The sequence below is a fragment of the Coptis chinensis genome, chromosome 6 (assembly GCF_015680905.1).
Source record: "Coptis chinensis isolate HL-2020 chromosome 6, ASM1568090v1, whole genome shotgun sequence".
NCBI lineage: Eukaryota > Viridiplantae > Streptophyta > Magnoliopsida > Ranunculales > Ranunculaceae > Coptis > Coptis chinensis.
The window spans coordinates 54,848,001-54,920,089 of NC_141461.1; positions in this window are offsets into that span (position 1 = coordinate 54,848,001).

Here is a 72,089-nt window from a genome sequence, read left to right on the forward strand (position 1 = left end):
AATCTGATCCGCACAATACTTAAAAAGGTAGGGCTCATCCCAGTAGTATAACTTAACTCTGTCCAAGAACTTCTTATGTTCATTTCTTGACCAATTATAAGGCATAACATCAGCCGCTAAATAATTTACAATGTCAGCATACCATGGTGCTGAAAAAATAGCATACAGATGCTCATCAGGAAAAGAGTCCGGTATGGACTCAGAATCACTCTGATCGTCGTTTGTGAGTCTAGATAAGTGGTCGGCAACTACGTTTTCGACCCCTCTTTTGTCCTTTATTTCTAATGTGAACTCTTACAGGAGAAGGATCCATCAGATTAATCTCTGCTTAGAATCTTTCTTTGCAAGAAGGTACTTAAGGGCTGCATGGTCCATGTAAACTAAAGTTTTAGAACCAACCAAATAAGGACGAAACTTATCTAAAGCATAAATGACAGCTAAGAATTCTTTTTTGGTAGTTGAATAATTCCGTTGAGCATCGTTTAAGGTTTTACTAGCATAATAAATAACCAGTGGACTTATTATCTAGTTTTTGTCCCAAGATCGCACCAACCGCGTAGTCACTAGCATCACACATGAGTTCGAAAGGTTTAGACCAATCGGGGAGGTCAGTATAATTGGTGCAGAGGTTAGATGCTTTTAAAGTTTCAAAAGCCTGCTTACAGTTAAAATTAAAATCAAAGATTGCATCTTTCAAAAGCATATTAGTTAAAGGCCTAGCTATTTTCGAGAAGTCTTTAATAAACCGCCTATAAAAACCTGCATGGCCTAGAAAGGCTCTAATATCACGGACAGTCCGTGGTTTAGGTAGAGTCGCTATCTTATCTAGTTTGGCCTTATCTACTTCGATGCCATCACTAGATACAATGTGACCTAGTACTATGCCCTTTTTTACCATAAAATGACACTTTTCCTAGTTTAAAACGAGGCTCTTTTCTTCACACCGTGTCAAAACCTTAGATAGGTTAGGCAAACAGTCTGTGAAGGAATCTCCATAGATAGAAAAATCATCCATGAAAACTTCCATAAAGCGCTCTACCATGTCACTAAATATATGAAGCATACACCATTGGAAGGTACCAGGAGCATTACAAAGGCCAAAAGGCATTCGTTTATAGGCATACGTTCCAAAGAGACATGTGAAGGTAGTCTTTTCTTGGTCATCAATATCAATAATAATCTGAAAATAGCCTGAGTAGCCATCCAGAAAACAATAAAAAGAATGACCAGCTAGGCGTTCGAGCATTTGATCTATAAAAGGTAAAGGAAAGTGATCCTTTCGTGTCATAGCATTTAAACGTCTGTAATCAATACAGATCCTCCATTTTATAGGACCTTGTGTGACAACATAGTCACCCTTCCCGTTACGTACCATGGTAACTCCCGATTTCTTAGGAACTACATGAATGGGGCTTACCCATTCGCTATCAGAGATTGGGTATATGATACCCGCATCGAGTAATCGTAAGACTTCTTCCCTAACCACCTCTTTCATGGGAGGGTTCAACCGACGCTGAGGTTCGCGAGAAGTTTTCGCGTTATCCTCCAAATGGATACGGTGAGTGCAAACATTAGGGTCAATTCCCTTAAAGTCGGCTAGGGACTAACCAATCGCAGACCGATGTTCCCTAATCACCCGGATTAAACGTGTTTCTTCATTCTTAGATAACAGAGAAGATATAATTACTGGATGACTACCATCCGGATCAAGTTGAATATATTTTAACTCCGGGGGAAGAGGTTTAAGCACTGGGGTGGAAGGAAAATCAATAGATGTTTTGTCGGGGTCCTCATTTTGCATAATGAATACTTGCTTAGGTAGCAAGTCTTCATACTCAATATATGGAGCAACCGAAGGGTCTACAATTGGTGTGGACTCAAGGATGGTGTTGACTTCCTCTAAGTAGGAGTCATTTACAAAATCTGAAGTTCCAAAAGAAAGGAATTTGTACATATTGTTTTCGGAAACGTGTTGTTAAAATAATCTTGAGCTAAGCTATCGATCATGCTAACCTCCCCATCTATAAAACGAATCCGGGTAACTGTTTCATCATTTTAAAACATTTACCTCAACCGTAAGATGGCCAAAACATAAGGACATCTTACCATCGCGCAATTTATAAGTCGTTGGCGGTTGCTAAGAAGCGGGCCTTAAGATTATTTCCAGACAGAGTCGTTATCGACTTTACGTATCGAGGATAACAAAATTAGCGGGATAGTAGAAATCCACGAACCTTAACAAGCACGTTTTCCACTACACCCTTAGGATACTTAATTGACCTGTCTGCTAATTGCAATGTTATTTTTGTAGGTTGCATTTCCTGTAGACCTATTTGTTTATACAAATAATACGGGAGTAAGTTAACACTCGCCCCCAGGTCTAATAAAGTGGTCGTCGTGTGGGAATCTCCTAAGGTGCATTTTACAGTAGGACGACCAAGGTCCTTGTACTTAACAATTCCATTATTTTCGGATAAAGTTAGGAACTGTTTAGTTAGAAAGGCGTCTTTAGGTATGTTGGTCTTACGCCTAGTAGTGCACAACTCTTTAAGAAACTTAGCGTGGTTAGGTAGCTTTTTAATAGCTTCGAGAAAAGGAAGGTTTATCGTTAGATTCTTGAAAACGTTCCTAATCTCCTCAAAGTTTGTATCCCTGGTTAGCATGGCTAATTTCTAAGGGAACGGTGGTTTCGCTCTATATTTAGCGTATGGCTCGACTTGATGTGTAACCTTGGCTTTCTGTTTCTTAGTTTGCTGTTGAACTGGTACCTCTACAGTGGTAGGCTATTCAGTTTCTATTTCGGTATCTAGTTCGATATCCGGTGTAGGGAGTACTGATGGGGTAACTATAGGTATAGTTACTTTGTTATTAACCACTCTTCCAGAACAGAAAGTGGTGATGGCATTTAGGTCACCTACTATTGTCGTTTCTGTACTAGTATTACCGTTTACCTCAAAGGCTGTGTTTGTTGTTTTAGGGTTTGGTATCGCTTGTCCTGGAAACACGCCTTTTAGTTGGGTTTTTTCTTGGGCTAACTGTTGTATGCCCTGATTTATGGATTGTAAGATCTGTTGGTTTGATTGAGCCATTGATTGGAAAAGTTGTTGGGTAACCTGTATAAAGGCGTCTATACGATCCGGTTGTGATGGTGTAGTAGTCACAGGTGGTGCGACTGGAACTATCTCACGTTGATTATTTATGGGTGGGTTGTAATAGTTACTATTGTTAACCGGAACGATACCTCTATTGGTATTATAACTATTATAATTACCCTGACCTTGTGCTAGACCTTGTCGTGGTTGCGCTTGGTTGTTATAATTATTATAATTTCCCTGACTTTGTCCATGTCTTTGCCTAGGTGGAGCTTGGTTATAGTTGTTTGCTTGCCTAACATTTTGGTTATTAAACCCTGGAGGTGTAACTTGTTGATTGTTTCGCCAACTAAAGTTGGGATGTTGTCTCCATGGGGCATTAGGAATAGGATAGCTATTAATGGAGCAAATATTATCTTGCTCTGATTGTTGTTGTTCATAGGCGAGAGGACAATAGGAGTCAGGGTGCTCTGGACTCAAACAGAAATTACATGGGTTGGAGTTTACATTCATGACGGGGATAGGCTTTTGTTGAGCAGAAATAGCCTTAACCTTTTTAGTTAGAGATTCAATTAAATTTTTAAGTTCTGGATCGGATTTCATCTCAAACATACCGGCGGCCTTAACTGTTGAAGAAGAACTAGCAGAGCGGGGGATATCATCACTACCCCCCCAATTGTTATTGCGTTTAGTTTGGTCTTCTAAAAATTTGTAAGCCTCCGAGGCTCCTTTACTTAGGAAACTACCCCCATTCATTATGTCAAGGACTTCTTTATGGTGATGTTGAAGTCCTTTGAAAAAGGCACGAACTAACGTGTCTTTTGCTAGGTTATGGTGTGGACACTCTATAAGCATATCGGTGAAACGATTCCAAGCCTCAGAAAATGATTCATGAGGATTTTGTCGGAAAAAATGAATCTTGGAAAGCATCTCATCCGTCTTTAGGGGTGGGTAAAAATTTTCCATAAACAGCTGAACAAGTTTAGCCCACGAGTCCTGAGAGTTTAGCTTTGGGCGTTAACCAAACATTTGCCTTATCGGCTAAGGTGAAGGGAAATACCCTCAGTTTAATTTGTTCCGCACCAACCGTAGGATGATGGAATATTGTAAGGACTTGTTCAATCCTACGCATGTGTTGATAAGGTTTTTCATGGTCTAAACCATGGAAAACGAGTAACAAAGTAAATATGTTTGGGGGAATTCGAAAATCCCCCACTGGGTCTGCTATAATGATGCAAGATTTAGGGCTATCGCTTAAGGCTTTGTAAAAGTCGGAGAGAGGAGTCTCTCTTTCTTCAGCCATTATGTCAGGTGTGGTTGGTGGAATAGTAGCTAGAAATGTAGTGATTGGTATACTCGATAGATTTGTTTGTTGACGTTGACGTTGACGGTTAATTACGTTCGGTGTTTTTCTCCGACCAGACCTTAATCTCATGCAAGTCTAAGTCTAAACACGACAACACTCCAAACAATCTTGATATTTTAGTATAAACCTCTAGCGGAGATGCGAGGTATGGAGGAAAGGAATACCGATAAGCGTCCTTGCTTCGCTTATGAATAGCGTCTTGTTTCTGGCGTGTTGATTGTAAATAACAAGTTAGAACACTGAAAAACTTAAAAATCGGAGTTCGAAACAAACCTGTAGAAATCCGGAAAATTTAGCTTAGGGCGCGGTCGCGCTTCGTGTAACTCCAAGTTACAGTGTTTTAGGGCGGGCCGCGCTCAAGGTTTCAAGGTTCGGCGTTTTAGCGAGGTGAGCTCGCGATAGAAGCGGTCGAGCTCCGTGTAATTTCTCTCGGAACTTTTCAACGCTGAAACGGACAACCACAGTATGAATCAAACAAGGGTGGGTGGGTTTAATGGGACTTAAAAGTGACTAATTATACTATGAAAACAATGCTAAAGTGAAACTAAGATGGCAGCGACGCCATTTGATAAAATGTAAAATTGAATAGTTTACCTACGAAATGAACGATAAAACTCAAAACGTAAGTAAACTAAAACTATTTATGAGTCTATATTTTATCAAAGTTTCTACTCTCAATTCTATCGAAATAGAGTGGAGTAACAAATTCGTTCCACTCCCAGTTCTCTAGCATGGAATGTTTTCTAGTCTAATTAGTCGATCTTAAGTCTAATGAGAGCTTTACGAAGGGTGTTATACTACGATACAATATGAAATTGATTATGTTGAATTTAAACTACGAATGCTATGGAAATATGATTGTTTTTGAATCTAGATAAAGGATTAGAGGGGAATTGAATCCACCTCGAATCCTACTTAATAACCTAGCATAGATTCTTGTATCCTCGATTCTTACGTTCTTACGACAAGAATTTTGAGTTCTAATCCCTAGTGTTCATGGCATTTCTACAAAATAGCATGTGAGGTCGTCCACCCATTCTCATGGCGAATCACGACCTTCTAGAGTGGAATAGATTCTACAACGCTTCTACGCTATACCACTAAGTTTTCATCAAAGCTTCATCAACCCCTCTAATGGAGGTTTTAGCCTTGTGTCATCAACCCATCATTTCCCATTGAATTATAACTACACATCATATTAAAATTCTAACTTAACTAATTTAACTAACAATGCTTCAATCTACTTAAACTACGAAATGATAATCAACAATAATTAAAACTAGATCTATAAATTGACATAACAAAAATCGAAATTGACAAAAATAACTATTTTATTTATCTAATCAATCAAGAACAATGATTCAAAGGCTTAATCTAAAACAAGAATTGAGAATGGAACTTAAACTTAATTACTCTACTGAAAACTAGATCTAGAATTCTATATAGTTTTAGGTCTAACTAGCTACCAAAGAGCTAAGCTTTGGTTTTTATATGTTCAGATCCAAAAATCATGCATGGGCTTGGATCCATGTTTCGGGCCAGAGAATCAGGCCCAAAACCCAATTCTTTCAGTCCAAAAAGGCCTCTTCAGCTGCAGTTGGCTTCAATAGACTTTTTGTCTACTTCTGCTCCTCGTGATTGGATCAAGGCTTAGACCATTGGAAAGCTCTTTCCGAGCCGGTCGTTTTGACATAAGGTAGGCCCCATTCCAATGTATGAGTCCAAAGATACGGCCTTTGGAAGTTCTGATGACTTGTGTGATGTTTCTGCCCGCGTCGACTTTTCAGCTTTTGACCGGGCTTTAGAAAGGCTTTGTCTTCTTAAATCTTGGCCTTTAATCACGGAACTCCTTAGTAACCGACCTTTGCTCCTTTATCTCACTAAAGTGGCACATTTCTGCACATAATGGACTTTGAAACCTAAAATGCATAAAAATACGTAATCAGTGTTAACTCTTAATTATTACTCACATAATTGGTCTAAAAGTATGACTGTTACAGGGTTAAAACTACAGTTTTGGGCTCTTATCACATGCCTTTGGGCTCTCTTTAGACTAGACACTAGTACTCGGGGAATGTTATATCGACGACGTCCCTCAGCTAAAGCAAGGAAAATGTCACCAGCGGTACTATTTGCAGAAGTGAACTGCCACTCCCCTAAAATATTCATCATGATGAATAACATGGTGGTACCTACATTCAGGGACAGGCTACCAAGGGCTATGCTATATCGCCCTTGGTCCATTACACGAAACACCCCTCTGCCATAATACTCATGGAAGTATCTATAGTCATAGAGGTATGCATTATCGGTCATATATCCCCACGTGTGCATAGAGTCAGGCAAGGGAAATCCGGAAACTAACGCTACCAAAGACTTACTAAAATCTAGTGGCGAATCATCAATTATGATGGAGAATTTTTGTTCTCCATCTTGGTTACTATAGAATTTAACATGATTATAGAAATAAGCAGTAAGCTGAGGTGAATACGAGTCGTCATCACTTACCAGTTGATGCCACCATCCTAACTGTAAGATCCTGGAGCGGAACCAATGTCCATAAGACTCACTTCCCAACAAGTCTTTGAAAGATTGTTCAGGTATGACTGTAGGAGATGTCATCACAAAACTACTCTCTAGAACAGCTGCAAACGATCCTTGAATAACCCACGAAAATTGGAATTTTTCGTGTCTATGGAGGTAAGGGCGCGGGGTGCGCTTAACCTAAGCCTTGTATGGGCGCGGGTCGCGTCAGGAGCAATCGGACTTATAGTGTTTTGGGCGTGGGTTGCGCTCCAAATTGGTCTGGGTAGGGCGCTAGTCGCACTCAGGAGAAAATGGACTGAAAGTGTTTTGGGCGCGGATGGCACTTCAATCGAAGGCGAAGTAGCGCCGGTAGCTTAAGTGCTTTGCTTAAAGTGAAGAAGAAAAAAGGAAAAATTGGGAGTGAAAGGTGAGAGATGAAAGTGAGATATGTGGGTTTGTGTGGAGAATGAAGGAAGTTTATATAGGGTTTGAGTTTCCAAAACGAATCGGCAAATTGCTAAAAAGCTTTAAGGCAATTGTCAGAAATAAAATATTTCCAAATCCGAAAATGGAAACAATCCATATTCTTTAATCCAAAACAAACCTAATATATTTTAGGTTGAATTTAGGATAGTAACTGCCTAACTCATTGAGATTTCATCCTACCACACATCTAATCATAGGCATGCCAATATCAGCAATATTCCCAACAATCATCGCAAAATTACATAATAAATTGTGGATCATATAAAAACCATGCTAAAAGAAATAATACCACCCCCAAACAATTCGGGAAGGTGGGATTAACACAAGAATCAATGCATAATTTGAAAAGAACCACATTATATTAAAATCAGAATTCAAATACAATTAACTACCGAATAAAAATTTAACTACTGAATTCAAAATTAACATCCGAACTAATAAAAACAATAAAAACAACATCAATCAATAAATTCCCTAAACCACTCGCTACTATTTTGTTTTGAGGAAGGGGACGCACGTGCGTGGCGCGTGCGTGCGAGATTTGGGCCCAAGCCCAATTCGGTTTCCGAAATTTTCTGATTTTTTCGCGCAACTTCAAACTAAAATTCCCGATTAGTTACCGGTCCGGTTTTTGCAAATGAGATATGGAAACGATCAGAAGAAAATTTCCAATCCAATGATCCATAAAACACTCTATTCTAACCATGGGTGACATATAAGAAGATAGAAAACGCCTAAAAGTGCGTGCATGACTTAAGTTATGCGAACGAATGAAATCTAAATTCATAGATAATGTCAACCCGAATCGAAATATGAATAATCGGCATAAGCAACACAAATGGAAAGTTTAGCAATCACCGATGGAAAACCCAACACCCCACCCCCAAACAAATTTTTGGCAACGAAGTTTGAAAATTTGTTTTAAAACGTGGGTAATTTAAAATCAGATTCCCGAGACTTCCTAGAATACTATTTTTGTGGTTTTTGTATTTTTTACTTTTTCTGATTAAGATTTAATATAAGAAAACGAAAAGTAATAAAGACATAATTGACACCATAGAGAAACATGACTCAAAAACCGAGAAAACATGCTAGAGTGGAATGCGTGAATTATGTTAAACGTGGACTTAGGATCTGGTACTTACAGCCACACACTCCATAGGGAGGGCCCGATTACCTTAATGGTGCACTTACCAATATATGGAAGTGGAATGTAGCACACCGAAGAATAAAATGAGTCTTTTATAGTCGGATACTCAAGACTTTATCTAACACATATGTATATAATGAACATGTAGTTTACCATATATCAATAACCAAAATAGTTGTGGATCGTTCCATAAACAATGATCATAGGAAACACACCCAAACAAAATCAAGCACCATGATTGCCCAAAGCGTGGGCTAGCGGGATGAGAGTGAATACTGATGAATCTATAACCTAACCTAGCATGCAAAGTCTTCTTTTTCCTCTAATGAAATGGTGGCCAAATGAATGAGTGTGAAAAAGTGGATGGTTGTGGAAGATATGGTGGATATGGATGAATTTTAGAAGTAAGGAATTGAAAAAGTGAAAATGTGGGTTTAGCATAAAACTCATTTGTAGCATGGGTTGGTATTATCACACAACTGAAAATGAAAGTGTCAGGTGGCTCTTTAGGTAGTATTTTCTTAATAGGAGAGTTTAGAAAATCATGAAGCACAGGAGAAACAAGATAATCAAGTGCAAACTCTAGGTTCCTTTGAAAGAGTGGAAGGAGGGGAATCGTAGCAGATGGTGTGTCAAGGTAGTTCTAGATCGGGTGATTCATCACCTGCTCTAAGAAACTCGTAAAATTACTCATCAAGCTTGGTCACATCCACATTATTATGGTATTTCTCTGTATTCTTGAGAAAGTCATCAATCTCATCCTCATCCATAAGATGGGTATCGACTAGTGTAGGGACGAAAACGTCGGAGTCTGAACTTCCAAAGGAAAGAAATTTGGGCATCTGATTATCAGGAAATGTGTTGTCAAAATAATCCCGAGCAAAGCTCTCTATCATGCTAACCTCTCCATTGACAATCGTATCTGGGTACTATTGAATCATCTTAAAAACATTTACCTCAATAGAAAGATGGCCGAAGGATAAGGACATCGAACCATCGCGGTAGTTTATGAGCGCGTTGGCAGTAGCCAAGAAGGGACACCCTAAAATAATAGGAACAGAGTCGTTAGCGATTTCTGTGTCGAGGATAACAAAGTCGGCTGGGTAGTAAAATTTTTGAACTTTAACTAGCACATTTTCAACCACACCCTTAGGATACTTAATAGAACGATCCGCTAATTGCACGTCATTTTCGTTGGTTGCATCTTTTATAGACCAATTTGTTTATATAAATAATAAGGGAGTAAGTTAACACTTGCCCCCAGGTCTAATAGAGCAGTTGTCATGTGATTATCCCCCAAGGTGCATTGTACAGTAGGACGACCAGGGTCCTTGTACTTAATGATTCCATTATTTTCAGATAGAGTTGGGAACTGTTCAGTTAAAGGCGTCTTTAGGAATATTTGTCTTCCGCCTAGTAGCGCACAACTATTTAAGAAACTTAGCGTGGTGAGGTAACTTTTTTATCGCTTCAAGAAAAGGAAGGTTTATCGTTAGATTTTTGAAAACTTCCCTAATCTCATCGAAATTCGTATCATTGGTTAACATTGCTATCTCTGGGGAAACGGTGGTTTCTCTCTATATTTAGCATAAGGGTCAACAGGATGTTTAACCTTGACTTTTTTTTTTAGGTTGTGGTTTAACAGGTACCTCTACAGTGGTAGGATCTTCAGTTTCCAGTTCGGTATCTAGTAGAATATCAGGTGTAGGGACCACTGGTGGGGTAACCACAGGCATACTTATAGTGTTATCAACCACTCTACCAGAACGGAGAGTGGTGATAGCATTTAACTCACCTATGTTTCCATTTTTATTACTAGTATTACCGATTACCTCGAAGGCTGTGTTTGGTGCTTTAGGATTAAGTAACGCTTGACTTGAAAACACGCCTTTTGGTTGGGCTTTCTCTTGGGCTAACTGTTGGGTTAAATGATTAATGGATTGTAAAACTTGTTGTTTAGATTAAGCCATGGATTGGAAAAGTTGTTGGCTAACTTGTATGAAGGCGTCAAGACGATCCGGTTGTGTAGTTGTAGTGTTCACAGGTGGTGTGGCTGGAACTATCTCACGTTGATTAATAACAGGTGGGTTGTGATAGTTATCATCAACCGGAACGATACCTCTATTAGCATTATAATTATTATTGTTATAATTATTATAATTACCTTGTCCTTGTCCTTGTCTCTGGGGAGCTTGGTTGTAATTAGGTGCTGGCCTAACATTTTGATTATTATACCCTGGAGGTGTAACTTGTTGATTATTTTGCCAACCGAAATTGGGGTTTTGTCGCCAAGGTGCGTTAGGTTCGCTATTAATGGAATAAACATTGTCCGGATGTGCAGATGGATGTTTATAGACTAGAGGACAATAGGAGTCGGGATGCCTAGGACTCAAACATATATTACAGCAAATAGAGTTGACATTCATGACAAGGGTAAGCTTTTGATGAATAGAAATAGCTTCTACCTTTTTAGTGAGGGATTCAATTAGAGCTTTAAGCTCAAGACCAGATTTAACCTCAAACATACTGGTAGCCTTAACTACTGAAGAAGAACTAGTGGAACGGGGGATACTGTCACTACCCCCGAGTTATTATTATGCTTTGTTTGATCTTCTAAAAATTTATAAGCCTCTGAGGCTCCCTTACTAAGGAAACTACCCCCATTCATTATGTCAAACACCTCTTTGTGGTGGTGCAACAGTCTCTTGAAAAAGGCACGAACTAACATGTCTTTCATGAGGTTATGGTGTGGACACTCTATAAGAAGATCGGTGAAACGATTCCAAGCCTCTGAAAATGATTCATGAGGATTCTGTCGAAAGAAATGAATCTTGGAAAGCATTTCATTGGTCTTCAATGGTGGGTAAAAATGTTCCATAAATAGTTGAATAAGTTTGGTCCATGAGTCCACAAAATTAGGCGCTTGGGCAGTTAACCAAGACACTGCCTTATCGGCTAAGGTGAAAGGAAACACCCTCAATTTAATTTGTTCAGCACCAACCGTAGGATGGTGGAATGTAGTAAGGACTTGGTCAATCCTACGCATGTGCTGATAAGGTTTTTCATGGTTTAACCCATGAAAAACGGGTAACAAATTAAATATATTTGGGGGGATTCGGAAATCCCCCACTGGGTCTGCTAGAACGATGCAAGATTTCGGGCTATTGTTCAAGGCTTTGTAAAAGTCAGAGAGAGGAGACTCTCTTTCTTCAGCCATTATTTCAGGTGTTGTGTGTGGTATATTAGCTAGAGGTGTAGTGAGTGGTATACTAGAAAGGCGTGTTTGTTGACGTTGTCGGTTGATTACGTTAGGCGTTTTTCTTCAACCTGACCTTAATCTCATGCAAGGCTAAGACCAATCTTAACTAAACATGACAACACTCAAAACAATCCTGATATGCTAGTATGAACCTCTAACAAGAGATGTGAGGTGTGGAAGGAAGAAGTACCTAAAAGCCTCCTTGCTTCGCTTATGAATAACGTCTTGTTTGTGTTAGCTAAGTGTATATAACAAGTTAGAAACACTGAATAACTTGAAGAAATGGAAGTTTGAACTAACCGCGAAATCGGGTTTTTAGAAGAAGCGCTGGCGCTCTGGTTAAGCCTTGAGGAGGTTATGGTCGCTCAAGTGAAACTCGAGTTATAATGATTTAGGCGCGGGTGGCGCTCCACTGAGATGCAGGCGCGCTCTGGTATTCACTGTTGTCCAGTGATTTGGGTGCGGGTGGAACTCAAATTTAGCTTACCAAGGGTGTGGTCGCGCTCCATGTAATCCTAGGGCGCGGTCGCGCTCCGTGTAATCCTGCGAGGAAAATTTCAGTTCTGAAACGGACAACCACAGTTAGAAGCAAACAAGGGTGGGTGTGTTTAATGGGACTTTGGAAAGACTAATTATACTAACGAAAACAATTCTAAAGGGAACTAAGATGGCAGCGGCGCCATTTGATAAATGTAAAATGATAGTTTTACCTACGAATAAATAAGCGATGAAACTCAAATGTAAGTAAAACTAAAACTATTTTTGATACTAAGGGTTTATCAAAGTTTTCTACTCTCGATTCTATCAAAATAGAGTTGGAGTAAAAGATTTGTTCCACTCCTAGTTCTTTAGAATTCGTGTTTCCTAAGATTATCAATCTATCCAAAGTTAATGAGAGTTTTACAAAATTTATACTACGATGCAAATTAAACTAACAAGATATGACAATTCAACTACAAAATGCTAAATTGATACTATGATAAGGAATTAGCTACGGGGATTGATTCTGCCTTAACTCGACTTAATTTACTAACGAAGAATTGTCGTAATTCAAATTGAACTACTTTCGCATAATAATTGGTTCTTCCTAATCCCTAGTTGTTCATGATAATCTCTACCAACTAACATCTAGCATGTGAAACAATCAAACCCATTCTCAAGGTGAACTAATCATTTTCTAAAATGAAATGGAAAATCACGACTATTCTACGCTAACACAAATCAAGCTTCAACAAGGCTTCTTTAAGCCCCCCTAATGGAGGTTTAGCCTAGAATCATTATGCTATCATTTCCAATTGAATTTAAACAAGACATCATCTAAAGATTATAACTTTACTATATTGATCTAATCAAGAATTCAAATCTAAATTAACAACTAAAAAATGATTAACAACTAAGAACTGAATTTAGATCTAAGTAATTTAAACTCAAACTGAATTTATGAATAACTCACTACTTTTATTAATCTAATGAAGAATAAAACAATGATTCAATAACTAAAATTAATAATCTACTTTATTCTAAACTAATTATTTGAACATAAAACTATATCTAAAAACTATTCTCTAATGGCTACTTGCTACTTAAAAAAGAATTTTTTAATAGTGGTGAGTATTCCCGCCTGTCACGTGGGTGACCCGGGTTCGATCCCTAGCAGCGGCGCCATTTGATAAAAGTAAAACGATAGTTTTACCTACGAATAAGTAACGAGACTCAAACGCAAGTAAAACTAAAACTATTTTCTTGTCTAATTTATTAAAGTTTTTCTACTCTCGATGTTATCGCAATAGAGTGGGAGTAAAAAATTCGTTCCACTCCTAGCATCTCTAGTATTAGCGCTTTCTATTATTATCGGTCCTATCCAAAGTTAATGAGAGTATGATGGGAATTATACTACAATATCAATTTAAATACTAAACAAGATACGAATGACTCAACTACGAAATGCTAAATTGATACTAGATAAAAAATTAGGGGGGATTAATTCCACCTTAACTCGACTTAATTAACTAGAGAAGATTCGTCGTAATTCAAATTGCAATGCTTTCGCATAGCAATTGGGTGTTTCTAATCCCTAAGTGTTCATGGTAATATCTACCAACTAACAACTAGCATGTGAAGCAATCAAACGCATTCTCATAGTGAACTAATTAATTTCTAGATTGGAATGGAAAATTACGACTATTCTACGCTAACAACAATTAAGCTTTCACCAAGGCTTCCTCAAACCCCCGAATGGAGGTTTAGCCTAGAGTCATTAAACTATCATTTCCAATTGAATTTAAACAAGACATGATATAAAGATTCTAAATTTGCTTATTTGAATTCAAATGGAAATCTAATCATGCAAGAATTAATTGAAACTAGTAATGACAAATAACTAAATCTATGAATTGAACTAAAATGATTAATGAAAAAAAAAACTAGATTATGAAGAACTAATTAACTTTATTGATCTAATGAAACTAAATTGAATAGAAAAACTAATACTTTATTGTAAACTAAATTCGATTCTAAAATAACAATCAACTTGTTCTAACTATTCTATTGGAATTGAAAAAAACTAAATTAACTAAATGAAATAAATCTAGATCTAAACAAGCTATTGAACTAATTAATGGAGTCTAAAACTAGATCTGTCATTCTATGCTAATGGCTACCTAATTTTCTACTTTCTCAAGAGTTAAGTCTTATGTGTTGAAATGGAGGAGACAAGATCCATATTTTCGTGCACAAGATGAGGAGCCATGTTTTGGGCCAGAAAATCGAGCCCAAAACCCAATTTCTTCAGTCCATAGAGGCCTTTTCAGCTGGATTTTGCTTCAACAGTTTTTTCGTTTACTTATGCTACTCTTATTGGTTCAAGGTTTATACCATTGTAAAGCTCTTTTTGAGCCGGTCATTTTGACATAAGGTAGGCCCAAATCCGAGGTCTGAGTCCAAATATATGTCCTTCGAAAGTTCTGCTGACTTTTGTGCACTGTTTCTGCCCGCGTTGACTTTGACTTTTCAGCTTTAACTGGGCTTTTTAAAGGCTTTTTCTCCTTGAATCTTGGCCTTTAATCATAGAACTTCTTAGCAACCAACTCTTGCTCCTTTATCTCGCAAAAGTGACACATTTCTGCACATAATTGACTCCAATGCCTGAAATACATAAAAACACGTAATCAACATTAACTCTTATTTATTACTCGCATAATTGCTCTAAAAGTATTATTGTTAAGGGGTTAAAACTATAATTTTGGGCTCTTATCAATTTGTACTAGGAAACAAATGGCGGTTTGGAATGCTTCTAGAACTCATTGTAACCCCTATAAATAGAGGACTTAAGTGCCTCATGTAATTTGCCAATTCACTTATATTCTTGTCTCCATAACTTGAGGCAGAGAGAGATTAATAATAAAAGATTCGGTTTTAACTAGCCGAGTCTTAATAAGTTAGTCTTTCTAGTCTTATGTTCTTCGACTCTTCTTCTTCTCGTTCTTCGTGTTCTTCCTTCTTTATGGAAGGCTAATCTTCTCCTTCAAAGGAGGAGATGAAGCCGATGCTTAATTTTTAATAATTCTTCTGGTTCATAGTGTTCTTCAATCAGGTTAGTTCTTTATGTTTTTAGTTATTAGTTCCATTTCCCACACCAGGGGATGGAAGTATAGAATAGGGTTTATGTTTTGCAATATTAATATCATGCTAGTGTTCTTTACTTTTCTTCTAGTAGTATAGTTCTTTAGAGTTAGGGAAGTATTCTTTGTGTTGCCTTAGAAGGGGTAGCTCAGGGAGTGGCTGCCTAGGGAAAGTATTCTTTGTGTTTGCCTTAAGTGGTCATTCATTGAATGGCCGCCCTATTAGAAAGTATAGTACTCCTTGATGTTGCTCTCAGTAATACATTGAATGGCTGCCCAAGCTTACATAAAAGGAAAGAAGATATTAATAGCATAAACATAAAAACAACCTTAAGTAAAGTTAATTGTTAACGATGTTTCGTCCAAGAGGGCATCGACACTCGCTCGATTGCCTAATTGTAGTCTACTTGTAAGAACAACCTTGAAGGAGAAGGTCATAGATCAAAAGTATTGGTGGATTCTAATCTCTTGAATTCCCTTTCTTATAAATTCTCAATAGTTTAGTTAGTTTAGTTTAGTTTAGTTTAGTTTAGTATTAAAATCTAAAATCTCTACAATCATAGTTTTTAATCCCTCAAACCCCCTTTCCAGTCCTGTCATTTACATAACATACACTTAAAAGTGGAACGATACCCTACTCATCCTTTACTTATTGAGGGATAATTAGGTTTTGATATGCTTCTATTTGTTCAACGACCATCATCCATCTACATCATCTATCTACATTATCCATATACCATCTCATAAACACAAAAGAAGTAGTGTCAATTGTGCTCATGTGTACGGACCACTGGTCGAACCTATTACTCATTTAGACAAGTTATTGAATGTTAATTAATAGAAGCAAACTGAAAACTTATAATTAATAAATAGTTGAAGATAGCTAGTTACCTCTCCTTCCATGAGCAAAGATGATATATGATCATCTTGTAAGTATAAATGTTGCATAATTTGTAGTTTGTTGTCCATGCTGCAAGGTGTACTAGGAAGTAGATTAGTAGAAAAAAGTTAGAGCCGAAATAATTAAACTAGAACAATTCATACAAGAGATAAGAGATTAAACAAATTGCTAAACATGGATTGAATATCTTATGATAAGGTAGTTAAAAGTAATGGCGGGACTCCTGATTTCGTTATTTTTAGTACCAAAAGGTGGTGATCTTAACTCCATTTCAGTACAACCAAGGCAAAACAGCAAGCAGACACTCAACCACCAACAAGGAACCATGCAATTGCTAAGAAATAAGTAAATATTTGTTTACTAGGCAATCCACATACTAACTTATATAATTGTGCGCATGAACAAAAAGCTTATATATAGCTTGATATTGACAATATCAAGGATACCATAAGAATGAGCTTATTCATCTACTAGTATGCATGTAAAACAAGGCACTACCAACACATGTATATCTTATGGTCCCCAACTTAACTTATATACTCACTACAGTCACTAGTTGTGTGGTTCACCAAATTAATTCATTGCTCTAACTAAGCACATTCAACAAATACACAAAGTACAAGCTAGTGCCCAAGTCATAAAAATTAACTTGATAGCTAATATAAGAAAATTACACCATACTAACAGACTTTCCTACATCTATGCATGCAGTTTCAATACAAGATCTTTAGCTTATTTTCCAAATTTGAAGATGAGATTTAACTTGATGATGACCTAAGATAATCAAAGAAATTTAAAACCAAACAACTGAGTGTGATACTACAAGTGGGATAATTAACTCCTAATGTGCCACCAAGAATCTGGCAGTCTATTACAAGTGTGTATGTAGATGATTAATCTAGGAGTCCAGCTACCAATTCAAGATCTTATATTAAGAGAACTTGTTAATGATGAGAAAAATTTGAACCATCTAGAAGTAACATGAAATGCCCATTATTTGTCAAACTTATGTCAAACGCATCTATGCTATAGTCTTGAGTGTGTGAGATGAGTGAAGGCATATTCAACACTCCAAGGACATCTGAAGCTATAATCTTTGGCAAAATTTGCATTCTGGACAAAACCATATTCCACAACTAGTTTGGTAAGTCATGTAGTTTTTAGTTCATACCATGGTTTCAAAACACTTTTGCATTTTTTTTAAGTGCATCATAAAGGTGACACACACTCTAACAGGGTGAGTCACACAGTCATGTTTCCTGTTTTTGTGTTGGATTCTTTTGTGCGAGCTTATGTTTTCAAATAGACCTCCATTACCAAAACCTAGTTTTAATCTACTTTTCTCCATTGGGTTTTCTTCATGAGCATGATTTCATACATATAAACAAATAGAAAACCATTTTACCTTCATGATACTGCTGTCTAGGCGCTCGACTACCGCCTACCATTTTTTAGAACACTGTTTTTCGATAGACCATTGTTACTAGTCACCCCAACATGTGGAAAGAGTTGTCATATTTGGACACATGTGGAAAGACTTATGGTCTCTGGAAGATAGCGCGTCAGAATTCTAGTTTGCTCAAAATTAATTTTTTTACCGAGTTTGAGCTATTTTTACTCCCAAATAGACCGTTGGATTGCAAGTAGAATCCCTAAAATAGACCTGATCCAAGAGTTCAGCTCCATTGAAAATGTAAACTATCTCTTGATGAAAGCTATATTGAATCAAAGTGTTATAATAGTTTTTCACATGTTCCTGACTTACTTTACTCAAATAACTACTAAGAGAATTTTTATAATACACATATTTTAAAATATTCCTAATGATTAGCCATATCCAAATCGTTTAAGGTTTGGAATCAAGCCTTACATAGTTCTTAATTCATTTCTAGAATTGTTCCTCTTTCTAGGTTTTCTAGCCAACTTGTCAAAGCAATAACTTTCCCTTCATTCATCCAAATGGTACACCAATTGTTAGCATGGCAATTCTAACGGGTATTGGAAATTCAGAATAAATTCTTAGAAGATACTAGTAATTACATGTAACTTCTTAAGAATATAGTCATCCTGAGTAATATATCATTTACCATAAATACCTGTTACAATGGTATCTTCTGAAGAATATAGCCATCCTGAGTAAAATATCCTTTACCAGAAATACCTGTAACTAGTATCTTCTGAGAATTTAACAAGAAGTTAGCCGTTCTTAGAAGATACCTGTAACTAGTATTTCTAGTAAAGTATATTTGACTCAGGCTGGCTATATTCTTCAAAAGTTACCTGTAACAGATAACTTCTCGAAAATATAGTCATTTTGAGTATAATATCATTTACTAGAAATACCTATTACTGGCATTTTCTTAAGAATATAGCCATCTTGAGTTTGCTATTATCTTTTACCAAAAATACCTGTAACTGGTAATCACACTGTGAGAGGAATAGCCTAAACCCATACCTGATAAAAAAAACGTCTTCATCGTCTCAAACCAAGCTCTTATAGCATAATCAGCAACGAGTTTTGGCTTCGAACAATCCAAACTATGATAACTCATTGGTGATTACGCTACAAAAGCTTGATTTGAAAAGATGAAGAGGTTTTTTAATAGCAAGGGTTCAGGCTACTCCTCTCGCAATGTGATCACTGGTGATGCCTACAAAAGGGTAAATGAAATTGGTCTGCCACTCAAAATTGCTAAAAGGATTACCTTAGCACGCTCCGTTTCCTTAATCCCAAACAAGCAAATAAAACTATATCCAACTTCTATAAAAATCATATAGCGTAACCGTAAATCTATTAGAACCCGAACAAAACTAACTAGTATACTACATTGCAATTAGGGCATGAGCGGAGCCCCTGCATATGCTATGGTTGTTCGACAAATTCACTCTCTCCCAACATTAGACTACATGCAAAGAAGCTTGATATCAAAGCATAACCAACAAACAAGAAGTTAGATATTACATACACATCAGACTGAATATACCCAGCAATAATGTCAATCAAGTTTAACATAACTAAATTAATTGTAAGGTAAGATGTACTCAATTGCAAGTTCTGTCCTTCTAACAATTTCCAATATATGCAACTTTCACCACCTCCTATAATGTTATCACCACTTGTTTAAATCGTTGCTCTGTCCTACAAAAAACCAACAGAAGGAGATAAGTAGATAAGACTACGAATTGGCGTAGATCATGATTGCTTCAAAGTAAATACACAACTTGACATACTCACATGAGGCACTAGAAGAAGTAATATTGCTAAAAAAAAACATATATATATATATATATATATATATATATATATATATATATATATATATATATATATATGTATATAATGTAAAGAATATATTGCAATGCAATGCACCTGCCTACCCAATTCAATTGCTGGTAAGCCAACACTCAAACATAAACTGATGATACTCACAATCGTAACCTACGCATTACCCTAACCAAACTCAAACTCTCAACCCGCAATTGTTCCTTTTGGAAATAAAGAATTGAGTGAAAGCCTTTTTCCATTTAAAGAGAGAGAGAGAGAGAGAGAGAGAGAGAGAGAGACGTAAATTAATTAACTCAACTAATGCCTCATGGTATTCTCAGAAGGCTAATGTATGTTTACGACTAATCACCCTAAAGGAGGAAATTACCTTATAATTACATTCTAACAAATTAGTCAATGGGAGTTGCAAATCCTGTGACAACCCATATACCATAACTGTTGATTAATGTTTGGTGGCTCCTTATTCATACCGAATTTATCATTTTGTGCCAATTCTCAGTGGCAACAAATAAAATTTTTAAGGTCTTCATGTAAATCTCAATTTTATAAGTGTCTTGTCAAACAATAAACCAATCAACTTAAATAACAGTACCAATACCAAGACAACTAACCGCCACTCGCCAACTTCCTCTCAAAAGGGGAAAATGAACATAAAAGAACACTGGAAATTACCTGGTCTTGAGGCCAAAGCCGCCTCCAACCAGAAAATGAACACGACAATCTGCAACAAATGAATTTGATTTGGGGTGGTTAAAATCCTATAAAAGTGAGAAACAGAAGAAATCACCAAATGGGGTTGTAATACCTGCTTGAATGGAAAGAGTCGCTTAAGAAATATGAGGAGACGGAAGTTTGAAGAGGCCTGAAACAAAGTTGTACGGTAGAGCTGATGTTGGGGTTATTGCAAAGAAAAGGAAAGGGGAGCCAAAAAGAAATGAGGAACGAAAGAAAAGAAAAAAGAAGGGAGCCAGAAAAGAACCGTTGAAATATGAGTTGAAATAATGATATTTGCTCCTGACAGTGTTTTAAGTGGCTTTTAGGACACAACTCAATTCAATTTTTTGGTATGAATGCCAATAACGAAAAAACAAGACCGCCCAAAAACTTGCGGAAAATTTGGGTCATATATCAACCGGACTCGTACCATCAACCCACAAAATATCGGCCTTTATCGTTGATTTATCCCATTCAGTTGGGGTTACACTGTTATATAGGGGTGGCAGTTTTGTACTCGACACGAATCCGACACGAAATTAGCGGGTTTGGGTTAGAAAAAAAGGCTTTTGGGTCATTTAAGGGTTGACCCACCGAACCTGTCAATTAAATGGGTTGGGTTATGGTCACATATGTTAACCCGAGTAACCCGTTGGTAGACCGGATTAGTTCTCGGGTCTAATAGGTCGGGTCATCAACTAGTGATATGTATAACCTGTTTTAAGATAAGTGAATTATTTTTTAAAATCTCACTATCCCAACAACCTAAAATAAACGACTAAAAAGAGAAGGATTAGCCGTCATATTGATTCATTCGATAAATACATGTTTGGCTATTCAATTTTCATTGATATGTAATTGAATTATGAACGGTTTTTGAGAATTAATATATCCGAATATATTATATATGTTTTTTTGATAAATAAAATTGTGAAATACTAAATATTTTGCATACAGGTTGTCTGTGAATCCGATCTGAAACTGATCTAAAATTTCATCTATCATCCCAACTACCTAAAATAAACAACTAAAAGGAAAATGATTAGTTGTCATATTGATTCATTCGATAAAGATATGTTTTATTATTCAATTTTCATTAATATGTAATTAAATTATTGATGACTTTTGAAAATTAATACATATTTTTTTTTATATATATTTTTGATAAATAAAATAGTGAAATACTAAATATTTTGCATACAAGTTGTTTGTGAATCCTAAGAGTGACTTCGGATCGGATCGGATCGGATAAAGGGCTTCCGAAAAAATTTCCAATATTTTTCGGATGGTAATATCCTTTCCAAATCCGATCCAATTATTTTACGGATGGCAATTTTTTTTCCGAATTCGGAAAGTTTGAAAAATCGGAAATTTTTTGAAAATTTTGGAATCCGCAAAATATGGAAGTAAATTAGAAATTTGAATTATATAATCGGATTCTTGTTTAGAATAACCATTTTTTATCCAATTAATACATTTATTTAGTAATCATTTTGATATGTATTAATTCAGTAAACAACTTAGACTTTTTAACACGTTCATTCAGAAAATATATTCTTCATGTTAATGCATTAATTCAATAAATAGGAATATTGAATAAATTGAGACATGTACTCTAATGACAATATTGATTTCTTGAAGTTGTGAGAGAGACAATGTTCTACTTCTCTAGGGTTTTTATTTGGTTTGTAAACTATATGTAGTATTAATTTAGTAACTATATGAAATAGACCACTATATGTTAAAAATTTGGAAATTAATCGGAAATCGGATCGGATTGGATTTCGAAAACACATCCAATTCCGATCCAATTATTTTTAGGAAAAATCGGATATCGGAATTTCGGATATGGGAACACAAATATCATTTCCAAATTCGAAAAAATATCGGATTGGAATTTGGAAAAAAAAAAAAAAAAAAAAAAAAAAAAAAAAAAGACACCCCTAGCTAGTGAATCCGATCCGAAACTGATTTGAAAATGACCCGCTGGCTTAGCCGGTCACCTGTTGGGTAACCCGTTATATAGGCAGATTGGATTTGGGTTTACTCTCCTAACACGTTACCCGAATATGACATGACACGAACCCGACCCAACACAACCCATTGCCACCCCTACTGTTATATGTGCAAATTTCAACGATATAAGGTGAAATATCATTAAATTATCAACATTTCATGATACATATATATAAACAAAACTGATATCATCGATATATATACCTCTCCCCCCCTTTTGTTAGGTCATTTATTTATTGGGGTTCTAAAGCCTCTTCTTTCTAAATACAAAAGTTAGGTCAAAAAAAAAAAAAAAAAAAAAAAAGGCAACTCACCATAAAAAAAAGGCAATTAAAAAAGAAAATAAAAAGGGGGTATATGGGTCCAAAGAAATATACATTGAGAAATAACATTCATTACATCATAGAATAGTATGAAGTAATTGTTATGTGCTAAGTTTTTACGCAAAATAGGGGTCATAGTTTAGTACACGACCCGCGAACCCAACACGAATCCGACACTTTTGTAGGGGTTTCGGGGTAGCGGTTGGATAATCTTGACATGTTTATCAACTGGGTTTAGGTTTGGGTTTGCTCTGTCAACTTGTGATTCGAAACACAGCTCTAACTCTAGATCTTATTTTTATTACATTAGCACTAGTCAATGACATATGAAAGAAAAATGTACCCGTTAGTGGTTATATCTTCCAAAAACCTATTATCCTCTCCTCAAATTATACTCATCTTCTTATTAACCTTATTCAATACTCTAATTTTCTCCCTTTTGAGGATCTCTGAATGTTTGTATCTCTTTCCAAACCAGGGTTTGTTTCCAATGGAATATATTATGGCTTTATAGTTGTAACTTTCCGAAATTGATCTCTAACCCTGCTTGTTCCCAATAAAAATGTACACGTTAGTTACTACAGTCTAAAATACATAAATCGTAATTGATATAATTCACTATTGAAGTAGGAGGAGGGTGAATATACTTGTAAGTTTATTTTCTTTCAATTTAGTGATTCTACTGACTCAATAGGGACTAGGGGTGGCAGTTTTGTACATGATCAGCTAACCCGACACGAATCTAACACAAAATTAGTGGGTTCGGGTTGGAAAAAAAGGCTTTTGTGTCATTTAAGGGTTCACCCGCCAAACCTGTCAAATAAATGGATCATTTTGGGTAAGGGCACATATGTTAACCCGAGTAACCCGTTAGTAGACCCGATTTGTTCTCATGTCTAATGGATCGGGTCATCAACCCGTGACCAATATAACATGTTTTAAGATACTTTTCCCTATTTTTTAAGATCTCATCATCCCAACTACCTAAACTAAACGACTAAAAATGAGAAGGATTAGCCGTCAGATTCATTCAATAAAGATATTTTCGTTATTCAATTTTCATTGATATGTAGTTGAATTATGGATGATTTTTTATACCGAATATATGAAATACTAAATATTATTGTTCAATATTAATTTTATGGTGTATTTTACACACATGTTATCTATGAATCTGATCCAAAATTGAATTCACCACTGGCGTAGAGGGTCATCTGTTCGGAAACCTGTTATAGAGGCGGGTTGGTTTTGGGGTTGACAAACTCAACATGATTAGTAATTGGGTTGGGTTTTGGTTTACTATCCTAATATGTGACCTGAATATGACACGACACGAACCCGACCTAACATAACCCATTGCCACCCCTAATAAGAACATAACTTTTTTTTTCTTCATTGTCCAAATTGATTTAGGCGACGTTAAACAAAACAAATTCCAATGTGTCACTTAAAATCTAAATATTTAAGGCTAAAATTATTTAAATTACTTAATTAAATACGTGTATTTTCTTCATGGACATCAAAAATGAAATGAGGTGCCTAATGAAATTTTGAAATTTCACCAAATTTTTCAACAAGGAAATTTTAGGATGACTATAGTATGTCACAAGAAATGACATACCCGAACAATATTGTCATAGGGTATGCCTTTGGTACCATTTCTCCTTATTGTTTTTGAATGAGTATAGTATGTCAGAAGAAATGAGGACCCAAACAATGTCATATGGATTTGGTGTAGTTGGTAGGTGCCGTCATCATGGTTCATTTCTAGAGTTTTACCCACTGCCTAGTCAATATAATCATGGCTAAAGCTAGGTAGGGTGCGCTGGCTCTATTGCCTAAAACCAAGGGTTAGAGACGTGAGAAAGAGTGCCACATGTAAGAAGCTGGTGGATTTAGTCAAGTCAGTGAACAATATGTGTCCTACAACCGGATATTCATGGCTTTCTCATGTTTTCTGAAACTTAATATAACATAACCCATAGTCAAAGTCAATTCCAAGCAAAGTAATATCTGTTGAACTAGCGAACCACACAATAATGAGTTGCTCTGATTTACCAACATTACAAGCCATAAACATTTAGTGAAATTACATCAATTTCGACATTTCAAATTCAAATGACATATTTCGTGAAATTCCGTTGTTGATGTCCTTGTGGAAAATACACATATTTTATAAATGCACAATTAAGTAATTTAAAACCCAACATGGGTTCTTAAAACATGGCTACCCTTAAAACCTTAAAACATTTATAAATTTAAGTCACAAATTGCTACCTAAATATTATGGACATAAATCACTGAATTGAAAAGAAAATAAAAAATAATAATAAGTTCATTAAGTCACAATTAAATTACTTATAAGGACGCCATCCAAAGTACAACCTCTGTAATAATAAGGAGGACCTTTAGGGGTGTGTAGGGTGTATTCGTGCGCAGGCTTCTTGACCCTTGGACAATACTTTGTGAGGCAATACAACAGTACCTTTTGCAATTATGAGTGGCCTAGATTCAATACACCACTCTCCCTCCTACGCACACTAGCTTTACTCTAGTTCTAATTGAAATTTTAATTTAATTTAGGCTTCTCTTAATTTTACTTTTATTCAATACTGCTACATACCAAAAATAAAGACTTTTTTGGAACAAATGATTAAGAAGTTATTCTAAGCAGTAGGTTCTGAATCTCAATGCAATTAGCACCAAATAAATGCAAAAGAAATACATGCATCACGTGTGCCAGGAGACTAGTATCACGGGTTAAAGGAGCAAACCTAAACCCAACCCATTTGATAAACAAGTGAAGATTGTCCAACCCTAACCTAAGGTGCCAATTAACAGATAACCCGTTAGTAAATTTTAACTTTTCCATACATAAATTGTTAAACAACAATAACTTAAGGACTAAAACCATAAATTATTGGGGACATTAATTAAGTTTGAATTTATGTAAAATCTACTATGTGCATGCTGCACCGGTGTGCAGGCATATGGTCCAGTCATTTATTTTTGCCACTTTTTTCATTAAAAGTCTGAATTTAATTTAAAAAAAAAATGGGAGCCTTAAAAAAATGCTAAAGCTAGGGAGCGCTGGCTGTTTGGATTGTTAAACTAAAAAAAAGTGAAAAAAAAGACATACTTAAATTTTTAATTTTTACATGGCATGATATTACTGCTCTTTCTCTTCTGTTTTAGGTTGTTGGGATGATGATATCTAACAAATTAGGAAACATATCTTAAAACAAGTCATTTGGGTCACGAGTTGATTACCCAACCCATTAGACCGGATAACTAATCGAATCACCTGTGGGTTAACATAAGTATAGGGTTCACGGGTTATGTACAAAATTGTCACCCCTACAATATAATATTTAAATAATATAGATTATACATAACATGTATGATGACAATTGTTCAAGACTTAATTAAATTAAAGTGTCAAAAGGGCGGTTGTTTTCGTATGGGAGGGGTTGTGCCGGGTGGCTACCTACATACCCCTTGAATCACTTCAATCTATTTGTAGTAGATTATGTTGGGATGGGTGGATCTATGGGAATGGATGAACCCATTCTTATGATGAAGGCAGCATGGTTTCTTATTGTTGGTCTAATTATATGGAGCCTAATATGGGTATTCCATATTCTATAATACTTTCTCAGTTTGAATCACTTTTAATCATTAGAGATTTTTCCCGAATTCTAATAAGGCACCTCAATATCAGCAAAAAATAAAAGAAAATAAAATAAGAATAAAAATGAAAAATAAATGGATAAAATAAACAATAAATAATAGTAAAAATAAATATAATATAATATAATTCGTAATTAATACCAATAATTAATAAGAAGATGGCCAAATAATTAACACCAATAATTAACAAAAGATAAAAATAAGAAGTGGGCCAAATAAGAAATAAATTTGTTTAGTACTAATCCGTAATTAACACCAATAATTAATACTTTAATTCTTAATAACACCGTAGTAATTGAGTCATAGTAATAGTAATTAAGCACTATGAGATGGTCATCAAGGCCTACATCATGATCCTCATCAAAGCCTACTTCACTAACCCAATTAGTTAATATGCTACACCTGCTTCCATACGATTTTAGTGGCACCTTACTCATAAAAGTACCACGTGGGAATATCTCTTATTCAGATCGGGTTGAGATCAAACACACAAACCTTGTTTTGAAGTACCTCTCATTACCATTCTATCTAAACCCCACACCCATCAACTTTCTTCTTCGCGCCCTTGCCACCAACAATTAATGCACATTGTATCAGTCGCATACTTTACTTTCTGTTCTGCCCTATTTTGTAAAGCAACCCTACATGAGGCACCTGTAATTATGTGTTGGTAATGGTTACTCTCACAGTAGACTTGGGGAATCAAATCAAACAAGGACGACATCAACAATATGTCAGAATCTGCTCTTGTTATATCATATATAATGGCTCCTTATAACCACTTCTCTCCAGCACTCTCATCTACTTCTCAAAATTACCACTCTCAAGCTCTCATTACAAACTAAGAGAAACAAGGGCTGGTTTTTAGAGAGAAACCACTCTAACATTTTCAAGGTCTTCATAGTTCAGAAGCAAACATGGTTCTTCTAAGGAAAAGTAAGAAAAGCATGGTTTAATTTGGTGCTGGTTAATTACTTTATGCAGATTTGCTTTACTTGCTGACTAAACTTGGTTTGGCTTCCAATTTTTCAATGGGCAACTCTAAGTTAAAATGATTAGTGTTGTGAGGACCATAATATTAATGTGAATCAACGCTAAACTTAGTGCTCACTTTCCATGGTTTGTGCTCATGGTTATTCAGATCTATGAATATAGCATATGTTACAGCATACTACTATAAAAAAAAGGAAAAAAATCCGCCCTAGTTGCATATTCTTAACTTGGTTCAAATATGCATATGCCATATTTTGTTGCATATTAGGAATCTGAGGACCTCAAATTACATACTTGTTACTTAGTTCAAATTAAAGCACTAACAGTTACATAGTCTGTACATTTTCTTTAATTATTGGCATGTTGTCCACATATTTTAAATGGTGAAAGATTGGTTCTTGGACAAATGAAACATGTTTTCGAACTAGAAGACTTTTTGGTGTGTTTGTGTTTAGCTTGCTTCTTTAATACTTGTGTTGAGCACATATGTTTTGATATTCATATATTATGTTAAAATTAAAATGATCTTACCTCTCTTACCTTGGTAGCTATTTTATATGGACTTGTTTTCTATTGTAGGTGCACAACACCACCGACCACCCAGAGTACCTAGTAACAACTATAATATTTATGAACGAGTCAATTTGGTGCAATCAGAGTTAGAGATTCTTAAACTAGATGTGAAAGATATCAAAAGGGCTTTTGAATCGGCGCTAGCGGAACTCAAGGACAGTGTTACAACACTAAGTAGCCTATTTTATGAATGGAAGGAACACTTACTGAAAGATATACATGAAGGCATTGAGATAATTGATGCGGAGAGCTACGAACAATATGTCTTTAAGACACCTCCCCTTGTGAGAAGATGCAATCTGTTCCCTTCACCGGACACTCCTTTTGCAAAGAAGAAGATAATAACAGAGGTAATTGTGTAAGTTTGCTATTATTTCTCTACTTAGATTAACTTTCATATTCCTGACTTGTGAATAATTTTATAATCTGATCTATTGATGGTTTGTTGGTTGGGGTGTTCACAGAGTGTCAAATTGAAAATTATACCACATAAAGTGTCATATTCAGAATTGATTTCATAGTATTGTGATAATGGTAAAATGAATAGTTTTACCTACGAATAAAAGATTGAACTCTAAACGCAAGTAAAACTAAAACTGAACTTGTACTATGATTATCAAAGATTTATTTCTACTCTCGAATCTATCGAATATAGTGGAGTAAAAGATCCGTTCCACTCCTAGTTCAACTATCGGTCTATCCAAAGTCTAATGAGAGTAATGGTGGGAATTTATACTACGATGTGAATTCAACTAACAAGATAGGAATAATGAAATGATGGAAAATACTAAGGTTTGAATCTAGATAAAGAATTAGGGGGGATTGAATCCACCTTGAATCCAACTTAATAAACTAGCATAGATTGTTGTAATCAAATTCTTACGTTCTTACGATAAGAATTGGGTGTTCTAATCCCTAATCATTCATGGCAATCTCTACCAACTAATGACTAGCATGTGAGGAAGTTCTACCCATTCTCATGGCGAATCAACTACCTTCTAGAGTGGAAAGACGCTTACAACGATTCTACACTACATAATCAAGTTTTCATCAAGGCTTCATTCAAACCCCTCTAATGGAGGTTTAGCCTTGATTCATAAAACTATCATTTCTCATAGAATTCACACAAGACATCATATAAAGATTCTAACTTTAATAATATAAAGATTTTACTCAATAATTCAAAACTAAATTAATAACTATGAAATGATTAACAACTAAGATCGAAATTAATTCTAATGAATTTAATAATTAAACTAGATTATGATTAACTAATTGTGAAATAAAGACAACTAATTTATGAATTTAAAAATACTAAAACTAAATAAGACTTTAATCAATAAACTAAATCGGAATGCAAATGAATACTTTATTATGAACTAATATTGATTCTAAAATAATAATCTACTTGTTCTAACACTAATTACTTGAAAGGTAAAACTAGATTTAACAACAATAATTAAAACTAATTAATGGAATAAAAACTCAAAACTAGATCTAGAACTATCTCTAATGGCTACCTTCTACCTAACCTAATTATTACTTAAGAGTTAAGTCTTCTCCATTTAATGGGGGAGACAAGATCCACATTTCCATGCATGGGCTGAGGAGCCATGTTTTGTGCCGGAAAATCGAGCCCAAAACCTAATTTCTTCAGTCTATAGAGGCCTTTTCAGCTGGATTTTGTTTCAACAGACTTTTCGTCCACTTATACTCCTCTGATTGGGTCAAGGTTTGGACCATTGGAAATCTCTTTCCGAGTTGGTCATTTTGACATAAGGTATGCCCAATTCCGAGGTCTGAGTCCAAAGATACGGTGTTCGAAAGTTCTGCTGACTTTTGTACGCTGTTTCCGCCCGCGTTGACTTTGACTTTTCAGCTTTGACTGGGCTTTTTAAAGGCTTTTTCTCCTTGAATCTTGGCCTTTAATCACATAACTCCTTAGCAACCAACCCTTGCTCCTTTATCTCGCCAAAGTGACACATTTCTGCACATAATTGACTCCAATGCCTGAAATACATAAAAACATGTAATCAGCATTAACTCTTATTTATTACTCACATAATTGGTCTAAAGGCATCATTGTTAAGGGGTTAAAACTACAGTTTTGGGCTCTTATCATATTGAACATTCCTCAATATGTCACATAGAGTATCATATTAAAAATTATACCACATAAAGTGTGATATTCATAATTGATTTCATAGTAGTGAACACACCTCAATATGTCACATAGATTGTCATATTAAAAATTAAACCACATATAGTGTCCTATTCAAAACTGATTTCATAGTCGTGAACACAACTCAATATGTCACATAGAGTGTCATATTGCCAATTAGAGCACGTAAAGTGTCATATTCAGAATTGCTTTCATAAAGAAGACACCTCAATATGTCACATAGTAATTTATTCACTTTTTAGATTGAATCGGACAACAAGGTTAAAGATTATCCATTTAAAGATGTGAAGGCAGACTAGGTACAACCTCACATACTGCTAATAGTGGAGGAAGCAACTGTATTCCACTCAATATACCCACCTTATGGAAAAGCCGGGTAAATGGTGTTGGCTTTTAAACATTCTTTGTTTTAGTAGAACTTCATCCAACCCATACTGAATTCCTTTTCTTTGGTGTAGGGACTTCATTGTGGACTTTAAAAGATGGTCGGAGAACAGATCCACATTTAAGTGCTTACTTGGGAATGGCAGAGTATCTAACTTCGTAGGTTACGATCGCATTTTGTTGTGATGTTCTAAAATTAGAAACTACTAATGCTTTTGGGATTACAAAATAATTTAATTACCTTGCTACTTGTTATATTTGGTGTAGTTTGTCTTTGCTTGGTGTGTGTACCTAAATGCGGAGCAAAATAGCAAGCCTATGAACAACAATAGGCACTATTACTACCCTATGCTAATGGGTGCGAGTAAGGTATGAAGCGTAAATGGTTTTGTTCTATAATAAAAGTCTAACATGATGATGTACCTTTTGAGTATCCAATGTTGTTTTTTGTAGGATAAAAGCAAAAATAAGATGCAGCTAACTTTCCCGGCTCGTGCAATTCACTTGGATAATGATATTAGCGAATATCGAAAGGTAAGATGATTTTACAATGACTCATGGTTTTATAAGGCAGTTCCCAACTTTGGTAGAAAGTTCCACCTTGAACTACTTTTGATTGTGGTTGTGTAGTGGTTTGTGCCCGTCGTCGACGGTAATCACTGGTGGTTATATGTCTTTGATCCTAGTGCTCTCAAAGTTATGATATTGGACTCTCTTGTGAGTAGCGCATCCTATATTTATGGAGGGACGGAGTCGATGAAGTCTATGGTTTGTTTTGTAACTTCAAGTATTTTTGTGATCATTTGAGAATATCTCACAGTCCATACTTCATGTTTTCGAACTAGAACTGACTTTTGTGTTTTCTTAGATTACCAAAATACACTACACTTTGTCTGTGATTGGAGATTTTAATGCCAAAAATTATGGTGTGAAAGACTGGGTTATTGAGAAATGCAAAGATGTGCCACAACAATACAATGGGTATATAACTTATCTTATGGCCCTAACTTATAGTTTCAAATTTGAGTTTAGTACAATCTTTGAAAGTATAGTAACTACGTATCTTTATATGTATAGCTTCGATTGTGGGGTGTTCATGATGAAATTCATGGAGCTTAGAAACGGGGAAAAGTTGGTACAGTGGTTTGATCAGGTAACTATCTCACATAATCTAGTATCTTTCTCATCGTCTAATTAATTATCTATAGTTTGGTTACCTTGCATCTTCATTTTGACTAACCACGCGGATTTGTATATGAACTTGCAGGAGGATATGCCTTATTTCCAGCAATACATTGCTGGCTCAATGGTAATGTCGAAACTAAACAAATTGCGCCCATAGATGATATGGAGAACGTATGCTTCGAGAAGTTTGCACTTCTCTTTTGTTGCCTCGATAGTTTGGAGACGTTGAAACTCGAAGACCTAAGCTTTTTGTGAATTTTGTAATTAGCCTTAACACAACATCTCTATCACAGTGTTGTTCTTTTGGGAACTTTTTGTGAGATATGTAATGTAAGTTGACTTGTGGTGGTTTGTTTTGTTTGTTTATAGTCTGATCTATTCATGGTTTGTTAGTTGGGATGTTCACAGAGTGTCAAATTGAAAATTATACACTCTGTAAGTGTGATATTCATAACTGATTTCATAGTACTTAACACGCCTCAATATGTCACATAGAGTATCATATTGAAAATTATACGACAATAAGTGTGATATTCATAACTGATTTCATAGTACTGAACACTCCTCAATATGTCACATAGAGTATCATATTGGAAATTATACGACAATAAGTGTGATATTCATAACTGATTTCATAGTAGTGAACACACCTCAATATGTCACATAGATTGTCGTATTGAAAATTATACCACATATAGTGTGATATTCAGAACTGATTTCATAGTCGTGAACACAACTCAATATGTCACATAGATTGTCATATTGCAAATTAGACCATATAAAGTGTCATATTTAGAACTGCTTTTATAGTCATGAACACACCACAATATGTCACATAGAGTGTCATATTGCAAATTAGAGCACATAAAGTGTAATATTCAAAACTACTTTCATAGTACCTCAGTGTCTTGAACACACCTCAAGATTCACATAGAGTGTCATATTGAAAAGTAAAGAACATAAAGTGTGTTATTGTCAGAACTGCTTTCAACCATCATATCCTCATTCCAAAAATAAAATGAAGTCAAATTAACAGACGCCATTTAAAAAGGAAAAGGAAACAAGCCAAGTTTTTTATTTCATAAAACAGCTCATAAGCTAATACAACTAGTCTATTATTCAAACAAGCAGGTCATGCAAATACAACTACGATACTTAGCTAACATAACTAAAAACAAGACCAACTCGAGTCCTAAATCTAACAAAATCTGGATAGTTCATTCCAACCTCATGAAAAACCCAAGCATCCATAATTAAATCCATAGCATCAACAGTCAAATCCCATCCTCAGTTGTAAGCCCCAAGTTAATCTCATCAACATTCGTTAGCTTTTCGAGGGTGTTGGTTCTATTATGCTTTCCAGCAGTATGGTTCATCGGTTAGTAATTTGTACACTAACTCCCCCTTGAAATCAGTCATCGCGTTTTGGTGTAATTTTGGGAAGTCATCAATGGAACGTGCCTTCCACTTTATGAATTTGCACACAAATAGTCTGCAGTCCACTCTAAAGCTCAAACAAAAGAAGTATTAAATCTCGAGTCCCATTTCCAGTGTTAGACTAACATTATCACAAAAGAACTAGGCTAGAAGTATTTACAAATTTGGTCATTATTGAGGGCACTTTCCAATTTCCAACAACGTAGCCTTTAAAAGGGGATTCATGCTCTTCTTCTGCGCAATGTGTTCATTTAAAATTGTATAGACACATTCCATCTATGTTGCCATTTCAAATTGATAGAAGATATTACAAATATCATCAGTCACAAATACTCTAACAAAACCTACAAATTAAAATCGACAACAAAACAACTTCACATGCAAGTGCACAAACTCAAGTTTAGTAACTCACTATTTTCGTGACATTCCTATAGGGAACGGATGTGAGGGGAAATATTGTATTCATTGAATCAAAGTGTGTCTATACGTTATCCATCATGTTATAATGTAGGAGCATCCAATGGTATCCCCTATTTTCTTTGACTGTTTTGCTACTATTTATAGGAAAGAATAGATTCTAAACATTTTCGTGAAGTTGATGCAGTGGATCAATCAATAAAACCTTCTCAAGGTGTTTTGCAAAAATCATAGCAGTCTGTCAATAAATATTAATAATAAGCTAATAAGAATATGTAATGAATATACAAATACCAATAGTATGCAACACTGTGTATTATATAACCTTAGGTTTCAAACATACGCAAGTCATAGTGTCAAAGTAATGGCTAAGTGCTCTGTTCTGAGGCTTACAACCAGGATATATTTTATTCTCTATCTCTTGAGGATACCAATTTAATACCTGCATAGTGAACCCCATAAGTAAGTCGATTTTCATCGATGATATATGAGAAGTTAAGAACAAAATGTGTGTTTGGCTTACCTAACCATTAACAAATCTGTCAAGCATCAATTATTCCAACTGTTTACCGTGTACTTGAATTCTGTCTCCATCCCAAGCAACGGTGTTGCAATGAAATACATACATTATCTACACCAGTTAATACAATAACATATATATCTCGGTGATGGCAAATTCAATTGTCATTGAAAATACATACGACTACACATTCTTGACAGTCAAATGAACTTGACATCATAAAAAGTTTTCAAATTGACTTAGATTTTACATACTTTACATGTGCAGACTTGAAAAACCTCCCAACCACTAGCTGCTTTCGAGAATTAAGACATTGAAACGCTGCTGAAGATTCTACTGAAAGTAGCTTTTCACCAAGATTTGTTGTAGTCAGAAAGTCGTCAACACATATTACCGTAACCAGTTTCTATTTTCCCTCTCTCTCATTCTTCTTCCTCACTTTTTGTGTAGGCTTTCTCGTCCTTTTCTTTTGATTTACAACCATTGATCGCAAATCCGATTGTAGCTCCTCTTGGTTGGCTTCATTTATTAGCATCACATCCACTGGAACAGATGGTGTCAATGGCAATGCTTGCATATCATTATCTCTAAAAGGTGACATCTCCTTTTAGCCTCCACCCCAGACTCCTTCTTGGACACCTCTTTAGCATCCTCCTCGATCTCCTTCTTACCCTCCTCCTCGTCCGTCTTCGTACTTATAAATTAAAAGCTTCTACACCAACGACTTTCAATTTCTTCTTCTCTTTCTTTTAATTTGCCATTCAAGACTTCATTCTCTGCCCACAGGCTTTGATTTTCTTCTTCCAACTTAATACACCTTCCCATTAAGTCCTCTTTTGTTGGAATCGGATCACTTGTCAATGTAACAAGCTCCACTTCCTTAAATTTGATTTCGGCAGTCACCTGAAAATACCGATAATAACTTCACATAGTAAGAATGCAATGTAAAATGTTCATTTGACATTGAAAATAGTGGATTTGTCTACATAAAAATTACATTGGAAAAAACTACTGTCGAATGCATTTGACATTGGAAATGATCAGTGTCAAGTTCATTTGACATGGGAAAGAAGCTGAACTTCACAAGTGATAAAAAATCAACTCAATATCAAATGAACTTAACATTGTAACAGAGTTCTGGACAGTGAAAACTACTTCCATACAAGGCCTGGGTACGAAGCATTTTACCAAGTGTTACAATATCCCATCTTGTGAACGAAGGTACATAATCAGCAGGTCTATTTGGCATTGCATCAACCAAATTGATGTCATCGCACAACCAGTACTGATATCAAGAACCACCAAAAAAAAGTTAGTAATATGTAAAAAATGAAATTAATAATAAAATGACAAAAAAACAAGGATAAACTAAAGTGAATTCAGATTGTAAGTTTCCAAAAGAAGAACTGCGCAAGATTTTACTTTTGTAGGTTCACGGTAGTATATCTTCATTTGGCACATAAGGTTTTGATGTATCACTTTTGGCCAGGATACTTCATTCATTGTTTTTACCCTCTCTAAGTACTTCAAAAACCATCAGTAAGTTCTTGATGGTGTTGGAAAGAGAAGAGTGGTGATAATGTATAATGAAATAAGTTTGATGAAGTCATCTTCATCCTGCTTGCCATTCCATGAATTCACCACTTTATAAATAGCATTTACAATCAATTCCTTGGACAAGTTCTTTTCTCTGCCAAAGTGACGAGTCACAAACCCCGTTTTACTCAACTTGTCCGTATCTATGTTTGTAGTCACATGACTCCCATTCATTAGCATACCAAACAATCTAGAAACATCTTCATCAGTTAATTTGACAAACACCTCTCCTAACTTGAATGCTTCTTCCCTTTCATCGTAAGTTTTAATAATATCCACTATGATACTTGTTTTTTTTACCGACATTTGTTTGTCCAACAAATCATCAAAGAACACTCTAAAAATGTGACCAAATGGTGTTCTACCCATTAGATTATTGAAATCAACACCAACTTTTGACTCACGGAGTTTATTGGCAAGATAAAAAAATTGGTAACAAGCTTGAGCGAAAAGGATAAAATTTTATTTATTTCTTATCTTCATCCACTACCTTCTCTTCCTTCTTGTTCTTGTTATCTTCATCCACTCTCTGAATTACCACTTCCTTCCCTTCCCTTTTCTTAGCTGCTAACTGTATTTCTTGTAGATTATGCATGGATATAAGTATAAGAAACCAATTTATTTAGATTCGATCATTTAATAGCATTACATTCCTCTAAATAATCCAACCTCAAAAAACTCAAATGCCTATGCTTAAAAATCCATAAATTAACAACAAGCTTAAAAAAATTGTCTTTGACCTTCTCTCCCGGGCATCACTTTTTGCTCCCCTCCCCATTGACTCTAAATGCACATTTTCCTCATTTTTTCTCTTCTTCGCTCTATCAACTGCTTTCATAGGTGTTGCTTTTGTCCTTCACTATAAGAAAATGGACTTTATGCCACGGATGTCCTAAAGTTTTAGCCACAGACTAAAACCCTCGCTTGTTTGTCAACAGACAGAGACCGTAGCTAGTTGACAAAGGTCTGTGACAAGTTTCTGCTGTGTTTAGCCACTGTTAGGCTACGGTTAAGGTCGTGGATGGTGTGACGATTTTCACCGTTGGATATTTGTGTGAATGTGTTCCAACAACTTAAGATCTTCTTTTGTTGTGGTGAACCGTAGGCAAAGATATTCTGTATAACATTAATCTCATCTAAAACTAACGAAAAGGAAATGTTCAGCCCAACGAAGATGAACTCGATCCATCAACATTTTCTCTTGAGATAAGAGTTAAAATATATTATTGTTTGAAGTTGGGGATGCACTCAGGTGTCTTCTTCTATTGATTTTCAAAAGTAAGAAATTAGAAATGATATCCTTTGTTCTTTATTATGGTAGTTATATAGATTCACTTTGGGTTTTCAATTTTCATTATGATTCTAAGTTTTCTCGAAACCCTAATTCATGAAAAGTGTTGCTTTATCTTAAAAGGCCGCTAATTTCTTGAGTATGTAGGGTTTGGGAAGGGAAATCCGATTTTCAAAAAATTTACTGGTCCAATTTCTTATAAATTTTCAAAATGTTTATTTTAGAAATTAAAGAATATAAGAAATTGAGCTCTTAAATATGAGCTATCTGACTTTGAACAAGGGTTCTCAATTAGAAAACAATTGTAGTGGGGAGATTAACTTGAGTCTATAACACTTTTTTAATGTTGTAGAGGTGTTCGAGCTTGGTCAATTAGAAATTAACAAACTTCTCTTTTCAACTCTGTCTTTGTTCGAATTGAATGGTATACCCTCTTTAATATTCATGTGTCCCTCAAAACCCTTTATTTTAGATTAGAAACTAGAATATCAAATAAAAAATTAATTATTATTATTATTATAAAAAAATAGATACTCTTGGGGTAGTGAAATGGTCTTGCAGGTCGTATTCGACTTGGGTCTTTATGTTAAGCTACCATATACAACAAATGGTTGAATTAAGAAAAAGAATAATTTTCGAGAAAAAATATTCAGAGTAAGATATCCAACTAGCTAGATTGCAACCAAAATCAAATAATTTTTGTAAACTTTGTGATCTGGGTCATTGTCTTGTCTTGTTTGTTTGTTACTTGAAGTGTTCAATTTAATAAATATAGTATGTTTAATATATGTGTTAGGGGCTACAAGAGATATTTGTAGATGAAGAGTTTATTCATTTCAGGTCTTAGTTCATTCAGTTGATTATTTTATGTTAATTCTAGTCACACAAGTGTCAGTTGGTAGTTTTTTAATTAGTTTATGCTTTCCTTGGCAAATCTTGAAGGCCTAAAAGCTACCGTCTCGCTTGGTCAGGTCAAGTTGGTTCATATTATAGAACTGTTAGTTGTTATTCATGTGACTAAAATGATGTTATGATCTTATTCATAGCTTGCTAAAGATCTTGCTAATCCCCCCTTCCGAATTGATATATTTATGGCGAGTCGTACAATGAAGAATGGATTGTTTGTTTCAAAGGAAGTTAGAGAAAAAATGGTACGAAGTATATATTTACTTTCTTATAGTCAAGGAAATGTCTAACTGATTATACTTTTTTTTTCCTCATTTTACAAATCCAAATCAATGAAATTGATCTTGTGACCTGAGTAGCAAATACAAGGATTTGGACCATGACCCTATTGCAGAGATGTGTTTCTTGTTTATTTTATTTTTTTATATGTTAATTTTACATTTCTTCAAAAATTAATCACAATGTGGGTTAAAATGACTTTGTAGGTTTTTGGAAAGGACGGAAGTGGTCGGGTACTAAGCTTAGATAGTGGTGTCTCCAAGACCACTCTTATGGCTGGATCTCCTTATAAGAGGAGAGTTGAAGAAGCGGAGAAGTCAAAATTGGAACTGCAAAGCCAAATGGATGATTTGAAACATTAGGTGATTGAAGGGAAGAGTGCACAAATGGAGATGTAGTCACACACGAATGCATTGCTCACTATGCAAGGAATTAATTAGGGAGCACAAACGAAAATTTCTAGGAACTCTACATCTGATCAGGTATTTGGTTAAACTTAAGATGGCTTGGTAATACATACAATAGGTGTATTTTTATTATTTTTTGTCAAAGCTAGTCACAAGTGTGCGTAATGTCTAACAATCTTGCTATGTGGCTTCGCACTCAAGTTCATAGGTTACCTAAAACTTTTTTATTAACTTAAGCTCAGTAGGTTCTCTAACCAATAATTGACCATTGGAATTGGTGTACTTTGCGTATTCCCTTTTGTTTCTTTAGGCCATGAAGATTCGTAAAAGCATGACATTGTTAGTGTTGAAGAAGGATATCCAATTGCATGGGATACACATTATCTTTGCAGTCTATATTGGTATGAAACTGATGATGGGAAGGATGAAGTGCGTGAAGGGTTAGACTTGTATCGTGAAGGCCAGATGATGAAGATGGGCGTGTTCAAGTCTATGTTCCTATTTTAGAGTCAAACGCAATTTATACTTTCCTTGTTTCAACTGAATGACTTGTATTTTCTTTTATTAAGTTGTTTCTTTTTGCCTTTTCTTTTGTTATGTTTATTTTGTATGTGCACTTGGAATTCTATCTTTCAGGATAAATGGAAATGGTGATTTTGAAGTGTAGGATGGTTATGGGAGCTTTGCTAGGTGATTGGTAGGTCTTTGTTGATTACGGGTGAACTGACCCAAGAATTAAAATATCAATATTGAAAAAAAAAAAATCTGCCACGGTCTAGAACCGTATCAAAAACATCATCTCCTACGAATCCAAACCGTAGGAAAAAGTGACCTTTTGCCACCGGCCCAAAACAGTCGCTATTGGTAGGCTTTACCGACAATCATGACTGTGGGCAGACCATCCCCGACGCACAAAAAGCCCACGGTCCTACAATGGTCCAAAACCGTGGGAATTTTGGACTATGGGGTAAAACCTGTTTTCTTGTAATGCTTGCTGGTTTTTTACTGTTGGTTGTTTTCTTCTTTATCTTCTGTAGTGGATTTGCAAGTTCTGTACTTTTAGGTTGTTGGAAGTTTAGAGTTTGGTTATACCATTTAACTGTTGTCGGAAGTTTGGAGTTTACTGTATTTACTGTTGATAGAGAAGAAAGAAAGAAAAAAAAAACAAGGCTAAATGGGGTTTAACATTCGAATTGTGGGCTTTAGGCCCAAACTCTACTTTAGCACATTGAGATATGCCACATAAAGTATCATACTGAGAACCACTTTCATAATAGTTAACACAATGCAATATGTCATATAGAGTATCATATTCCAAATTATACCACATAAAGTGTGATATGCATAAATTTTATCATTTCAAAAGACTCATAGACTGACAAGTTCCAACATTAGTTAACTTCTTCCTGAACTGTAATAAACAAAACCATAATATCTATCCGGTTCCTAAAGCCAAAATAAATATCGTTGTAACAATTGCTATAACTATTACAACAATCGCTAAATCTTCTAAGAAGTTTAGCAACAACTGCTTTAAACAACACAAATACTCTACATTGTTCAGTTGCACATCTCTTTCCCTTACATCAAATATCTGTCATGCGGAAAAACACCCGCCCATCCTCACTACAAAACTTCTCAACATTGAATTTTTCTAGAGTGTTGTACCCAATATCATAACCTGGAACATCACCACCATAAACATGACCAATAACTTCACTATTAGGAACAACACCACCACATAATCCTGTAAGTTCAACATAAAATAAAAATAAAAGAGTTGCGCGAACCATACAATCTAAGTTTACACTATAACATCATCCCCATCTAAGTTAAACAAGTGTGAAACCAAAACATGTGTTGTATCTTGCTCACCATTGTGTTTATGCGGATGTGGACACCTAGGCTTTGTGTGCTCCGTAGATTGGCAGTTGCTACACTTGTGCCTTCATGATCCCGGTGTTCCTTTATCCAATCTTACTAAGGCCATGAAACAAACAACATTTACTTATAACCCAAAGAAATAAAATGTCATGTGTTCCAAAAGGAAATTTCTAAAACTAAAAGTGAAAAGTGAGATGTACATGCATGCATGTTATTATGTCTTCCCACACCTTGTAGTAACATATTTTGATATAGGTAAAAGATAAACGGACACTCTTATCAATGCACGTTATCCACAGGTCTATACAGAAATAAATTTTATAACGTCAAACTTTCAACTTACACCCTGTATCTCTGTTCAACTCATCATCTTCCTCACGTAGGTCGGTGATGAGAGCCCAAAATTGTAGTTTTAACCCTGTAACAGTCATACTTTTGGACCAATTATGTGAGTAATAATTAAGAGTTAATACTGATTACGCGTTTTTATGCATTTCAGGTTTCAAAGTCCATTATGTGCAGAAATGTGCCACTTTAGCGAGATAAAGGAGCAAAGTTCGGGTGCTAAGGAGTTCTGTGATTAAAGGCCAAGATTCAAGAAGACAAAGCCATTCTAAAGCCCGGTTAAAAGCTGAAAAGTCGACGCGGGCAGAAACAACACTCAAAGTCAGCAGAACTTTCGAAGGCCGTATCTTTGGACTCAGACCTCGGAATTGGGCCTACCTTATGTCAAAACGACCGGCTCGGAAAGAGCTTTCCAATGGTCTAAGCCTTGACCCAATCAGAGGAGCAGAAGTGGACAAAAAGTCTGTTAAAGGCAACTGCAGCTGAAGAGGCCTTTTTGGATTGAAAGTATTGGGTTTTGGGCCTGATTATCTGGCCCAAAACATGGCTCCAAGCCCATGCACGATTTTTGGATCTGAACATATAAAAACAAAAGCTTAGCTCTTTGTTAATGGTAGCTAGTTAGACCTAAAACTATATAGAATTCTAGATCTAGTTTTCAGTAAAGTAATTAAGTTTAAGTTCCATTTTCAATTCTTGTTTTAGATTAAGTCTTTGAATCATTATTCTTGATTGATTAGATAAATAAAATAGTTATTTTTGTCAATTTCGATTTTTGTTATTTCAATTTATAGATCTAGTTTTAATTCTTGTTGATTATCATTTCGTAGTTTAAGTAGATTGAAACATTGTTAGTTAAATTAGTTAAGTTAGAATTTTAATATGATGCGTAATTATAATTCAATGGGAAATGATGGGTTGATGACTGAAGGCTAAAACCTCCATTAGAGGGGTTGATGAAGCTTTGATGAAAACTTAGTGGTATAGTGTAGAAGCGTTATAGAATCTATTCCACTCTAGAAGGTCGTGATTCGCCATGAGAATGGGTGGACGACCTCACATGCTAGTTAGTATTTTGTAGAAATGCCATGAACACTAGGGATTAGAACTCGAAATTCTTGCCGTAAGAATGTAAGAATCGAGATACAAGAATCTATGCTAGGTTATTAAGTTGGATTCGAGGTGGATTCAATTCCCCTCTAATCCTTTATCTAGATTCAAAAACAATCATATTTCCATAGCATTCGTAGTTTAACTTCAACATAATCAATTTCATATTGTATCGTAGTATAACACCCTTCGTAAAGCTCTCATTAGACTTAAGACTGATTAATTAGACTAGAAAACATTCCATGCTAGAGAACTAGGAGTGGAACGAATTTGTTACTCCACTCTATTTCGATAGAATTGAGAGTAGAAACTTTGATAAAATATAGGCACATAAAGTAGTTTTAGTTTACTTACGTTTTGAGTTTCATCGTTCATTTCATAGGTAAATTTCATTTTAAGTTTTATCAAATGGCGCCGCTGCCATCTTAGTTTCACTTTAGCATTGTTTTCATAGTATAATTAGTCATTTTTAAGTCCCATTAAACCCACCCACCCTTGTTTGATTCATACTGTGGTTGTCCGTTTCAGCGTTGAAAAGTTCCGCGAAAAATTTCACGGAGCGCGACCGCGCCCTAAGCGAGCGCACCTGCGCCCAAATGCCTGGAACCTTGGGCGCGACCCGCCCCCATCTTGAGCGCGACCCGCCCTAAAACACTATAACTTCAAGTTACACGGGAGCGACGGCGCCTAAGCGAAGCACGTTCGTTCTAAGCTAAATTTTCCGGATTTCTACAGGTTTGTTTCGAACTTCGATTTTTTAAGTTTTTCAGTGTTCTAACTTGTTATTTACACTGAACACGCGTAAACAAGATGCTATTCATAAGTGAAGCAAGGACGCTATCAGGTATTCCTTTCTTCCATACCCCACATCTCCAGTTAGAGGTTTATACTAAAATATCAAGATTGTTTGGAGTGTTGTCGTGTTTAGACTTAGACTTGCATGAGATTAAGGTCTGGTCGAAGAAAAACACCGAATGTAATTAACCGTCAACGTCAACAAACAAATCTATCGAGTATACCAATCACTACACCTCTAGCTACTATTCTACCAACCACACCTGACATAATGGCTGAAGAAAGAGAGACTCCTCTCTCCGACTTTTACAAAGCCTTGAGCGATAGCCCTAAATCTTGCATCGTTCTAGCAGATCCAGTGGGGGATTTTCGAATTACCTCAAACATATTTAATTTGTTACCCGTTTTCCATGGTTTAGACCATGAAAAACCTTATCAACACATGCGTAGGATTGAACAAGTCCTTACAACATTCCATCATCTTACGGTTGGTACGAAACAAATTAAACTGAGGGTATTTCCCTTCACCTTAGCCGATAAGGCAGCGTCTTGGTTAACTGCCCAAGCGCCTAACTCTGTGGACTCATGGGCTAAACTTGTTCAACTGTTTATGGAACATTTTTACCCACCCCTAAAGACGGATGAGATGCTTTCCAAGATTCATTTTTTCCAACAAAATCCTCATGAATCATTTTCTGAGGCTTGGAATCGTTTCACCGATCTGCTTATAGAGTGTCCACACCATAACCTAGCAAAAGACACGTTCGTTCGTGCCTTTTTCAAAGGACTTCAACATCACCATAAAGAAGTCCTTGATATAATGAATGGGGGCAGTTTCCTAAGTAAAGGAGCCTCGGAGGCTTACAAATTTTTAGAAGAGCAAACTAAACCTTAATAATAATTGGGGGTAGTGATGATATCCCCGCTCGCTAGTTCTTCTTCAACAGTTAAGGCCGCCGGTATGTTTGAGATGAAATCCGATCCAGAACTTAAAAATTTAATCCAATCTCTAACTAAAAAGGTTGAGGCTATTTCTATTCAACAAAAGCCTATCCCCGTCATGAATGTAAACTCCAACCCATGTAATTTCTGTTTGAGTCTTGAGCACCCTGACTCCTATTGTCCTCTCGCCTATGAACAACAACAATTAGAGCAAGACAATGTTTGCTCCATTAATAGCTATCCTATTCCTAATACCCCATGGAGACAACATCCCAACTTTAGTTGGCGGAACAATCAACAAGTTTCACTTCCAGGGTTTAATAACCAAAATGTTAGGCAAGCAAACAACTATAATCAAGCTCCACCTAGGCAAGGACAGGGACAAAGTTAGGGAAATTATAATAATTATAACAACCAAGCGCAACCACGACAAGGTCTAGCATAAGGTCAGGGTAATGATAATAGTTATAATACCAATTGAGGTATCGTTCCGGTTAACAATAGTAACTATCACAACCCACCCATAAATAATCAACGTGAAATAGTTCCAGTCGCACCACCTGTGACTACTACACCATCACAACCGGATCATATAGACGCCTTTATACAGGTTACCCAACAACTTTTCCAATCAATAACTCAATCAAACCAACAGATCTTACAATCCATAAATCAGGGCATACAACAGTTAGCCGAAGAGAAAGCCCAACCAAAAGGCGTGTTTCCAGGACAAGCGATACCAAACCCTAAAACAACAAACACAGCCTTTGAGGTAAACGGTACTACTAGTACAGAAACTACAATCGTAGGTGACCTAAATGCCATCACCACTCTCCGTTCTGGAAGAGTGGTTGATAACAAAGTAACTATTCCTATAGTTACCCCATCAGTACTCCCTACACCGGATATCGAACTAGATCCCGAAATAGAAACTGAAGAGCCTCCCACTGTAGAGGTACCAGTTAAAAAACAAACTAAGAAACAGAAAGCCAAGGTTACACATCAAGTCGAGCCATATGCTAAATATAGAGTGAAACCACCATTCCCTCAGAAATTAGCCATGCTAACCAGGGATACAAACTTTGAGGAGATTAGGAACGTTTTCAAGAATCTAACAATAAACCTTCCTTTTCTCGAAGCTATTAAAAAGCTACCTAACCATGCTAAGTTTCTTAAGGAGTTGTGCACTACTAGGCGTAAGACCAACATACCTAAAGATGCCTTTCTAACTGAACAGTTCCCAACTTTATCCGAAAATAATGGAATTGTTAAGTACAAGGACCCTGGTCGTCCTACTATAAAATGCACCTTAGGAGATTCCCACACGACGACCACTTTAATAGACCTGGGGGCGAGTGTTAACTTACTCCCATATTATTTGTATAAACAAATAGGTCTACAGGAAATGCAACCTACAAAAATAATGTTGCAATAAGCGGACAGGTCAATTAAGTATCCTAAGGGTGTAGTGGAAAACGTGCTTGTTAAGGTTCAAGATTTCTACTATCCTGCAGATTTTGTTATCCTCGATACAGAAGTTGCTAACGACTCTGTACCGATCATCTTCGGGCGCCCCTTCTTGGCAACTGCCAACGCACTTATAAATTGTCGCGATGGTAAGATGTCCTTATCTTTTGGCCATCTTACTGTTGAGGTAAATGTTTTTAAAATGATGAAACAGTTACCAGATTCCTCTATAGATGGGGAGGTTAGCATGATCGAGAGCTTAGCTCAAGATTATTTTAACAACACGTTTCCCAAAAACAATATGTACAAATTCCTTTCTTTTGGAACTTCAGATTTTGTAAATGACTCCTACTTAGAGGAAGTCAACACCATCCTTGAGTCCACACAAATTGTAGACCCTTCGGTTGCTCCATATATTGAGTATGAAGACTTGCTACCTAAGCAAGTATTCATTATGCAAAATGAGGACCCCGACGAAACATCTATTGATTTTCCTTCCACCCCAGTGCTTAAACCTCTTCCCCCGGAGTTGAAATATATTCAACTTGATCCGGATGGTAGTCATCCGGTAATTATATCTTCTCTGTTATCTAAGGATGAAGAGACACATTTAATCCGGGTGATTAGGGAACATCGGTCTACGATTGGTTGGTCCCTAGCCAACATTAAGGGAATTGACCCTAATGTTTGCACTCATCGTATCCATTTAGAGGATAACGCGAAGAATTCTTGCGAACCTCAGCATCGCTTGAACCCTGCCATGAAAGAGGTGGTTAGGGAAAAAGTCTTACGATTACTCGATGTGGGTATCATATACCCAATCTCTGATAGCGAATGGGTAAGCCCCATTCATGTAGTTCCTAAGAAATCGGGAGTTACCATGGTACGTAACGGGAAGGGTGACTATGTTGTCACACAAGGTCCTATGAAATGGAGGATCTGTATTGATTACAGACGTTTAAATGCTATGACACAAAAGGATCACTTTCCTTTACCTTTTATAGATCAAATGCTCGAACGCCTAGTTGGTCATGCTTTTTATTGTTTTCTGGATGGCTACTCAGGCTATTTTCAGATTATTATTGATATTGATGACCAAGAAAAGACTACATTCACATGTCCCTTTGGAACGTATGCCTATAAACGAATGCCTTTTGGCCTTTGTAATGCTCATCGTACCTTCTAGCGGTGTATGCTTCATATATTTAGTGATATGGTAGAGCGCTTTATGGAAGTTTTCATGGATGATTTTTCTATCTATGGAGATTCCTTCACAGACTGTTTGTCTAACCTATCTAAGGTTTTGACACGGTGTGAAGAAAAGAACCTCGTTTTAAACTGGGAAAAGTATCATTTTATGGTAAAAAAGGGCATAGTACTAGGTCACATTGTATCTAGTGATGGCATCAAAGTAGATAAGGCCAAACTAGATAAGATAGCGACTCTACCTAAACCACGGACTGTCCGTGATATTAGAGCCTTTCTAGGCCATGCAGGTTTTTATAGGCGGTTTATTAAAGACTTCTCAAAAATAGCTAGGCCTTTAACTAATCTACTTTTGAAAGATGAAATCTTTGATTTTAATTTTAACTGTAAGCAGGCTTTTGAAACTTTAAAATCCGCCCTAAGCTCTACAACAACTATACAGCCTCCCGATTGGTCTAAACCTTTTGAACTCATGTGTGATGCTAGTGACTATGCAGTTGGTGCAGTCTTGGGATAAAAACTAGATAATAAGTCCTTTGTTATTTATTATGCTAGTAAAACCTTAAACGATGCTCAAAATGAGAATTATTCAACTACTGAAAAAAGAATTCTTAGCTGTCATTTATGCTTTAGATAAGTTTCGTCCTTATTTGGTTGGTTCTAAAACTTTAGTTTACACGGACCATGCAGCCCTTAAGTACCTTCTTGCAAAGAAGGATGCTAAGCGAGATTAATCCGATGGATCCTTCTCCGCAAGAGTTCACATTAGAAATAAAAGGACAAAAGGGGTTGAAAACGTAGTTGCCGACCACTTATCTAGACTCACAAACAACGATCGAAGTGATTCGAGTCCATACCGGACTCTTTTCCGATGAGCATCAGATGCTATTTTTTCAGCACCATGGTATCGACATTGTAAATTATTTAGCGCTGCTGATGTTATGCCTTATAATTGGTCAAGAAATGAACGTAAGAAGTTCTTGGCCGAGTTAAGTTATACTCTTGGGATGAGCCCTACCTTTTTAAGTATTATTATACGGATCGATTATTCGTCGTTGTATTCCCCAATGGGAATATAATGAAGTTCTATCGTTCTGCCATGACAAAGAGTGTGGTGGCCATTTTAGTGGGATGAAAACAGCCGCTAAAGTTCTTCAATGTGGATTTTATTGGCCTACCCTTTTTAAGGATGCCCAAGTGCATTGCAAGACGTGTATTCGTTGCCAACAACTTGGGTGAATCACGAAGCGTAATATGATGCCATTAAATCCAATCTTGATAGTAGAAATTTTTGACGTTTGGGGCATTGATTTCATGGGTCCCTTCCCTGTTACCCACGGTTTCATTTATATTCTAGTTGTCGTGGACTACGTGTCTAAATGGATAGAGGCCCTAGCTTGCCGTAGCAATGACCATAAGACCGTTGTATTTTTTATTAAAGAATATATTTTCTGTCGGTTTGACATTCCTAAAGCCATCATTAGTGATGGTGGAACACATTTTTGCAACAGAGTTGTTGCATCCCTAGTGAAAAAGTATGGAGTTACACACAAAGTAGCAACTCCTTATCATCCACAAACTAGCGGACAAGTAGAAGTTTCTAATAGGGAAATCAAAAAGATTTTAGAAACAACTATAAACCCTGATAGGAAAGACTAGTCGAAGCGTCTACGGATGCCTTATGGGCGTATAGAACTGCTTTCAAAACTCCTATAGGTATGTCTCCCTTTATACTTGTATTTGGGAAACCATGTCATTTGCGGATTGAATTAGAGCACCGCGGCTCGTGGGCTATAAAAGCCTTAACTTCAATATTGATGAGGCAGGTGTCAAATGCAAGTTGCAATTGAATGAGCTTGAAGAAATCCGTAGCGATTCTTACGATCTCGCGAAGGATTATAAAGCTAACATGAAACGTGTTCATGATAAGCAAATCTTGCGCAAAGAGTTTGTGGTCGGTCAAAAGGTCTTGCTTTACAACTCCCGTCTACATATTTTCCCAAGGAAACTAAAAACCCGTTGGTCTGGTCCTTTTCTGGTTACTGAAGTCACCCCTTACGGGGCAATCACCTTGGTAAATCTCATTGACAACAGTACATTTCAAGTTAATGGTCAACGGTTAAAACATTTTCACGAACTTCTGTCCCCTGATGTAGAGGAAGTCCTTTTATAGGACCCTGTCTATGAGGATTGACCTTTGTCATTGGTGTAATTCCTTTCACTTCCATATAGTGGTAAGTGCACCATTCAGGTAACCGGGCCTTCCCTATGGAGTGTGTGGCTGTAAGTACCGGATCCTAAGTCCACGGTTAACATAATTCACATTTTCCACTTTTGCATGTTTTCTCGGTTTTTGAGTCATGTTCCTCTATGGGGTGAATTATGTATTTATTGTTTTTCGTTTTTCTTATAATAAACTAATAAAAAATTAAAAAATTAAAAATCATAGAAATAGCAATCCAACAAGTCTTGGGAGTCTGACTTTAAACGACCCACGTTAGAACAAATTTTGTGTTTAAAAATTTGTTTGGGGGTGGGCAATCGGTCCTTCCATCCGGATTGCTCGAACTTTCCATTTGTGTTGCTTAGGCCCATTACTTGTAGTTCAATTGGGTTGACGTGATCTAAAACTTAGATTTCCCTCGTTCGCATAACTTACGTCACACACGCACTTTGAGGCATTTTTCCACCTTCTTATACGTCACCCATGGTTGGAATTGAGTGTTTTATGGATCATTGGATTGGAAATTCTCTACTGATCATTTCTATAACTCATTCGCCAAAATCGGGCCAGTAACGAAGCGGCAAATTGAATTTGAAATTGCGCGAAAAATCGGAAAATTTCGGAATTCAAATTGGGCTTGGGCCCAAACCGCACGCAGGTCTATGCGTCTCCTTCCTTCCCAAAAATGCACAGTTCTTTCCTTTTCCAATCCCGCCGGTTACCAAAGTTTAAAACAAACCTTGAACACCAAAATAAATTTAAAAAAAAAAAAAAAAAAAAAAAAAAAAGAGAATAAAACCTAACTACACCCACGCCAAGAAATTCAATCCAACTGAAATCTTCTCCAAACCATTACCACCACCAACCCCAACTCCGAAAACAGCCACCAATTCAAGTACCCACCACCGCCACCACCGTTGTTTTTAGTTGTTTTTCTTCAAACTCGCCTCCCCCACAGTCTACAAAACCATTAGTTGTCTCGAAACTTCAATGGCGCTTACGACGAAGAATTTTTTGCCGAGCACACGGTTCTTTTAAATGTGTTCGTGTCATTTTACGACGCGGAGATGATTAGGAGGGATTGGAACGGACTGTGGTACTCGACTGAGGAGTTCTATCACTATGATTTGGTAGAACAGTTTTATAAGAAGCGAGAATTGGAGGGTGATAGGATTTTCATAAAGGTAGCAGGAACGAGGAGGGAAGTAACGAGACAGTTGTTGGCTGAACTGTTAGGAATTACGCTTGAAGCAACCTAGTAACGACAATTCAGGAACCCCAATATACTGGAGTTCCTGCTTTGATGAAAGATACTGTTGTGGAGGGTGAATACAATCCGACATCTCATTACGTCCGCCCGGATCGACCACGAGAACCAATCAACTGGTCAGAGCTCGGTGGATTGGTAGGAACGCCCCGGGAAAGACAAAGTCAGCGATATCGGTCTGCAATGTCTGCACGTTCTCTGGATTTTGCAAACAAATAAGTATAATTTCTACATCCTCGATTTAATGTTTAATGTGATTAGAGGAGTGGGAAAGAGTTTGACGACTCTTCCCGTATTGATCACTAAGATCATGCTCTCCTTTAGAGCTGTCGCAAAATCTGCTCCTATTAAGATCAAATTGCATTCTAATGCAAGTATCTATACGGATTGCATCCAAGAGACTTGATCGTTGTCTGAAGGAAAGGTGGTTGAGTCGGAGGATGAAAAGGAGGATATGACATGTCTGGATGACGATGCATTAGATAGCTGTAGTTCTAATTTAGAACGCATGCAAGTGTTGCAAATTGCCTTGCGTTGCGTTTATGGTATTTGTGAAAATATCCGAGATAGACAGATTGTAGTTCGAAATAAGCAAACGAACCTTCAGACAAGACTTGAAATGCTCGAAAGGGGTCAGGACGATATCTTGTCTAACTTGGAGACCATCCACCAGCATCACAAAGCCCAGTATGCAGTACTCATGACTGAGATGGAAGCACAGCGCTTGTTCCCAATAGAGATGCTACGACGCATGCCACCCGTGGAGGATTCTATTTTAGCCGAGTCTGAAAGGCATGAGCGTCGTCGCCGAAGGACAGATGGTTCAAGCCATTCTCCATCCCAGGGCCAATCTCCATCTCAGGGTCCATTTTCATCATATAACTAGGTGTTCACCATCAGTTTGTGTTCGCTATTATTTCATGATTTTGTTTTGTTAGTTAGATTTTAATTCAGTTGTTAAATTTAAATATTAAGGTGTTTGTTTTATGTTGTTTGGTTTTAAATTTTAGTTTTAAGATAATTGGTTATTTTCGAGTTCTGCTTGTTTTTATCATTAAACCCACCTTCCCGACTTGTTTGGGGGTGGTAATATTTATACCGAGCATAATTCGTTATATGATCATCTGCTGTAAAGTTATCTTGGAGGAAAGGTTGAGAATTTGGCCGATATCGGCATATCTATGATTTGTGTGGTGGTAGCATGAAATCTAGGAGAGTTTAGAAGTTACTATTCTAAATCCAGTATGAAAGATACCAGGATTTTTAGAAAATCACGAAGATAGTTTGTTTCCATTTTCGGATTTGGAATTTTTCTATTTCCGGAAATTGCCTTAAAACAATTTGTGAACTTGCCGATTCCTTTTGGAAGCTCAGAACCTATTTAAACTCCCTTCATTCTATACTAACAAACCACACTACACCCCACCATCATCCTGCACCTTTCACTCCAAACACTGTAATTCCAAAAACCCACGAGCGCGACTCGCGCCCAAAGTAAGCGCACTCGCGCCCTGCCATCTGTAAACACGAAAATTTAAATTTTCTAAGGGTCATTCCAGGATTTTTGGAACTGTTCAAAGAGTCGTTGAGATGACATCTCCTATAGTTATACCTGAACATTCTTTCGAAGACGTGTTGGGAACCGAGACCTATGGACATTGGTTCCGACACAGGATCCTACAGTTAGGATGGCGTCATCTACTGGTAAGTGATGACGATTCATATTCACCACAAACTTCATCGCTTATTTCTACGACCACGTTAAATTCTATTGTAATCGGGATGGAGAACAAGAATTCTCCGTCGTAGTCGATGACACGACACATAAATTCAATAAAAATGTGGTCGCTTTAGTTTCAGGATTACCAATACTTGATCCTGTTCACACATGGGCATATATGACCGATAATGCATACCTTTATGATTATACATATTTCCATGAGTATTATGGGGGAGGGGTATTTTGAGTAATGGACCAGGGGCGATTTAGCATTGCCCTTGGTAGCCTTTCCCTAAATGTAGGCACCACCATGTTATTCATCCTGATGAATATTTTGGGGGAATGGCAGTTCATTTCTGCAAACAGTACTGCTGGTGACATTTTCCTCGCTTTAGCTGAGGGACGTCGCCGATATGACATTCCCCGAGTTTTAGTCGCTAGTCTTAAGAGAGCCCAAAGCATGAGGCATAAGTATCTTCTTATGCCTGTTTTGGTAAGCCGCATCATGTGTAGTTGTTTACCTGTATTCTGTGCACAATTCACAGATTGGAAAAGGGTTGAAGTCATGAGACCCACCAATGGGGTGGTTTGCTCATTGCGAATAATGACTTGGCCGGGATGGCAGGTGCAGCCTCATTTGGTCGCCCCGTACATCCCATCAGACATAATAACACTTAACAGGTTAGCATTAGTAGATGATAAATGGCGGCAAGCTTGGCAAATTATAATGGACTGGCAGGATGCGAAGGAACCTCATCTCTTTACGGAGGAGGAGGATGTTTTAGCGGGAGATAAGGTAAGTTTTTAGTTTTGTTATTGTCTGCTTATGTCCCAAGCAATTTAATTCTGTTAACCCCATAATGGGTGGAACTCTTATAGAGTTGCGTCAGTATTTTTATTTTCCCTATATTAGTATGTTCTAACCTTGTTTTGCAGATGTTCCCGAATTTCACGCGTTTCCATGGTATTTTTTCTACCCTCTTTATTTAAATGCTTTGAGGACAAATCATGCTTCTTGTTTAGGGGGGGCATAGAAACACGTGTAATTAAGGCATCTGTTAGGATATAGATATGTATAACATGCATTTGTTTTCAAGTTAAAAATTTTTAAAATAAAAATATAAATAAATAAGTTTATGCTATACACTTAGGAATATTGGTATTGTTTTCTTTCTCTATGCTCTTAACAATCTAGAAGTCTCACGTAGCTTTTGCATCAGAATAATTGTTAGAAACTTAGGTTAATATGTAGGTAATAATCTTTGCATCTATCTATAAATATATTACATGAGTATCTATGATTGTTAGCGATAAGTTTCTGAAAGCTAGGCTAGAGTACTTATTCTACAAATCCTGTGAGAATATAGCCTAAAGCCTTATATGAGCGAAACATTTGAGAAATGACACAAGGGAGAAGTAAAATCCAAATAGAGAAATCACACGTCCACTTGCTTGATCATTATGCCATATCCTAAGCGAGAATTTAGGCCCTCTTTAGATCGATATAGCCAGAAATTCGAACCTATGAATTAATTTCGCGCTTAGTAAGCCCCTCGAGCCTTTCTTTAGCCTTTCATAACCCACAAATCCTTTACCCTGTTACAAAAACAAAACAAAATAAAAAAATAAAAAAATCAACCTACCCCATCTAGAATAAGTCTGAGAATAGAATAAGGAAGAAAGAAGAAGAGAAAAACCGGTGTAAACAAAAGTTAGTTAATTGCTTCAGAAAATAAAGAAAAGAAGTTTCCATCCAAAGAAAATAAAATAAAATAAAAATAGAAATAAAATAAAACTCCAAAAAAATAGAATAAAAGGAGTCATAAGCCAAAGAAAAAAAAAAAAAATGGCTAAGGATGGAAACAAAGTGTAGAAGCAAAAGTAAATAACAAGGTTTTCTCTAAGTTACATAATATGAAGACTCTACTATCTCAGACTTGTCCTTTTGAATATCCATTTCCTTCCTTCTTAAACCATCTCCTAATCCCCGCAACACCTAATAAAGACTTCTAGCTCAATTAGGAATAGGTTAGTGTGATAGTAAGTGGCAGATGTGTTTGATCGATTCCGGCTTCCTTTTTGTCATTGAGATTGTAAGGTAAAGTGTGCCCACTGCATCTTTGGAGTATGAAACTTGAGCGGAAAAATCAGAGTGGTTTTTGCCTTGACATTTATGTGAGGACCTACTTAAGGACGCTATTTCGAGTTTTCAGAAACGAACCTGCTAGGCATTTCATAGTATTACTCATAATATTTATATTTGTATCATAGATGATTGATTATTATGCATATATTAGCTTAGGTTTTTGACTTGGTTATTCTTATTCATTTGCTAGTGAGATGTATAGATAGTTGAGACATGAATGAGGAAACGATAGTTTTATTTCTTAGTCGTTGTAGTATAGATGAAGTTTGTGAGTACCTTCACTGGAAAACTCTCACGAGGCTATAACTCGTCCACTAGGGAATTCCTAGTGGTTTAAGGACATGTTGCATATGGTCAATGCAATCGCACTCAGCGAAACGAGAGTAGATAGAACTCCATTTTTGGTCACTTATTCTAATTTCTCATCTTTGCTTTAGGACAAGCAAAATGCTGTTTGGGGGTGGTTTGATAAGAGCCCAAAACTGTAGTTTTAGCCCTGTAATAGTCATACTTTTAGACCAATTATGTGAGTAATAATTAAGAGTTAATACTGATTACGTGTTTTTATGCATTTCAGGTTTCAAAGTCCATTATGTGCAGAAATATGCCACTTTAGCGAGATAAAGGAGAAAAGGTCGGGTGCTAAGGAGTTCTGTGATTAAAGGCCAAGATTCAAGAAGACAAAGCCTTTCTAAAGCCCGGTCAAAAGCTGAAAAGTCGACGTGGGCAGAAACAACACTCAAAGTCAGCATAACTTCCGAAGGCCGTATCTTTGGACTCAAACCTCGGAATTGGGCCTACCTTATGTCAAAACGACCACCTCGGAATGAGCTTTCCAATGGTCTAAGCCTTGAGCCAATCAGAGGAGCAAAAGTGGACGAAAAGTCTGTTGAAGACAACTGCAGCTGAAGAGGCCTTTCTGGACTGAAAGTATTGGGTTTTGGGCCTGATTATCTGGCCCAAAACATGGCTCCAAGCCCATGCACGATTTTTGGATCTGAACATATTAAAACAAAAGCTTAGCTCTTTGTTAATGGTAGCTATTTAGACCTAAAACTATATAGAATTCTAGATCTAGTTTTCAGTAGAGTAATTAAGTTTAAGTTCCATTTTCAATTCTTGTTTTAGATTAAGTCTTTGAATCATTGTTCTTGATTGATTAGATAAATAAAATAGTTATTTTTGTCAATTTTGATTTTTGTTATTTCAATTTATAGATCTAGTTTTAATTCTTGTTGATTATCTTTTCGTAGTTTAAGTAGATTGAAACATTGTTAGTTAAGTTAGAATTTTAATATGATGCGTAATTATAATTCAATGAGAAATGATGGGTTGATGACTCAAGGCTAAAGCCTCCATTAGAGGGGTTGAAGAAGCTTTGATGAAAACTTAGTGGTATAGTGTAGAACCGTTGTAGAATCTATTCCACTCTAGAAGGTCGTGATTCGCCATGATAATGGGTGGACGACCTCACATGCTAGTTAGTATTTGGTAGAAATGCCATGAACACTAGGGATTAGAACTCAAAATTCTTGTCGTAAGAACGTAAGAATCGAGATACAAGAATATATGCTAGGTTATTAAGTTAGATTCGAGGTGGATTCAATTCCCCTCTAATCCTTTATCTAGATTAAAAAACAATCATATTTCCATAGCATCGTAGTTTAAATTCAACATAATCAATTTCATATTGTATCGTAGTATAACACCCTTCGTAAAGCTCTCATTAGACTTAAGACCGATTAATTAGACTAGAAAACATTCCATGCTAGAGAACTAGGAGTGGAACGAATTTGTTACTCCACTCTATTTCGATAGAATTGAGAGTATAAACTTTGATAAAATATAGGCACATAAAATAGTTTTAGTTTACTTACGTTTTGAGTTTCATCGTTCATTTCGTAGGTAAATTATCATTTTAAGTTTTATCAGTCGGCAACTCGAGCAGTGTATTCAACATAGTTACGGTTAATACTTGGACATGTAAAATAGTGCAACACAACGAAAATGTTGCCAAAAGAAAGTAGAATCAACAACTAATCAAAAGATACATGTACTGTGATAAGCACCCAAAACTGTAATATTAAACTCCATTGAGACATATAAATTTGGTTAATTATGTGTTTAATAATCATGAAATAAGTATGTTTTCGTACTTTTGCAGGTCTTCGCAGTAAACATGAAAATATTGGTTAAACCTGTGTTAAAGCACGGGGAACGATGTATATATGAATTCTTCCGAATCAGCCATGTGAAGCCCAACAAATCCGCACAGAAGCATCAAACTTCCGGAGCTCCCACCTCTTGAACCAGGACTCCAAATGCGACAAGTGAGCTACTCAGATAGTTAGGGCGATGAACTCTACGCATAGGTAGGAAGTTGTAAAATTGCCAAAAGACCAGACCGCCACTGGACTGCACGTGGACCCACTATGCAGACCCGCAAGATTTTATGAGTCATCATACAAGTCAAGACAAAGGTGCAAATAATTGGTGCAAAAGTGACACCTTGCATGTAGTTAATAAAGTTAGATGAGATTAGGTGTTAATAGTGAAAAAAGATAGGTGTCACTTTGTTGTGGATTGTGTGGTTAAGAAGGAAGTAAATGTGGTTTGGTGTTTCACGTGGGAGGAAATAAGATTTCTCTCAAATGAAGAAGAAAACAAAACAAGTGGGAGACACTCCATTTACTCACTTGACTTTTTTCCTTTACCATGCATTATTTTAGTTCCTTATTCTTAGATTTTATTTAGTTTTAGTTTTAGTTTTGAACAAAAAGCTTGTAATTGTTTTAATGGAGGAAACTTTGTGTTCCTCTTGAAAATAAATCTCACTTCTTCATTCAAGTGAGTTGATAGATAATTCTTCTTTTTTTTGTTCTCTCTCTCATTCTACATTCTACACTTGTCATATTTTCCCAAGGAACATGAGCTAAACCTTCCCTTTGTGGGGAGTTAATAATGCTCACGTGAAGGAAACCTTTGTTATTTGATTTTAGTAAGTTATTAGGAAGAACAACTAGACCTACATCTTATCCCAAAATGATAGTTGGTGTAGAGTCTAGTTAGGAATCAAGGTGATGAGCTTAGAGATAAGTCATTGCTTTGGTTCTACATGCTAGCATGCATGATTTTAGAGATGAGTCATATATGTTAGGGATCAAGTTAATTTTTATTAGGACTTGTCTAAGAGTTCTAGGAAGATCAAGATGCACTTACTAAAAATCAAATAATAGAAGTTATCTTCAAATGAGAAAAATTAACTCTCCACTTTTGTTTTAGTAAAATTTTATCTTGTCTTAGTTACATGTTTATGTAACTTAAGGTTTTCAATTTTTGCGCATTAAAAGAAACCAAGTAGTTAGTATTAATATAATCATAGATAAACTTACTCACTAGTTTCCTAAAAGAGTAAAACCAGTTGTAAGTGGTCCTAGAATTTAGGTTGGTTCGAATCCCTACTCAAAACCATATTAACATGAAGATCGTGAGTAAGGAAAAAAAAATCTTTGAATTCGCACTTTGTTCAATAAGCGATTCATATCTCTAAGATACGCAAAAGGTGAATATCAAAATGGCACCACTGCCATTCTAAAGACCAAGGACTTCTGCTACAGACTCGAAATTGCTCCAAGAGGAAGCCCCACCATCATTTTTCCTTCCTTTTTGTTATTTTCTACATTTTTGTTTTATTTTCACATTTTTGCCTCGCAAACGACCTGACGATTATCGGATTTTTTGCTGTACTTCCAGGAACAAAAAGTTAGGACTGGGAAAGTAAACTACACAAGAATCTAAGGTTGCTGTGAAAATTTTAGCTCATTGTGGGAAAATCCGCGTGCGCGGTACTGGACTCGCATCCGCAGGTGTAGCCCGCGTCCGCGGGTATCTTTGCTCTTTTGCTGCTCATGATCTAGCTCCAGCATCCACTGATATAACCTGATCCATATCCAGGCCTAACTCTCTGGAACTGTAACAGAAAATTCAAATATCTTCTGGAATTAATTGCGTCGACGGATTGAAACGTCTGTTTCATTTCTTTGGTGGACTAGCGGGATGCTACAGGTTCCAAATTTTTAATGTTTTTGCATGAATGTCATGTACGTAGTTATTATGTATTAGTTTATGGATTATTATTTACGTATTAGCCTAGTAATATGCATGAATTATGCTCATACACCTGTAAATATTTATATACGATTAACTGGGCGTGAATTACATATTAATGTATATATACATATAAATGGTACTGTTTTGCATGGTTATCTATCTTTCTATGTATAAGTGTCTATTGTTACATATTTAGTATTTCTCTACGTATAAGTACACGTCCTTGTATAATACTTCGATTTTGTCAAGAAAGAGGAGAACATTCCAACGAGGGTTAAAATCAAAGTTGGGTAAGTTGTTTCTAAACCCTACGGGGTGAAGCTTCTCTCTATATGACACTCGCAATCTCAATGAGTATTGCCAAAATCGAATTATTATGTAATACAACAGTCGTATTTTAGTGTATGTATAATACGTTGCATGTTTAGTTTTAGCATTGTCGTATTTATCTGCGTACGTATACTATATTCGCATGCTAATGTATTTCGATACGTATAAGCGATTCAAATTTGCATGTTACTGTTGATATACGTCTACGTAATATCGATTTACAAATTAGCGTACATATACATATTACTAATGTATATTTGCCTGTACGTATCGAAGTATTTATCGATGATACAACCTTGCCTATTCGTATAGCTATACGTATGAGTAGAGTATCTTCACATGCTACTGCATCTAGTATTGTATGAGTAGATCATATTTGCATGCTTGTACTTTCACCCTTGCATAAATCTTAAAAAAAAAATAAAATAAAATAAAATAAAATTAAGAACGACCTAGCATAAATTTTAATTCCATAAATCTTAATCATATTCCAACGGTGTCTAGGAAATTTGAAAGATTGAGGTTACTTAATTTGAACCGTGCTTGCACGGAAATCCTCCCTCATATCTCTCTTGTAACCTGGCCGTTGGTTTATGCACACGTATTCCTCGGTTCATTGCTACATTAGCGGCAGCTTAGGCCTACATTGTTCAACTCTAATACTTCAAGAGAATCATAAAACTCAAGCAATTATAAGTTCCTTCTATAAATTAGATATAATTTTATGCTTGCAGGAGATTACGGTCTAGTTCCACTAAAGAATTTGAACATACCTATCGTTGAAAAATATACGATAAGCAATTGCGTAAGTCCTCACCTAAAAATTGTTCTTCTCTGTTAATTACCTTCATCAAGATCCTTCGCCGCCATTAACTTTTGCAGTTATGGCCAAAAATCCTCCACCAGCTGAGAAGCCCCTGTCGGACTTTTATACTGCATTACAGGAAGGACCTTCTTCCTGTATCAAACTTGAGGACATTGTCGGTGATTTTCGTATCCCGCCAAACGTTTTTAGTTTGTTACCTGTGTATCATGGTTTGGATCACAAAAAACCGTACAATCATCTTCGTAGGCTTCAACAAGTGGCCACAACATTTTTCAATCCAGCCGTATCTAAGGAACAACTCTTGCTTCAGCTATTTCCATTCACTTTAGCAAAAAAAACGTCAATCTGGCTTGCAGGACAACAGCCACAATCCATAGACACATGGAATAAACTTGTTCAAGCTTTCATGCTTCAATTTTACACTCAAAAGAAAACAACTGAAATGCTTCAAAAAATTCAATTCTTTCGTCAAAATCCTCATGAATCCTTTATGGAAGCATGGAGTTGTTTTCTGATCTTCTTTTAGAATGTCCTCATCACCAACTAGACAAAGCCGTCCTTGTTCATTTCTTAAATTAATCTCAGATATCCATACATCTCCTTAGCAGGGAACGAGGATTGATTTCTTTGAAACTCAAGTTAATATGCATTCAATAATTAAAACATCTACATATGATCATGCATGCAGTGAACTTTTCATTGAAATGTACTAGCAGGGTCGTTTCTGGATCCTTTGGAGAGCGTACCTAAATGGGTTCTAACAGGTCTGTATCGAAACACAAATTCACTCAAAAATTTTCCACTCAGGTTTCGTTAACTCTAGTGTGCAGTGGGCACACGTTTCCTCACATCTCAATGACAGTCAGAGGAGCTGAGGTTAATCAATCACGTCTACTACTTATTATCACACCTTCCTACTCCTAAATGAGCTAGAGGTCTTTATTAGGTATTGTGGGGCTTAGGTGATAGTGTAGAAGAAAATGGAAATGGATAATCAAAATTTACGAGTATGAGAGAATAGGGTCTTCAAGATATTTATACTAGAGAAATCCTTGTTTTCTTTCCTTTTTCTAACTGAGTTTTCCAACCTTGTTCTTAAGCCTCTGGATACTGATATTTTTTTTTTTTATATATATAACTTAAGAACATGATTCTATTTTTCTTTCTTGAAGCAAGTAACTGACTTTTATTTGGGACAAGTCTTTCTCTTTATTTTTCCACATTTCATCTTATTTCTCATACTCATCACTTAGGTAGGTTCTTTTATTTGGTTTAATAGATGGGTAAGAAATTTTTGCTGAAAGTGAAAGGTTTGATGAAAGGTTCAGTGGAGTGACTAGCGGTAAAATTTGTAACAGGTAAGAATTTTTTTAGCTATGTCGATCCAAAGAAGGCCTAAATTCCCGCCTAGGGTTCGGGTGGTGATCAATCAAGTAGAAGTGTGATTTTCTCTAATCGGAAAAACTACTCCTTTATGTCATTACTCACATATCACACATATCGAGGCTTTTTGGATAGATTCTCATAAGATTGATAGTTTAAGTTACTAACCGTTGGTTCCAGAAACTTACTGCTATGTACAATCGATGATACTCAGTACATGAAAAGATGTATAAATTATTGCATACGTATTATCTTAAGTTTCTTAAAAACAAATCCTAATTCAGATACTAATGTGAGATTTCTAGACAATTTTCATCATTGAAATGGAGACAAGACTTTGTCACTAAGTGCAATTATTAACAAGAAAATAAAAACAATATACAGGCTACAATTTGCCTAATTTTTGCTACAGGTTTAAGACACCCCCAAATAGAATGATGCTTAGTCCTCGAAGTATCAATAGATAATGAAAGAAATTACCTGAGAACCGTGAGCAAAATTAGGTCTGGATTGCTGGAACACAAAGGTTGGAGAACATAATATATTATACAGAAAGAAACAATGAAAAACAATAGCACACGAAACATAATTATTTAGCTAGATATATGTACAATGTCATTCTCAAATTTACCATCTAGCAGGATGTGTTGGTCTGGCGTCCTAAATAAGGAAATACATTTCCTTAGCATCGCACCAAAAGATAATAGTCTGCCAAATTTCTGCCCATTCTTTGTCTCTGGATTTGTTCAAATGTTTCTTCATATTTTCATCCTTCGAGTAACAATGAACATGCCTCAGGTACCGAGCGGGACGTTTCCATTGCCTAAACCTTAATGAATGAATGATTTTGTTTGCTGGGAACATAGAATCAACCTTGACCCAGTCATGAAAAGTAGTTGCAAACTGTGGGAAATGTGTCTTCATGATTCGGCAAGCGGTTACAGGTAAAAGAATATACTGATCCAGAAAAGTGCGAGCTCGTTTCAGGTTGGAGATAACACAACCTAAAATGTTAAATAATGTATGACCTTGAGCCAATGCACTGAATACTACGCAGGCAGCCTCATTGGTAGTAGAAAAATGCCAATCTCCCATGATGTTCAAGAGTATGAACAACATCGTAGTCCCCATGTTCATGGTCATGCTTGCTAAGAGAATGGTGATGTCACGCCATGGTACAAGGCCATCTCCTCCTCGTTTAATCTTAAGACCATCACCATAAGTTTCGCGAAAGACTTGCCACTGAAAGGAACGGTAAGAATTATGATAGATGTAATGCCATGATACGGCCATTTCGTGATATGGAAGATCCAAAGTTAGGGCAAGCTGTTGTTCAGAAAAAATATGATGTGTGTCACCAACTAGGATTGTGAACCCGTTTAAGTAGAAGCCATGCACATGATTGAATGCTGGTGTGTCCTCCATATTAGCATAAAAGTATGCGGCCAAACTCGAAGAATAAGTTTGGTCAGGTTGAAGAACTAGGGAAGACCACCCAATGTTAGTGATGTAATCACAGAAGAGATGGCCATAAGTATTGGAATCCATCATAAACTGAAAGGATTGCTCAGGAATGAGTTTTGGAGGTGTCATGTTTGATGAAGATGCAATGTTTGATGAAGATGCCATGGTGGATGAAGTAAAGAAAAGGGCAAGGAGAAAGGCAAATTGGATGGATAAATGAGTATGGAAGAAAATAAACCCTCCTGTAATGACATTCAAAATCACATGTTAAAATTAGTTAGTCACAACGTAAATGATTCTAGCAAGCATTTCTTACAAAAGAAGACACAAAGATAAGAACAAAATTAATAATACGATGAAAAATGTAATAATATATACGATTATTTATTTATTCACTTAGTATTATTATTCCATTTTTATTCAATAAGAAAATCATGGATTATTATGATGCTACTAGAGACGCATATCGTGCACCACAGTGTTTAGTTCTTCAATTTGTTGGCTGAGCTGCATCTGAATGTCCCTTTGGCTAGCAGAGAGTGTAGTTTGATTCTCCATTAAGAGAGCGTGATTTTGCAAGGACTGAGAATGATTTTCCAAGATTTCCTCCTGTTCAACATCATGCATTGCTTGACGTTCTTGGAAATCCTTAAGAGTTGTGATGATGATATTCTGACGAGCGTTTAGTTCCCGCATGCCGTGATGAAGAAATTGAATGCCTTCCATGGGATTAAAAATGTTTAGCATGGCATTTTCATCAAAGAAAAGTTCAGAGTTTGAGCTTGGGTCGTTCTGTTCATCTGTCAGAGTATCAGGAGTCCAAAAACCAACGGAGTAGTCTGTTTGGAGTACATTAATATTTGCTCTTTGAAGGGGTGTCTCTGGATGGATAACCCCAACACATCATAATTTGTGTGACTAAAGTAGGTAGAGGTGTTGACCTTTTTGTTTTCCTGGTGATCGTGTTCTAGAGGTGTTGGATTAGACAAAAATCATCCCTTTAAGTCTGCAAAACCCAAAGTAGGTGAAGTTGAGACTTTGTGACTTCTGATTGGTGTGATGTACCTACCAAATTGTGTCCCAACCAGTGGAGCACAACTCGTTGATTCTATTTCAAAGAGCGTTGAAGAACAACGTGATGTCTATTTCCGACTTCGCCATGAGATACGGTAGCTCGTAGTAAAGTTTTGACAGAATCAAATGATGACTCTGGAAAAAGGAACTCCTGGGTATTCATTGGGATTTGAAGTATGTCGGAGATAATTTCCCTAGTCAATTCCAATCGTCGTCCATAGGCATTGAAATAGAATTTTCCATTTTCAGGTCCACTAAATTGGTAGAACATCATAACCAATTCTCGGGAATAACCAGCTGCTGAATGATATAGAAGAGGCGTCCATCCTCGACGTATAATTTCAGTGTCAAAATAAGGAGAAAACCGGTAGTTTTTCTCAGGCATTATTTTTATTGGTTGATCCATTTGGAAGTTTTACGGAGGGAAGTATAGTGAAGAATGCTTGAAAGAGAATGGCTTAAAAGAAGAGATTTATAGCCAATCTATGAGTCTGTACTAATCAAGATTCCAAGTTTAGTTAAATCCAGAATTAATATATGAAAACACAAGTGACTAATGTGTTGTTGTGACACCGACCTTTATGAACAGCAACAATGGGTATCCATAGTAAGTTTTTTCATGTCAGATTTCGACAAACAAATAGTGAGATGTTAAAATGATAGAAAGTATGGAGGAAGGTTTCACATGGCAGTTAGACCTACCCATAATTTCAAAATTTATGATCATACCTCAGTAATAGAATATGGATAGAATAATCGAGCTGCGTGTGTGACAAGTGTTATGCGTACCGTGTAGCGTGCGTGATCTTCTCTGAACACCATGAGTAGAGATAGAATTATTTTTGTGAGATTTGGATGGTAATTTCTTTGTTATGGTTTTCTTAGTTGTTGATTTATTTTTATTTTTTTTTTTTTATATAGGTAAAAATAAAACTAATACACACAAATATTTAATACGGAACTTCTCCATTTAATACGTAAACCATACAAATGTGTGAGAACTATTTAACACACCATACTAATATACAAAATGACAGAAGGAAAAAGAGTTGTCAGTTACATAAATTTAGATATTCTAGATCATGTTATGCATGAGCGACAGTAGTACAATGATAAACACTGTTATCACAAATACTGTGATGCCCCATTCGCGTTGCTCCTTTTCCCATCGCTCGAGTTGATTCATTATGTTGAAGAAAATGAGAATTTGTGAAGAGGAGTATTTGAAGAGTGAGAGAAAGGGATGAGTGAAAGTGGAAGAGGAGAGTTGGATTTATAATTAGAAATCTGACCGTTGGGCATCTGACCGGTTGGATCAGTCCGTTAGGTTTTGACCGTTGGGCTTTGAGAGTAGGCCCAGTGCATCAAGGAACAACTAATATATTACGAAGTACAATAATTTCATATCAGAAACCATTTCTCATTCAAACCGTCTGGAGATACAAAATTATGAGAAATCAAACGATATATAATTTTTTTATCACTAGAAAAATAAAAATGCAATTGATAAATATAAAATTGAATAGCTTACCTACGAAATAAAAGTTGAAACTCAAAACGTAAGTAAACTAAACTTTATCATGATTGCTATATGTTTATCAAAGTTTCCTACTTTCAATTCTATCGAGATAGAGTGGAGTAACAAATTCGTTCCACTCCTAGTGCTCTAGCATGTAATTATTTTCTAATCTAATTAATCAGTCTTAAGTCAATGAGAGCTTTACGAAGGTGATATACTATGATACTTACTGAATTTGATTATTTGAATTTAAACTACAAATACTATGGAAATATGATTGTTTTGAATCTAGATAAAGGATTAGAGGGGAATTGAATCCACCTTGAATCCAACTTAATAGCCTAGCATAGATTCTTGTATCTCGAATCTTACGTTCTTACGGCAAGAAATTCGAGTTCTAATCCCTAGTGTTCATGGCATTTCTACCGAGTACTAACTAGCATGTGAGGTCGTCCACCCATTCTCATGGCTTAATCACGACCTTCTAGATTGGAATAGATTCTACAATGCTTCTACACTATACCACCAAGTTTTCATCAAGGCTTCATCAACCCCTCTAATGGAGGTTTTAGCCTTGAATCATTCCATAATCATTCCCATATGAATCTAAACTACACATATTATCAAGATTCAAATTTACTAATCTAAACTAAACAATGATTAAATTCCAATTAACAACTAAGAAATGGTAACCAATCAACAATTAAAACTAGATCTAATAGATTGAAATAACACAATCCGAAATTGATAAAATAACTATTTTATTTATCTAATCAATCAAGAACAATGATTCAAAGACTTAATCTAAAACAAGAATTGAAAATGGAACTAAAACTTAATTTAATTAATGAAAACAGATCTAGAATTATCTATATTATTTTAGGTCTAACTAGCTACCATTAACAAAGAGCTAAGCTTTGGTTTTTATACTTTCAGATCCAAAAATTGGGCATGGGCTTGGAGCCATATTTTGGGCCAGAGAATCAGGCCCAAAACCCAATTCTTTCAGTCCAAAAAGGCCTCTTCCTGCTGTAGTTGGCTTCAACAGACTTTTCGTCCACTTTTGCTCCTCTGATTGGGTCAAGGCTTGGACCATTGGAAAACTCTTTCCGAGCCGGTCGTTTTGACATAAGGTAGGGCCCATTCTGAGGTGTGAGTCCAAAGATACGGCTTTTGGAAGTTCTGTTGACTTGTATGTTGTTTCAACCCGCGTTGACTTTTCAGCTTTTGCCCGGGCTTTAGAAAGGCTTTGTCTTCTTGAATCTTGGCCTTTAATCATGGAACTCCTTAATAACCGACCTTAGCTCCTTTATCTCGCTAAAGTGGCACATTTCTGCACATAATGGACTTTGAAACCTGAAATGCAATAAAACACGTAATCAGTGTTAACTCTTAATTATTACTCACATAATTGGTCTAAAAGTATGATCTGTCATGTAGGTTAAAACTACAGTTTTGGGCTCTTATCAAAACCACCCCAAACAGCATTTTGCTTGTCCTCAAGCAAAGATGAGAAATTAGAATAAGTGACCAAAATGGAGTTTTATCTACTCTCTTTTATTTGAGTGCAATTGCATTGACCATATGCAACAAGGCCTTAAACCACTAGGAATTCCCTAGTGGACGAGTTATAGCCTCGTGAGAGTTTTCCAGTGAAGGTACTCACAAACTTCAACTATACTACAACGACTAAGAAATAAAACTATTGTTTCCTCATTCATGTCCCAACTATCTATACATCTCATTAGCAAATGAATAAGAATAACCAAGTCAAAAACCTAAACTAATATATTCATAATAATCAATCATCTATGATACAAAGATATATACTATGAGTAATACTATGAAATGCCTAGCAGGTTCGTTTCTGAAAACTCAGAATAGCGTCCTTAAGTAGGTCCTCACATAATTGTCAAGACGAAAACCACTCTGAATTTTCCGCTCAAGTTTCGCTACTCCAGTGTGCAGTGGGCACACTTTACCTTACAATTCAATGACAACAAGGAAGCCGAGTCGATCAAACACATCTGCCACTTACTATCACACTAACCTATTCCTAATTGAGCTAGAGGTCTTTATTAGGTGTCATGGGATTAGGAGATGATTTAAGAAGGAAGGAAATGGATATTCAAAAGGACAAGTCTGAGATAATAGAGTCTTCATATTATGTAACTTAGAGAAAACCTTGTTATTTTCTTTTTTGCTTCTATACTTTGTTTCCATCCTTAGTCATATTTTTTTTTCTTTGGCTTTTGACTCTTTTATTTTTTTTTTTGGAGTTTTTATTTTATTTCTATTTTTATTTTTATTTTCTTTGGATGGAAACTTCTTTTCTTATTTTCTAAAGCAACTAACTAATTTTTGTTTACACAGGTTTTTCTCTTCTTCTTTCTTCCTCATTCTATTCTCAGACTTATTTTAAATTGGGTAGGTTGATTTTTTTTTTTTTTTTTTTTGTTTTGTTTTTGTAACAGGGTAAAGGATTTGTGGTTTATGAAAAGCTAAAGAAAGGCTCAGAGGGGCGACTAGCGGAAAATAATTCATAGGTTTGAATTTCGGGCTATATCGATCCAAAGAGGGCCTAAATTCTCGCTTAGGATATGGCATAGTGATCAAGCAAGTGGACGGTGATTTCTCTATCCGATTTTACTTCTCCCTTGTGTCATTTCTCAAATGTTCCGCTTCATATAAGGCTTTAGGCTATATTCTCACAGGATTTGTAGAATAAGTACTCTAGCCTAGCTTTAAACTTATCGCTAACAATCATAGATACTCATGTAATATATTTATAGATAGATGCAAAGATTATTACCTACATATTAACCTAAGTTTCTAACAATTATTCTGATGCAAAAGCTACGTGAGACTTCTAGATTGTTAAGAGCATAGAGAAAGAAAACAATACCAATATTCCTAAATGTATAACATAAACTTATTTATTTATATTTTTGAAAAATTTTGAAATTTTAACTAGAAACAAATGCATATTATACATATCTATATCCTAACAGATGCCTTAATTACACATGTTTCTATGCCCCCAAACAAGAATCATGCTTTGTCCTCAAAGTATTGTAAATAAAGAGGGTAGGAAAAATACCATTGAAACGTGTGAAATTCAGGAACATCTGCAAAACAAAGTTAGAACGTACTAATATAGGAAATAAAAACTGATGCAACTCTATAAGAGTTCCACCCATTATGGGGGTAACTAAATTAAATTGCTTGGGACATAAGCAGACACTAACAAAACTAAAAACTTACCTTATCTCCCTTTTAAGCATCCTCTTCCTCATTAGTGAGACGAGGTTCCTTCGCATCCTGCCAGTCCATTGTAATTTGCCAAGCTTGCCGCCAGTTATCATCTACTAATGCTAACCTCGTTAAGTTGTTATGGGTAATCCGATGGGATGTACGAGGCAACCAAATGAGGCTGCACCTGCCATCCCGGCCAAGTCATTATTCGCAACGAGCGAACCACCCGATTGGTGGGTCTCATGACTTCAACCCTTTTTCAATCTGTGAATTGTGCACAGAATACAGGTAAATAACTACGCATGATGCGGCTTACCAAAACAGGCATAAGAAGATACTTATGCCTCATGCTTTGGGCTCTCTTAAGACTAGCGACTAAAACTCGGGGAATGTCATATTGGCGACATCCCTCAGCTAAAGTGAGGAAAATGTCACCAGCAGTACTGTTTGCTGAAATGAACTGCCATTCCCCCAAAATCTTCATCAGGATGAATAACATGGTGGTGCCTACGTTTAGGGAAAGGCTACCAAGGGCAATGCTATATCGCCCCTGGTCCATTACTCGAAATACCCCTCCCCCATAATACTCATGGAAATATGTATAATCATAAAGATATGCATTATCGGTCATATATGCCCATGTGTGAACAGGATCAGGTATTGGTAATCCTGAAACTAAAGCGACCACATTTTTATCGAATTGATGTGTCGTGTCTTCGACTACGACAGAGAATTCTTGTTCTCCATCCTGATTACTATAGAATTTAACATGGTCGAGAAATAAGCAAAGAAGTCGTGGTGAATATGAATCGTCATCACTTACCAGTAGATGACGCCATCCTAATTGCAGGATTCTTTGTCGGAACCAATGTCCATAGGTCTCGGTGCCCAACACATCTTTGAAGGACTGTTCAGGTATGACTATAGGAGATGTCATCACAATAACTCTTTGAATAGCTCCACAAAAATCCTGGAATGACCGTCTGAAAATTGGAATTTTCCTCGTTAACGAATAAGTAGCTGGGTGGCCACATAGGGCTTGGTCGCTCGTTGTTAATGCTTTTAGAGTGTTTTGGGCGCGGGTCGCGCTCAAGGAGGGCGCGGGTGCACTCTGACAAAAATTTTCGAAAATGTAAAGGGCGCAAGCGCGCTCGTAAGTGCTGAACACGGAGTTTAGAGCAAAAAGAAAGAAAAACTTGGAGTGGAAGGTCCGGGATGATGGTGGGGTGTAGTGTGGTTTGTTAGTGTAGAAAGAAGGAAGTTTAAATAGGTTCTGAGCTTTCAAAACGAATCGGCAAGTTACCAATTTGTTTGAAGGCAATTTCCGAAAATAGGAAAATTCCAAAACCGAAAACGGAAACAACCCATTTCCATGATTTTCTAAAAATCCTGGTATCTTTCACACTTGATTTAGAATAGTAACTTCTAAACTCTCCTAGATTTCATGCTAGCACCAAACAAATCATAGATATGCCGATATCGGCCAAATTATCAAACTTTCTTCCAAGACAACTTAACAGCAGATGATCATATAACGACTTATGCTTGGTATAAATATTTCCACCCCCAAACAAGTCGGGAAGGTGGGATTAATGATAAAAACAAGCAGTACTCGAAATTAACCAATTCAATTAAAAATAAAATTTAAATCCAAACAACATAAAACAAACACATTAATATTTAAATTTAACTACCTAATTAAAATTCAACTAATAAAACAATCAAAACCATGAATACAAATAACACAACCGGATGGTGAACACCTAGTTGTGTGATGAAGATGACCCCCGAGATGGAGATTGGCTCGGGATGGAGAATGGCTTGAACCATCTGTCCTTCGGCGACGACGCTCATGCCGCCGGTCGGACTCGGGCTGAAACAGAGTCCTCCACGGTGGCATGCGTCGTCGTAGCATCTCTATTCGGAACAAGCGTTGGGCTTCCATCTCAGCATCGAAAATCGCGATAATCGGGTTTGTTGTTGTTGGTGGATAGTCTCCATGTTAGACAAGATATCATCCAGAACCCCTTCGAGCATTTCAAATCTCCTCTGAAGGTTCCCTTGTTTCTTTTGAACTACACTTTGTCTATCTCGGATATTTTCACAAATACCATAAACGCACCGCAAGGCAGTTTGCAACACTTTCATGCGTTCTAAATTAGAATTACAATTATCTAATGCATCTTCATCCAGACATGTCATATCCTCCCTTTCAACCTCCGACTCATCCATTTTTTTTCTTCGCACAAACGCCAAGTCTCTTGGATGCAATCCAGATAGATACTTGCATTAGAATGCAATTTGATCTTAATAGGAGTAGATCTTGCGCGACAGCTCTAAAGGAGAGCATGATCTTAGTGATCAATACGGGAAGAGGCGCCAAACTCTTCCCCACTCCTCGAATCACATTAAACATTAAATCGAGGATGCAGAAATTATACTTCTTTGTTTGCAAAATCCAGAGAACGTGTAGACATTGCAGGCCGATATCACTGACTTTGTCTTTCCCGAGGACGTTCCTACCAATCCACTGAGCTACAGCCAGTTGATTGGTTCTCAGGGTGGTCTGGCGGACGCAATGGGATGTCGGATTGTATTCTCCCTCCACGACAATATCCTTCATCAAAGCAGGAACTCCAGTATACTGGGATTCCTGAATTGTCGTTACTAGGTTGCTTTCAAGCGTAATTCCTAACAGTTCAGCTAACAACTATCTCGTTACTTCTCTCCGCGTTCCTCCTAACTTTATGAAAATCCTATCCCCTTCCAATTCTCGCTTTTTATAAAACTGTTCTACCAAATCATAGTGATAGAACTCCTCAGTTGAGTACCACAGTCCGTTCCAATGTCTCTTGAACATCTCTGCGTCATAAAATGGCGCGAAACTGTCGGAAGCAAATGCGTGTTCCAGCAAAATTCTACGTCGTAGCGCCATTGAAATTTCTTAGACTACTAATGGTTTGTAGACTGTGGGGGAGGCGAGTTTGAAGAAAACTACTAAAAATGGCATTGGTGGCGGTGGTGGTGGTGGTGGAAACTATAATTGGTGGCTGTTTTTCAGAGTTGGGTTGTTGGTGATGATGGTTTAGAGAAGATTTTAGGTGGATTTTATTTCCTTGGTGTAGGTGTAGTTAGGCTTTCTTCCCTCTCTCTATATTTATTTTTTTACTTTGGTTTCCAAAATTTTATTTAACTTGTAACGGGCGGGATTGAAGTGGAAACACCGCGGCGCGCGGTTTGGGAAGGAAGGAGACGACTAACGCGCGCGTGGTTGGGCCCAGCCAAAGCCTTTGAAATCCAAAATTTCCGATTTTTCGCAAGAATTCAAACTAAATTTGCCGCTTCGTTACTGGCCCGATTTTGGCAAATGAGTTATGGAAATGATCAGTAGAGAATTTCCAATCCAATGATCCATAAAACACTCAATTCCAACCATAGGTAACGTATAAGAGGGTGGAAGAACGCCTCGAAGTGCGTGTGTGACGTAAGTTATGCGAACGAAGGAAATCTAAGTTTAGATTACGTCAACCCAATTGAACTACAAGTAATGGGCCTAAACAAAACCAATGGAAGGTTCAAGCAATCCCGATGGAAAGATCGACTGCCTACCCCCAAACAAATTTTTAAACACAAAATTTGTTTACAACGTGGGTCGTTTAAAGTCAGATTCCCAGACTTGTTGGATTGCTATTTCTATGATTTTAAGAATTTTAAATTATTTTAATTTTATTTTATGTTTTATTAGTATATTATAAGAAAAAAAAAAACAATAAATACATAAGTCACCCCATAGAGGAACATGACTTAAAAACCGAGAAAACATGCAAAAGTGGAAAACGTGCATTATGTTAACCGTGGACTTAGGATCCGGTACTTACAGCCACACACTCCATAGGGAGGGCCCGGTTACCTGAATGGTGCACTTATCAGTATATGGAAATGAAAGTAAGTACACCAAATGATAAGGGTCAGTCCTCATAGACAGGATCCTGTAAAAGGACTTCCTCTACATCAGGGGACAGAAGTTCGTGAAAATGTTTTAACCGTTGACCATTAACTTGAAAGGTACTGTTGTCGTTTGGATTTACCAAGGTGATTGCCCCGTAAGGGGTGACTTCAAGAACTTAAAAAGGGCCGCACCAACGGGTTTTAGTTTGCCCGGGAAACATGTAGCGGGAGTTGTAAAGCAAAACCTTTTGACCGACCACAAACTCTTTGCGCAAGATATGCTTATCATGAACACGTTTCATATTAGCTTTATAATCATTCGCAAGATCGTACGAATCGCTACGGATTTCTTCAAGCTCATTCAATTGCAACTTGCGTTTGACACCTGCCTCATCAATATTGAAGTTAAGGCTTTTTATAGCCTACAGAGCACGGTGCTCTAATTCAACGGGCAAATGACATGGTTTCCCAAATA